The sequence below is a fragment of the Cucumis melo genome, chromosome 11 (assembly GCF_025177605.1).
Source record: "Cucumis melo cultivar AY chromosome 11, USDA_Cmelo_AY_1.0, whole genome shotgun sequence".
In the NCBI taxonomy this organism is placed as follows: Eukaryota; Viridiplantae; Streptophyta; class Magnoliopsida; order Cucurbitales; family Cucurbitaceae; genus Cucumis; species Cucumis melo.
The window spans coordinates 11182984-11238948 of NC_066867.1; the positions used below are offsets into that span (position 1 = coordinate 11182984).

Sequence of the window (55965 nt, forward strand, 5' to 3'; positions counted from 1 at the left end):
TTAATTACAATCTAAAATGTATGAACGGAATGAGTGGTATAAAAATCTAATCAAACTTCTTGTAGTGTAGGCAGATCTCTGGCAAGCGCCAGAACAATGATCTCTAACAATAAGAAAAATAAAACAATGAAGGGTGAGTTATAAAGCCCTGTGAGTGACAACGGTTGAATAAACAATTTTGGACCAATCACAAATTGCCACATCATTTACCAAATTAATGGTGAAAAAATAAAAATAATTGAATTTGAGACTAATTAAAAGTTGACATGTGTCCCAAATTGAAATTAAAGACATAAATTGGCTAATTCTGATGAGTCACATGCATGAATTATAACCATTGAATAGTGTTAATTATTTTTGTCCAATTAAATATTATTTATTTGGGCTAAAGTGCAATTGAGCTAAAAAATAAGTTTAATTTAGTCTAAAATGCTAAATATGACCCAATTTCATGTGGTTGAGCTCATGGATCTGGTCCATGGACCAATTAGGCCCAAGTCCATAAAGTCAACAAGAGAGCTCTATCAATAGATGAGTTCGAGAGATAAAAAAATTTTAGACACTAAAAGGTCTAGAGAGAACTTTCCCAAGAGCCAGAACACACCCTAACTCTTGAAGTGGACCACTCTTGAAGATTGAAGTTCCTTTGAAGATACAAGCTTTCTTTCAAGACTCCAACTTCAAGAACATCACGTGCTCGGCTTTCTCAAATCAAGCGTAGGTATCCAATTGAGAGAGAATCAGAGAATCAAGTACTAGAGATCGAACCGCATTACATCATAATCAACATCAACACAAGTTCAACTTGATAAATTAAATTTGTTTCAAAATCTCATTATAACTATATATCAAGAGATGGAATAATCTAGGCACCTGTAGAGGCCTTCATCTCTTATCTAATCTATGTGATGGAAACTCTAGGCATCTACTGGATACCCTCATCACACGACCTCTGTGTAAAGGACAAATATCCCTCGTAAGGTTGTTCTCAAATCAAAACATCTCCATATAAACTAAATCATATTCAGAAATCTCATGCTAAAACTTTAACTCATTTAAGTTTGCATGCTTATGTAAAACTCTTGCATTAAGCAAGTCTTAAATCTAGTTCTACTCAAATAATATATTTGCTTAAATATTTTCAAAACTTAGCATTCAAACACTTTCAAAACTTAGCGTTCAAATACATTCTCATAAATCTCATGCTTAAAGAAACATTTCTCGATCTAAATGATTTAGAAATTTAGCTCAATCATGTTTTCTTGTAAACTCACATCTAAACTTGAATCTCATGCTTTGTCATAAATCTAGTATATTCAAATACTTAAACTCAAAGCATGCTTAGAAATACAAATTCATAAATCAAGTTTATAAATTCTTTTTAAATTTATTTTTGTTACTCACAACTTTCGACTAGATTCTTGGTCTATAAATTTGCCCTATCTCTTCATGCCCTAAAACAACAAGAAAACTCAAGTTACTTTAGTTTCATTTAAAAGAAACTCCTTTAACTTTTTACTCTTTTCCCTTTTCTGATAAAGGGAGCTCTTTCTTACGAAACTTGATCTCTTTGAACTCCTACATTGTCTTAGATTACTCAAGATCAATTCTACAAGCTTGCCTCAAATGAGCTCCTGTACAGATATAGAGTTCAAGATCAAAAGGCCTAACTTAGAAATTATTGCTCTTAAGTTCCTTAAACAAAGAAGAATAAGCTTGAACTTACTTAGATCTAAACTTTAGGCTTTTAACTCTTCCTCCTTTGCTCAATTGTACCAAACACAACAACTTCTCGAATAACCCTTGACTGAACGCCCAAACTGAAGCTCTCTAAGCTCTCTTGCTTGATTGGATAGCTCTCTTGCTTGGTTCCAACACTTGCAAGCAAATCTCAACTTCTCTTAAAATTTTCTCTCTACTTTGCTCTTGAAGTGATAATGATGAGAACTGAGAGAAATGAGGGTCTTCTATACTTCAAACACTTTATTCATCCGAAAAACGCTAACCCGCGCGTGATAGAAATTTTTGAAAATTTGTCCACCAACCACCTCCAAAATATTAACGTTTTCATAAGAATGATCTATATCAATATGCATGAATTATAATGTCAGCTATATCAAAAACCATCTTCCAAATGAAAAAATTGTGCGAGCACAAACTACCACTTGTAGCAACTAAAAAAATTAATCAACTCAACTTACACCTCATCCAACTCAATTTATGAGTACAAGAGTCAATCTATGCCATTTGAATTGTCGAAATAGTTTGATAACATATCGAACTTGAGATGATAATACTTCTTTTGGTCACAATATACCTCATATACCTCATGACATAGTATCCACACTGGTGTTTCCCAACTTGTAAAGTACATTATAATAAAATTAAATAAATAATAAAATTGAAGTAATTCTAATTGTTAGATGTCAACAAAATACAATGAATAAGTAATAATGTTTATACTTGCTTTTAATGTTCTCCACAATATTGACTTCTAATTTTTTTTAATATTATTTTGAGATTGAATGATAGCTATTGCTCTATTTGTCAAGAAATAACCACAAATTGTAAAATAAAGTGCAATCTTTAAAGTAAAAACACTAAATGACATATCTTATATATGCTTACGAGGTTCTCTTCATTGATTTAAGGTAGTACACCATACCATATTATGTAGTGCTCAAACAACCCTAATTAATAAAATATAATAAGTAATTTATTGATAATGTAAGTTATAAGATAAGGTAACTCTCCCAGGATTGAAATGAGCAAGAACTATTTGGTTTGCTTCTGAGACTATTAATCTACATTGCACAGGCTTCAAGTTCTAGGTTATTGAGAGATATGTTCGAAAGAAGTAAGAAACAGATCTTCAAAAGTGTATTACAAAATTTTCTTTGAACTAAGAACGGATGAGTGCAAGTAACTACAAAATATTTTAAACTCATAAATATACTACATAAATTCAGATGAGTAAAAGTACAAAGAAATAATAAACTTACGTCATATAAGCCACCAATGTCAATGTCTTGAATTTTTTTATGTTACAAACTTACGTCATATAAGCCACCAATGTCAATTATGTTGTCTAAGGGATCACAACTCTCTAGATTGATACTGAAAAATCCTACAGGAAGTTGGAAAGAAATACTAAATTCCTTGGCCATCACCTTCTGAGTGTACCTAAGAATGAACTTCAAAACTACTGGCAAAACCAATGGTGACTTACTAACAACTTCATTTTCTTTAGTCATAATCATTGAGGATTTATCCTAATGCAACAACATCATAACCACAAAAATATAATACATATCCAATATAAAGCATAAATACTAGACATTTGAGTTTACTTATAGATCATTTACGTTATTGATCATGTCCATCTTCTCTTTTTGTTTTTATGGGATTTAAACCTATTCAACTTACTCTTCTTTTGGCATTTTCCTATGGATTCAACCTCCTTCACCCTACTCTTCTTTTTTGGTTTCTCTTCGGAATTGACCTTCTTCACCTTCATCTTCCTTTTCAATTTCTCTTGAGATTGAACCTTCTTTACTTAATATTCTTTTTCAATCTCTTATGGGATTCAATCTCGTTTAATAAATTTTGTTTGGAACAACTTTTTTATTCCAATAAATCACTTTTGAATGAATTTACTTTCTTCCTTCATTTATATCCTTAACATTTTTCCATTTTCATTGTCCACCTTCAGAACATTGAATTCCATCGGCATATTCTTTTTTACACAAACAACAATCATTAGGCCATGCATTGATCTTTTAATATTCCATTCCTAATACACCTATGTTTTCTTTGCTTCATACAATAAATTTGAGAGTCATTTTTGTGAGGCCCTGATCGCATACAACCAAGACAATAAAAGCCCAATGTCAAGCAATATGCAGGAGATCTTGACACAAAGAAAGGAAGATCGAGTGGAGAGGAGTATAGGATATCCAGTGGGGAAGTATGAAAAAGGGAGGAAGGTGATGCGAGAATATATGCTTAAGTCTAAGTTCCATCGCGAGAAGGCAAGTGACGCCATGGGAATAAGTTAGCGAAGAAGCATGTGTTGAACGCCAAAAGTTAGGTGTTAACATAATATTGCAGAAAAGATCAAGTGCCTATGCCTAAGAAAGGAGGCGAAGAAGTGTCTTGTCCAGATGACTTGGCTACTCGCTGAGAGAAAATAAATGTTTGCTGCTTCCCGAGAAGATAGGAGGGTCAGGCAATTTAAGAGTTTGACTTCCCAAATAGATAAGGTGTGCATCCCGAGGGAAAAGTCCAATCACGGCTGACGGATAGCCTACATGTCGAGTTTAGGTTGGCAAAATGACGAGTCGATAAGAAGACAAGTTTAAAGTATTAAAACGACCCTTAGATGCGAAAGGTCACTATAAAAGGGGCCAAAGGCCAAAGAGAAAAGGAGAGTTTTTAGAAGTATTAGACTTCTTGATGAAAGTGACAAGGAAGATTTGAAGTACTGAGTGGCAAATGAGAAAATCGCTAAGCGAGAAAAGGAATCTAATAGCAGAAAAGGAAAGGATTGAGGCTATAGTATATGAGCGAGTGATAAATAAGATTCCATTGTGATTTCTAAAAATTTTCCTTTTATGTTTAAATCTTTCTTTGCTTATATATATATGAGTTACGAATAAATGTTTGTGGATGATTGTTCCCAATCCAAGTGAGTATCTCTATGACTATTGTTGTTTTTTAGTAGTTATCAAGAGAGGAATATTTGTGAATCCCTAACAAGGGAGGAAATAATTACAAATACTTTCCATAAATAGTTAGTATTTGTGAATCTTTCGTTAGTGGAAGAAATGTTTGCAAATATTTTTCATAAACAAGTAGGGGATGTGTTGTAAATGTGATACATGAGGAGTATGATCTGTTTATGAAAATATTCTAATGTTAATATTCCTTATTGTGTGATTCTAGTGACTGTAAATGCTATGTAAGGCAAGTAAGTAAGTAAGTGTACAAACCTTTCTGTGTACAATTAGTAGTTGTTTTCAAAGGAAAATACGATCTACCACTGGATGCTGGTGGAAATCCAAGATAACTCGCGTGACGTTGGTTGAGTATGAATACTAGGTTCAGGCGATGAGAGAATCCTAGTTCTACGTAAGTCACAAATGAAACGTTGGTTGAATGAAAAAGGATGAAGGTGTCGAGGCACTAGTGAAAATCCCAGGTAACTCGCACGACGATGACTGAATGTGAATCCCAGGTCCATGTGAGGGGAGAATCCCAAGCCCAAACAATGACTTGGAACGCATGATGACTTGAATGTGTAAAAACTAATTGTGCTTATAATGATGATTGTAGTGGCTGATCGAACACGTGATTGTTTAAATATATGGAAATCTATTGTACTTAGGATGACGGTGGTTGTTGTTTCAAACGTGTGGAATTCCTTTATACTTATAGAAATTGATGGTTGTGGTGTGATGCAGAAAAATTATTGATCTGCAATCTGATTTTGTTGATATATGTTCTTTGAATATTATTGATTTCCCCATAAAGGTATTTCTTAATCCATCACTCACTAAGTCCATTTGACTTGTGTTTTAAAGTTTCCTTCCCAAAGTTGTCAAGCATTGAAGCCAAGCGAAGGATGGACCTTAGGCGTTGTATCCTACTTAACAATAGAAGACAAAATTATTCGATAGCCTTACATGGCGCGTTGGCTATGGAAATTTTTATTACGCCTAAGGAGATGGCTGGTAAGCAAATGGCTCCTTAGTGTGGATGGTCCAACTAGAAGGAAGAAAAGAGAGATACCTACGTTAGTGTGGCCTAACATAGTGATCTAGAGAGCAAAGGAGTTGAAGAACCGAGCTAGGGGAGGTAAGACTTCACACCTCTAAGTACCTCGTCTCAAGAAGCAACATTAGGCGATGGACGAGGAAATGGGTATCTTTGGGCAGTAGTTGAAGAAGCAAAAGGAGGAAAAGGACAATGATTAAAACCGAGGTTGAGTATCAGTGCGAAGAGTTCAACAAAGCCTTTCCCACCATGGCCCAAAGGGTTCCACCTTGATGGTAAAGAAGGAAGCAAGGTGTATTACTACACGATGAGGCGTGTAAACCAGACGCAAGGTTGGGAAAGTTGAGATAGGCAAAGGGAAGCGGGAGATTATGTTTTAAGTTTTGTTGTAAGGAAAGTTATAAGTTGTAATTAAACATTCTAAAAAGTGTTAAGTTAATAAAGGAAAAAGTTTGTATTTATTCCACTGTATTATCCTACCATCGTGTAATGGTGTAAAAGTGAAAGTGAACAAATCGTCGAAATGAAGTTAGTAAAATTTAAATCGATGTTTTTCCACTAATGCGTTAAGAAAGCATGGCATTTAAAGCCTTGAATTGAGGACGATAATAGAAGTTGTTCCGCTTACTGGACATTCGACGTTTACTATGTGGTGTGGTAAGCATGGAAGGTCCAAGTGACACCCCTCCACAAAGTTATAATAAGTGACTTTTGGAGTGGAGTGTAACACATTTGGTAATTGGCAAAACTTTCTTAAAGGTTTTGAGTAGTTTTGAAAAGTTGTATCACTTCATTCGTATCAAACTTTTAGATTGTATAATTTGCTAATGTAGATAACTTGGTGTATTTAGGGTTTAAGAATTACTCAAACTCGTATGATTGCGTTCATATCTAACTCAAAAGCACGAATTATATTAAGCACATTATTCAAACTTAAAAGAGTGAGTTTTCCCCTAAACAAATGGAGAGTTTAAGAATTACTTTAGAGGTCACATTCGAGATTTCGAGATGACAGGTCAAGAAGAGATTGATGAATTTCATCAAAGGAGGCGCTTCATGAAAGTGTCTTATATGGTTCTTACCTTTACTTTATGTTTATCGAATCAAATTTGTATACAAGAATACATACTTGAAAGCCACAAATGGCTGCACTCTTTAGTTTTAGAGTGTCGATGGATTTACTCATGTAATTAGGTTATTTTTAATTCATGATGACATTGTGCTTAATTATAATTGATTGGTCTTTAATATATCTTAGGTTGAATGTTTGATTGATAGACTAAATGTTTGACTTGACTTATGTCTTTGAATAACTACTAATCTTTCATGCAAATAGTTAGATTGATTATAAAGGTAGTTGATGACAATTCTTAATATCTTAAAGCTTAATTTGATTTCAATATATTGGTATCATTTAAGCTTGCATGAAAATAGGTTGCTTTTGAAGGAAATTAATTTTCATCTTAGTTTCTAGACCTAAATATATTGTTAAAATTAATCCCACGAATTGATTAAATTAAAACTAATGAAGTTTGTAATGAAGCCAGCCTCCTAGAACTCCTTTTACCTTGAATTTGATCGTTGTTTAGTTTACTTTAATTCTACAATTGTTTAACGTTTGATGTTATTTCCCTATATAAATCAACTTAATTCTAAAATAGCTAAACAAAACTCGTTAATTGATCCATAAAGACAATACTCAGCTCTTAGAAGCTGTTTTACGATACTCGACTCGTTAATTGATCAACATGGATATTCTAATTGATTACAAATTCAACTGTTTTATATTGGATTGTCAAGCTAAAGGAAATCAAACTTGGATACCATCACTGGATACAAGATGGATATGACTACTACATCTTACTATGACCTCTTGAGGAACCATCTTCAACTATGAAAACCGAATTCTTTAGGCAAACAAGGTAAAAGGCTTTAAAGCACAATTGGCTTCACTTACTAACACTATTTAAATTAGCTGCAAGAAATTAATCACAATCAAGTTCATCATCCATTGCTTCCAAGTAGCTATGGCATCCATGATTCGACAAGAATGTAACGTGTTAAACATAGAAACAACTAGTTATGTGAATAGAGAACATATCAAGACCATCAACAAATTCTCACTAATTACCATCTTAATCTAAGAAATCGTGAAAATTTTTTCTATGCTAACATCAATAATACTTTTCAGGCATCGTTTGATTTAATATGACAGGCTCAAATATAGAAAACAAACCTTCCCTGAAGGGTTTGATGGTGGATCTTATTATGGTAATTAAAGAAAAAATTATCAATTTGGAGAATTCAGTCTACACTATAATCTCCAAGATATGAAGTCATTATAAATCAATTCAAAGTTTAAAGATGCAAATGAGGCAACTTGCCAATTCCTTTCGCAATGTACAAAAAACTAAGTTTCCAAGTTATCCCTAAGAAGAATCCTAGAGAGGAGTGCAATGTCATAACTCTTAGAAGTGACAAACGTTTGAGCAAACATTTCGAGGATGACGAGAATGAGAAAAATCAAGAGGAAGGTGAATCCACCATTACCAATGAGCGTAATGAACAACTTGGATCTTAAGAAAAGGTGGACAAGCAATAATTAAATATAGAAAGTACTTCTAACGCTTCATCTTTTGTTCCTAATTTTGGGTTTTTATGTTCTAAAACTCATGGATAGTAAATGTAAATAATTGGTTGTTATCAATAAAGTGTGATCGATGTTGTTTCAATCAGAGTTATTGTTTATCTTATATTAGTTTTGCATTAATAACCTAAATCCAATAAACTCACATCAATCCTATGTTGTCTTATGAGTCTTGAACAATATGTGGAGACATACGAGGATAAATGTTTAAGATACAATCTAAAAGGTTTATAGTATGAAGAGAAGGTTTGGTATCTTATTCTAGTGACACAATCAATATGACCCACTTTATATTTGATACAAACACATTAATCCAACGTATTCATGTAGATGACATGCGAGTGGAGGTATCCTATGTAATGAGTTTTCATGAAATCAAACTACAAAATAGTAATCGATAGATGTATCTTCGTTAACTAGGTGTGTTTCTATTTCAATAGGATGATCTAAGCAATTTAGTCTTAATCTTGAGTATATTATGAATTGTTGTTCACGAGGGATTTTCATTTGATTTGCATAGGTGAGCTTGCCCAGTTCATCTATTCGGCATGAATTGCTGTTCAAGAAGTCTTTAGTGATTATACGTTGTTGGAAATATATTCTGACTAGTGGTAAGTTTTTCAGTATATACTTTTGAGAACTAATGGGTGATGATACAATATACTGAACATAAGAGATCAAACAACTACTCAAGGATGCATGAAGCTAGGATTGCATGTGAATATTGATTAAGGGGGAGTGATCCTACTAATGTTATGATAATTGCTATTGCACAATATATTTTTTATTGTTGAGTCAGTCTATGGTCAGCACTATGAGCTATGTGTAGAGTGTTGTACCCTAAGTTATAACATTGTAATGATCACTTAACTGCACGAACAATATAATATCTTATCATGGATTTAAGATCCCCCACATGTAGATGTTGTGTCATCGAACTCGGTTACTAAAGCTTTATTGTGTTTGATTCCTCCTTTACTTGTTTCTCTGGTTGTTTCTTAGTTATTAACTCACAGTACAACATATGGTACAACTATAACTAAGTGGGTACTTTCTCATAATTAGTTAAATATTCTTTCATCCCACGCCTGCTATATGAGTTCACAATTTATTGCATCTTATCACTATTGTTGAAATTTATGTCCTAAAACTCGTAGTTTGTAATCATATTCTATTCAATAAAGTCGTTATTGAGAAATTGAATACTATAATCTTAAATCCAATAAACTAAGTTCCCAAGGCTATTTTGAGTAAACTTAAACTTTATGTAGAGACATAAATAGGGATTAAATTCGAGTAAATAACTTAAATAGTCTAAAGTATATAAATAAAGGTTGGGCGCCTTATTCAGAGATACTATGGATGCGGCCCGCTTTGTAGTTAATACAAACAATGTAATCCTGAATCGTTTATGTAGAGACATAAAAGTGGGGGCATCCTATGTAAAAGGTTTACATAAGACATAACCATGAAATAGTCACTTTTACGTTATAACGTCGTTTACTGTTTAAAATTAACTATCTCAATTATTGATGACCTAGGTAACTTAATCTTAATCCTGAGCTAACTGTAAACTCCTGTCACATGAGATTATCCTTAGATCTATAAAGGTGAGGGCAACTCATTAGCGTTGGCCCAATAAGCCTCCCATTTCTGAAGTAAGATTCGATGGATAGTTGGGAACATAAGGTGCAAGACGGAATTCACTTTTACCCGCTTTAAGGGTTAGTAGATAGGTTGTTCCCTTAAAGACTGAATCCAAGTCTTGAATAAAGGGGCCCCACCCTTTCATTGGCCCAAGAGGGATTCAGTTTATAGGTTGGACCTTAAACTAATTGTTCAATAGTGGATCAGTGAGACTTGTCGCCTCGGGGGTAAAACGGTATTTTTGACCCAGCTGAGGTTACAAAAAACTTGTGAAAGATTAACTTACTAATTATTGTTATATCAGATGGACAGAAATATATTTATAGTGAGGGGAGTGCAACTACGAGACTTTTGTGGAATAACTCGTTAGTTAACGAATGTTGATTAGCTCGACCTAAAAGGGTTTAGCCAGTTCATCTCAGATCATTGGAGCCCAAGATCTATAGCTCATACGAAATTAATTTAGAACAAAATGTTGGAATAATTCAAATTATTCGAATTAGGTAAAGAAGAGAATCTGACAAGTATATATGATTTAGTCATCGGTTATAGCTTTAATTATGTAAGAGCTTTATGCTTAAATGTGATTTATATATTTAAAATATGAATAGATATTCATATTTGGAAGCTCAGAATTAATGGAAGTAGTTAAAGTTGTAAAAAGTCTAAATGTTGCCTTATGACAAAAGTCAAACTTTGACTGACTTTATATTTAAATATGATTTGAATTTTAGAAAAATGAATACAGATTCATACTCGGGAGATTAGAATTAGTCAAGACGGATAAAATGGTAAAAAAGTCAAAATGTTGACTTTTGACTTTAAAAAGTCAAAGTTTGACTTTGACTAAAATGGTCAAATGACCATTTTGCCTCTTGACCAAAGTTAGTTGGAAAATCCAACATTTGTTGGATAATTTTACTAACTCTTAGTGGGCTATGTGAAAGCTCATGGTGATGACACCAAGCCCACGAAGAGAAATTGGAATGGTGAAAAATTAGGTGTTGAAATTTTATGAAGAAATTACATGCAATTTTGCATGTAATTTGCTTATAAATAGTTTATTTTTCAAATTAAAAAATGACATTTTTTGTTTTTTTTTTTTAATTTGAGAAATTGTTTTTAGATCTCAACCCTTCAAATTCCATCTCTTTTCTCTTTTTTCCTTCATTGAACGGGTCCCACAACCCAGTTCCAAATCTGAAGATTAGCGGGTCAACTCTAGTAGAGGTCTGGAATCGTGTTCGTGAGGAGGTTTTAAAGTATTGGGAAGCTACAAAGGCAAGTTTTTCATTCATCCCTAATTTAATATAATTATGGTTCTTTTAATGCTTGTTAATTATCAATATTAGCTTAGTTGTAATTAGAGTAAATATTCGACCCTATTTCTCCTACGATTGTATGCTTTCTATGAACCATGTCACTCTTGCATCGCCAATTGCACCTTAATGTATATAGTCAGGAAAAAGATACTGCAAATACTTATATTGTATAGAGTATACTGCATAGCGTTAGTTGCGCAATAAATTTATTTAGAACACCAATTCCCTGAGTTCAACTCCAGACTTACTACGAAAGCTCCTTTCGCTTACACTTGGGGGATAGAGAGGAAGACTTATACTACATGCATACATTATCAATCAGCAATGTGTAGATAGGACATCAATCTTTTATTGCATTATCATGTCTTAGCCGGCTATTAAGTCGCTTAATTAGAGCCTAGCATGACATATCTTTGAAGCATTCTTAATATTAAAAATGCACAGAAAGCATCGTCCTCTTTGCACTCTATTGTTTGCAATCATCTGCCACTAAACTTCATTATCCTTCGTGCTGAGTGCGCGTCTCTCACGTCGCAAGGCTCCATCCACCACATAACTTCGTTCTCCATCATGTGCAGCCACCGTTCAAAGGTCCAAGTTAAGTCCCTTGCTGTTAGAGCTAATATCCCCATCCTTGCAAGCCATGTGCCTCTCTAGTTTCGCAAGCTAATCTCCCTAACCCGAGCCATGCAATCTCTTCTCACAAAGCCATGCGCATTTTTCGTTCAGTCAAGCCAAGTCGCACCCAAATCATCTTCTTCCAGCTAGGCTCCTTTTCTAACTAAGCCAAGACCCTCATGCCCCTCTTTTAAGCCATTTGAGCCATTTTTTTTTGTTTTGTTTTTTTTTTTTTGTGAGTATTTGAATTAGTTTTAGATATGCCTATCAAATATTAATTTTTGGTCCAAGTAAATTAACTTTTGGATTAAGTTGAATTATTCTCTTAAAATTAGATTGTTTTTCTTAAAAAGTCATTGGCAAAATTGAGTAAGGATTAATCTGTGGAATTTTTTCCATTAAAAGTTGATTTAGTTTCAACCTCAGCTTTGGGTAAATTTGGAAGCCTAAGTAAATAATTGGATGATTATGGTTGGCAAAATTATTCATTTAATTTTTTATGTTTAGGATTGGTTTATTTGGGTTTTGACTGTTAACAAAGGATTTTAGCTAATCTCAAGGTAAGAGATTCCACTAATTGTCCTCGAATGAATATAAATCTAATTAAGAGCTAACACGTACTTACTATTACTGTTATGTAGTGAGGCAGTTAAGATGCATAATGTGATATTATAGTTGATGACTGACATATTTATGATGCATGATGTATTAATCAAATGATTAACAACTTATTAATTGATATTTCATGCCATGCTTATGATGTTTATATTGTTGCTAAAGCTATGTACATTAGGATTATACCTACATGTACGGTGTCCCTTGGAATCACTACTTTTTACTGATTTATGATTGTGTGCATTCAACGAGGCCATGAGTCTGTCTTTCCATGTTTTCTAGTGGTCCAAAGGAATCAATTACAGTCCGATATCATGTGTGTTGCTTCAAGATTACTAACTAATGAAAGATTTCCAACAGGATCACTAGATTGCATCTGTTCTATTATTTACACAATAGTTTTGGGTGCCTCTTAATAGGATCCTAATAGGAAGTTAATAGACACTTAGCGAGACTAGTAATGGGTCCCTTACTAAGTAAATGTCTATACTCACTCTTTTCTATGTTTAATATTTCAAGCAAAAGTAGAGGTAGAGCAAAGCTGGCAAACGACAAGAAGGGTGCATGACTTGCAATAGAAAAATTACATTTTCTTTCACTTTTCCTATTTACAGTATTTTGACTTTAATTATTCTATTGAAATTTATTGCAACTCATTAATTATTTTAGGTTATTTTCTTTAAAATTTAGATAGGGTTCGAACTAGGATTATGTTTATATAACATTTTTTTTATTTTGCCAAATAATGATTTATGAACGAGTGCTTGAATTTATTTATTAAAGATTTAGTTTTCCTCTTTTTCTTTCAAATAAAAAATTGTTATTTATTTTAAAGTAATGACCTCAGCTTAGTATAAGAGTAGGATCGTTACACTATGTCAAGATGATCGTTTATCATCATAAACACAATCGTTTAATTTATATTATTTCACTACACAGTTGTCTATCCTTGTATTGTGTTCATTGTTGTCACTTTTTTCATTTTATTCTTTTATTTAGTGATAGATGTATATCTATGTTTATCTATTTCTTTCTATTACTGTGTTGAATACTTGTATTTTCTTTTTACAGAATACAATGTCTATTCGTATAATTGTTTTTTTTTTTATGGAGGTCAATGGAATGGATGCAATGTCCATGAGAAATACTCAATTGTTGGAATTAATTTTGGTAAATGTCTGAATCAACTTTAATTTTTTGGTTGGCTTAATATACGAAGAGATTAAATTGGATGAGTTGGTAGCTTTATATGTTTTACTAATTGGTTTTGTTAATAGCAACATTCAAACTGTGGTGCCAATAAAAAAAGACAATAATATTGGTAGCTATTTAGCTTTTGCTAAAGATGCAACTAGTAGACATCCATTACTTGCTCGTGTAAGTGTTAATTCTTTGGAAAGATCTTCTTTTAGTAATATCCAAGACAATGTTGAGATGTCATTGAATATAGGTTCTTCTTCTTCTATTTCAAATGATGAAGTTATAAGAGAGATTTCTTATCATGGTAATTTGAAGGAAAAAATTTATTTGAAAGTAAAGAAGTTCGTTCAAAGTGTTTTTTTGTATAATACCAGCGAAGAACAACTTTCAGTGTAGAACTGTAATATTAAATTTGAGGTCTCTTGAATTTAGATGTTTGCAAGAATGGTGCAAATCTTATGTTAGAGCATCTCATTATAAGAATATCGAGTTTTGGATGCTATGAAAATACATTTTTTACCGTGACTGTTCACTCAATACTACCCAAAGTTTTCACAGGCATGCTTCTTCAACAGTAATTAACAGTTTGCTTGATAGATGATTTTAGGTTCATGCAGGCTATTCCATTCCAAAAGAATCCATAAAGCTCGTACAAATCTTGAACTTAATATAAATTATCAAAAAAATTGAAGGACAAAAGAACATATAGGAAAGATATTCAAATTAAGGTGACATAGTTGAATCGTACACGTTGATTCTATGTTTTGATAAATTGGTTGAAACTAACCCAAGTATGATAAGCTTTCTATACTAATTTACATTCATTTCCAGATAGGTAGGGATAGACAAATGTCACAATCTATCTTAGATAGACCAATATTAACATTTATCACAATCTATCTATTCTCTTTTGTAGGTGCTAATAAAAGTGTTTTGTATTTTTTATAGATACATGCACTACTTTAGTGTAACGCCCCGAATTTTCAAGGTAAACTTTTATCGTTTTGTGTAAATTTTTCGAAAATTTAAAATTTTGGAGTAATTTCTCAGTTTCCTTCGAAGAGGGTAGAAAAAGAGATTTAGGGTTATGAATTTCTTTAAATTAATATTTTGTAAATTAATATAATAATAATATAATATTAATTATATTATTATTATTACTATTTATTATAATTATTATAATTTAACATTAATATTATTATTATTATTTAATAATAATATTATTATTATTATTATTATTATTTAAAATTATTATTATTTTATATATATATATATATAATAATATTTTTAAAAAAAAAAAAACCCTAACCGCGATCGCGACTGCACCCCCCTCCCCCTAGCACTTCGTCTTCTTCTTCCTCATCCTCACGTCGCCGCCGCCTCGCACCCATTCCTCATCCGTCACGCACACCTCTGCCTCCATCCGCGTCTCCTCGTCTTCTTTCCGTCGAGTCGCGTCTCACATCGAAGCTTCACCTACAATCGACGCCGTCGGCTGATTCTTGTCGTTGAGCCCTCGCGACAACCGAGCTTCTTACCGCTCCTCCCTTCGACACCGGATCTGTCTCTAACTCCAATCGCCGTCCTCGGCGCTTCTTTCTCCTCATCTCGTGTTCCCGACGCAGACAGAACACCGAGGGGAGCTGCTCTCTTCCGCCATCGTTGTCGGGTGGAGAAAGGATTTGAACCCGAGCCGCGAATTGAAGCCGACCCGAGAACCCGCTTCCAGTCTAGCCGCGATTCAAGCTGCAAATCCGAGTTGAGCCGAAGACTGAGCCGAGCCGCGAGCCGAGTCAAGCCGAAGACCGAGCCGAGCCGCGAGCAGAGTCAAGTCGCGAGCCGAGAGTCGAGTCAAGCCGCGAGCCGAGCCGCGAGCCGAGCCGAGGGTGAGCCAAGCCGAGCTGAGCCACCTAAATTAGAGAAATTCCTTTGGTTAAAGTCTTATGGCGGAATCACCGGGTGGAAGAAGCTACATGGGAGCGAGAAGATGACATGAGGTCCCGTTATCCCGAACTATTCGAGGAATAAAACTTTCGAGGACGAAAGTTCCCTAAGGAGGGAAGAATGTAACGCCCCGAATTTTCGAGGTAAACTTTTATCGTTTTGTGTAAATTTTTCGAAAATTTAAAATTTTGGAGTAATTTCTCAGTTTCCTTCGAAGAGAGTAGAAAAAGAGATTTAGGGTTATGAATTTCTTTAAATTAATATTTTATAAATTAATATAATAATAATATAATATTAATTATATTATTATTATTACTATTTATTATAATTATTATAATTTAACATTAATATTATTATTATTATTATTATTTACTATTATTATTATTATTATTTACTATTATTATTATTATTATTATTATTATTATTATTATTATTTAATATTATTATTATTTGATATATATATATATATATAATAATATTTTTTTAAAAAAAACCCTAACCGCGCGCGACGACTGCACCCCCCCTCCCCCGAGCGCTTCGTCTTCTTCTTCCTCATCCTCACGTCGCCGTCGCCTCGCACCCATTCCTCTTCCGTCACGCATGCCTCTGCCTCCGTCCGCGTCTCCTCGTCTTCTTTACGTCGAGTCGCGTCTCACATCGAAGCTTCACCTACAATCGACGCCGTCAGCTGATTCTTGTCGTTGAGCCCTCGCGACAACCGAGCTTCTTACCGCTCCTCCCTTCGACACCGGATCTGTCTCTAACTCCAATCGCCGCCCCCGGTGCTTCTTTCTCCTCATCTCGTATTCCCGATGCAGACAGAACACCGAGGGGAGCTGCTCTCTTCCGCCGTCGTTGTCGGGTGGAGAAAGGATTTGAACCCGAGCCGTGAATTGAAGCCGACCCGAGAACCCGCTTCCAGTCCGACCCGCGATTCAAGCCGCAAATTCGAGTTGAGCCGAGCCGCGAGCCGAATCAAGCCGCGAGTCGAGCCGCGAGCCGAGTCAAGCCGATTTGAGCCGTGAGCCGCAAGCCGCGAGCCGAGGGTGAGCCGAGCCGAGCCACCTAAGCCATATTTTTCTCCCTCCACTTAGGGTCACGGTGAGTCTTCGGTAAGGATCATTTTAGTAATTTACCCAATGTTGTCATGACCGTTTCGAGTTTGAATATTGGAGTAAGACTGGGTCCTATCTTTCGTTCCTTAAAGGTAATAGGGGTTTGACGCTGAAGTTCTTGGGTCGCACGGCAAGTTCATTTGGGAATAGCTCCCTTTACTTGGGTAAGCCGACGTTGTTGTTTCGAATGATTTAAAAATGTGACTTTTACTGGTGTCATCGTTTAAACCCTTGTGTTTTCTTTAGGTGGATTTGTTGAGCGTGGACTCGATCGAGGGGCATAACCAAGTATCAGGTAAGGGTTTTCCTACTACTGGACCTCGGATCGAGACTGGAAACGTAGTAATCCACAGGGGATTTCACGTTAGTAACTGTACTGAATAAATTGATGTATGTTTGACTTTTAAGTATCGTTGCTATGCTCTTGTCTGATGTAAAGGTAACGTGACCGCTAGTTGTAGCTTGTGTACCACCGGGTGTAAGGAGTTGTTTACGGATAGACACCGATGCCCGGATGTTTGGTATATTGTAGTTATGTTAATGGGCTACGTTGTGGACTGGAATTGTATGTCGATGGACTTTAAAGTCTTACGGTTAGGTATGTGGTAGTCTATTGTCTGGATATTGATCATGGAGTTTTGTCGTGGAAGGACTGTGAGTCCGATTCAGATTGACTAGTTGACTGGGTCTAGGGATATCACAATGGTGTGTGAATTGGAAACGCATATAGCAACAAAGGATGTAGTTGTTTAAACCTATACTATCTGACTGGCGAAGCCTATGGCGAAATTGTAATATGAATGTTGTTGGAGTATGACTGTTGTAGACGGTTTAGTATGGACTGAGGGGTAACGGTTAGCTTCATCTATGGGGTAGTGTACCTTACAGATAGGTGTATCCTTCGGGATCACTAGACTGATACGTGCATCCTTCGGGATCACTAGACTGATATGTGCATCCTTCGGGATCACTAGACTAATATGTGCATCCCTCGGGATCACTAGACTGATAGATGTATCCTTCGAGATCACTAGACTGATACGTGCATCCTTCGAGATCACGGGACTGATGTGTGCGTTCTACGGAACCACTAGACTGTTTACGTAGGGTACCTCTGAATAGGAAGTTAACTGTTGTTCCTTGACGGGCCTAGTAGTGGGTCCCTTACTGGGTATATTTTATACTCACCCTTTCTCTTCTTTAACTTTTCAGGTAAGGGTACAGCGAGGGGCAGACCGACGAGAGGCAGGAAGGATGCGTGAAGGCCATATGGACGCGTCTGGTTTTCTTTATGCTTCCGCTGGTATATTTTGTTAGGATATTTGGTTTTGTGATTTGAGTTTGATGACTTAAGTATTGTATTTGAAACTCTCGTGACTGTGATTTAAAATAAGGCTCGTAACTGCTTTTGTAATATTTCCAACGTTTTTTTGTGAATCGTAACCGCTCCGTTATGATTTTTTTTATGTTTTGTGGTCGAGTCTTAGTACTAAGTAGTGACCTCAGCTTAGTCTGGAAAGTTGGGTCGTTACATTTAGAGATGTACGATAGTGGTCATTTCAAGTTTTGCTTTATGACTTTTTGTGCATCAATTGAGGTGTGGAGATATTGTAGACCTTACCATTTCTATTGACGGTAGGTCTTTTAAGTGTAAGTTTGGTGGTATTCTATTAACAGCCTCATCACAAGATGGTAACAATCAAATCTTCCCTCTTTCATTTGCTATTGTAGGTTATGAAAATGATGCATCATGGACATAGTTTTTTAAAAAGATAGAAGGTAGTTTTTCAAAGTGAGATAATTTAGTTAATGTTTCTGATAGTCCTCTTAGCATCCCTAAATGAGTTTTAAGAGTGTTTCCTAATGTTGAGTATGGTGTGTGCACGAAACATCTCTTAAGTAACTTGACATTCCATTTTAAGGATGCACTACTTGATAAATATTTCTTTAGTTATGCTTATGCCTACACCATTGATGAATTTGAGTACCACATGACATGTATGGAGTCAGTTTGTCCAAATATCAGAGATTATCTTAGTAATATTGGTTTTGAGAAGTGGTCTCGGACATATTCACGAAGATCAAGGTACATAAGGATGACATAAAATTGTGCAACAAGTGTAAACTCAATATTTAAAGATCTTAGAAAACTACATGTGGCTACCATGCTTGGTTCAATTAGAGATGGATTGTAGAAGTGGTTTTATGAATTACGTAAAGTTGCTTTTGCATTAAGAACTCATTTAACTTCTTGGGCTGAGAGAATGTTGCGTTTATAACACGAAGAGTCATGATGTTTATTGGTAAGAATATTCTTTTGATGTTTGTATCTCGGATAGGAACAAATAGATTGATAGATTGCTATTTGTGTCTATCTAATATAGACTGTGATAGAAATTTATATGTGGCTATCTTAGATAGACATAGATAGATTGTTATTTGTATCTATCTGATATAGACAGATTCAAATCTATTTGTGCCTCTCTCGATAGACACATATAGATTTCTATCTATGTCTACTCGAGATAGATCGATATAGAAATTTATGTATATTGCCTATTTATGCATATTTTCTCTTTTTTTAAAAAAAAATCTTTACTTGTCTTATCTATTAGGTTGATCCAATTAGCATCATTGAATACAAAGTAATGGATGGACATCAACAGTTCATTGTGAAGTTAAACATAAGATCTTGTAGCTATCGAGTATGGGATGTTGAGAATACTCCATATGTACTTGCTTTTGCAATTCTACGAATGCTTAGTTTAGATACATATGTATCTGAGTTTTATTAGAGAGAAATGATATCGCAACATACTGTGGTTGTGTTCAACTTGTTGGATCTCATTTGAATTGGAGAGCTAAAAAATGATGTAATGAAAACATTACCTCCAATCTTTAAATGTCAAGCTGGAAGACCTAGAAAACAAAAAATTCAATAATCTGTAAGCGAATTTAATTGTTCATCAAGATGTTCCAAATGTAATTGTAAAGGACACAATAGTACGCAGGACTTGCAATCAAAGTTTGAACAACTAATGGAAATATGTGGTTCTTTTTTCTTGCATTGTGATACATATATGTACAAATGTATGACATTAGAGTTGATGAATGACTACAAGATCATTTAAATTGAATAACAAGATCCTTTAGATTTAATTAGGAGATCATTTACATGTAATTACAAGATCCTGTAGAGTTAACTACACGATCGTATAAATTGCACTACAAGATCATTCAAGTTTGATAACACGATCATTTAGATTCAAGACCATGATCGTTTAGATTTAATTAGAAGATTTTTTTGTTTTAATTACAAGATCGCTTTGAATTAAATACGTGATAGTATATGATATATTACAAAATCATTTAGCTTTGTTAACACGATCGTTTACGGTATTTTTGCATGATCATTTAAATTTAGTAACATGATCGTTTAGATTTAGTTGTAGGATTGTTTAGTTTGTGATATTTATATGATCGTTTAGCATATACTTTGGAGAATTAAAACTTACGTTAAGAGTATTTAAACGATCATTTAAATTTGATAGACGATCACTAAAATAATATATGTGATCATTAGGTAATGTATGAGATCGTTTTGACTTATATACATGATCGTTTAATTTACATTTACATGATTGTTTTTTAAAATTATTCAAATAAATACAAACACTCAGTCAAAATGCAAGTACAGTTAAATAGAAAAAAATGTACAAGCATATCATAAATTAAACAAGCACATATTTTTATCAAAAGAATTTATTTTCCTAAAGCTCTGTTACACATATTGTTGTCTAAATAGTTTCTACATGGATTACTAAAAAACACAATATAATCATTCTTGATAAAAAGATAAATTTATTCCTTTAATTGGTTTTAAATAAGTTTAATTTATTTTTATTATATCCTCTCTAATCGTTTGTAGTATGCATAGTTGAAACACCATGAAGTTGAGGATGTGGGCAGATTTAGCTAAACTTGGAGGAAGTTGAGAAAAAAAACAACAAACAATGTCAAATAGTTGTTATCTCTAATGTTAAGATCACCTATTATTAAAGGAATTAATAATTATTTATCAAAGCGTCGTTGCTTTTATTTTTTAAAATAATAGATGAATGTAACAACTGATTAGTCTATGTTTAATTTTATATTTCATATTAATTAATATAATTTAATTTCCAAATATGATACAAAAATATACTAGTACTAGAAGAAATCTAGTCTTTAATGTCGGGTGAAAAAAATGAAAAATGGGCTTTAATGTCGTTTTTCAAAAGGCGGATGTTTAATGTCGGTTTTAAACCGACATTAAAGATAGAGCTTTAATGTCGGTTTAAAACCGACATTAAACACCCTGCTTTTTTAGAACTGACATTAAAGCCCATTTTTATTTTATTTTTATTTTTATTTTTTAATTTTGTAAAAATTCAACTTTCTCTCTCTTACTTTACTCTTTTCTCAAACCCTCCCCTACACTATTTTTCATCTTTCTCAAATTTCTTTCACCCTTCTCAATCTCGATCACTTTCTTTCCTCTCTTCTTCGACAGCTGCTCAATCTTATCACTTTCCGATCGGCTCTACCACTTACTAGAACTACTTGACCACCGCAACCACCGGCACAGCCCATGTCGAACTTCCGTCTTCACTATCGCTTCTTTTCAGTTACTCTTTATCTTCTTCTCCTTTCATTTTCTCCCTCTTTCAGCCATTCGCAGTACGTTGATGATGAATCCGATCAAGATTCTCTGGTCTCTCACTTTCAACGTTACCTCAGAATCTAAACCGCACATCCAGATCCCGATTACGCCTCCGCCGTCGCCTTCCTCAGATCTCAAGCACAAGAAATCGGTCTCCATACGTAGGTACTCGAGTTCGGTCCAGGTAAGCCTCTTCTTCTTGTGACTTGGTATGGATCATTTTTCCATTCGGAATCTTAGAAACCGGGATTTCATCCCTGTCCGATGGAGATTGGGGGGTTCCCATGGAGCTGCGAAGTTCGTTCAGTCGAAGGAGTTCAAGGAGTTGAATGTAGGGTTTATGATGGATGAAGGACAAGCTTAATCGGGAGATGAGTTTAGGGTTTTTTACGCCGACAGATCGCCATGGTCGTTGATAATCAAGGCTAAAGGAACCCCTGGCCATGGATCTAGAATGTACGATAACAGCGCAATAGAGAATTTGATGAAGAGCGTGGAGATTATCAGTAGATTCAGAGAGAGCCAATTTGAAATAGTTAAAGTCGGTGAAGCTGCTAATTCAGAAGTCATCTCTGTGAATCCTGTTTTTATTAATGCCGGAATTCCTCATAGAGAATGTGGTTAGAAATCAACTATAGGTTTTACTGCAACATCTGAGTTTATAGCATTCAAGTGCAAGGATACTAAATTACTCAGTAAAATAAGTCTATTTTTTTTTATAAAAACTATTTAATGTGTTTGAATTTCAAACAACTATTGTGCTTCTTTAAAGAACTATCATTATTTTATGTTGTTCCATTGTTAGATAGTGGAGTTAACTAGAACTAACTTTTCATTCTTTTGTCAGACAAGGCATATCTGCTGTGGACTTCGACAACAAGGTGAATTATTAGATCGCTACCTTCAGATTTTGTCTTACATCCTTAATATTCTTACTGTCTATTCTTTGGTTTTTCCCAAAACGCTTCTACGGAAATCAATTCCAGGGAATATACTTGGTTTCAGCAACAAAAACAGGTTGTCTAACAGTACACGACTTTGAGAGTCTTTATTTGCAGACTAATGAAACAGGTGACTATTGTACTTCATGTTCTGTTCTTCAGTTAGTTTGTCTACGTTTCTTTTCTTTTTGTTCTATGCTTCATAGGAAAAACAGTATGCATGTTTTTACACAGTACATATATATCTCTGAACAGAGAACATTTGAGTATTTTGATTGCTAAAGTACCTTCCTTCTACTAGTAGGCTTGAGTGAAGATGAGAACAAACAATTACTGCACCTTTCCCTAAATGAACAGCTCGACTTTGTACGGTGGAATCCTGCCAACCAAGATGAGGTTCTTGCTCAATTCATTTCCTTGTAATTATGTGAATACAATTTTTACTCAATACATGGCTATGGTAGTTCAATGAATATTCTAAATATTGGTTGTTATTCTAATGCCAAGATCAATTTCCTAGTTGTTTCCTTGCTTGATGTAATTACAAAAGGATTTGTGTGAAGCAATCTAGTTTGATGTTGTGAACTATTAAAGATCACAAAAGAATTATATATTCTGAATTCTAAAATATAAAACTTACCTATAAAGTTTCGAGCATCTTGTATGGTTTCTTTTTTTTTTTTTTTTTTTTTTTTGCAACTTAGGGCCTGCTGCAGTATGGACAATGACTTACTTGTAATGTGTTGGAGTCATATGCTAATGTAAACATTCCTATAATGTGAGGTATCTTTTATTTAACTGTGTTGTAATGCAACTTCATTGTTTCTACTTTGAACCCCATGAATGTGCATATTGTTTATGCTAAAGCTGATGTTGAATCATGTATTTATTACTGGATTCTTCCTATATTTTCTGTTTACTAACTTATGTTCTACTTAGGTGGTCTGTACATCCATGAAAAGTAAGGAACTATCATTATTTTATGTTGTTCCATTGTTAGCCGAGCACATCTATGGAGGAACTCTGTTAGCCATGTGTTCCAATGTTTTTATATGTTTCTATGATTGGGCAGAGGGCAGACTGATCCGTCGTATTGATGTAAATGTGAAGGTTGGTACATTTTGCATTTGTTAGCTGGTTTTCCATTTCTTTTACAATATGGTTCTAATTCCTTTTATGATTAATTGACTATTTCCAGAACCTTTATTGGGCTGATAGTGGTGATTTGGTGGCAATAGCCAATGATACATCATTTTATATCCTGAAGTACAATGTAAGAATACTTGTTATGCCGTTAAGAAGTCGATGAAGTTCAATTGTTTTCCTTACACAATATGGATCTGAATCTTGCTTCTCACTGCATCATTGTTTTGATGTATTTCTATATGTACGGATTGATGCATTGCCTTAAAAGTCGTTTCTCAGCTAACATAAGTGAATATTGCAGCGTGATGCAGTCTCTTCCTATTTAGATAGTGGAAGGCCTGTTGATGAACAAGGGGTTGAAGATGCATTTGAGCTCCTGCATGAAGTGAATGAACGGGCAAGGACTGGCCTTTGGGTTGGGGATTGCTTCATTTACAACAATTCTTCCTGGAGACTGAACTAATGTGTTGGTGGCGAGGTACTGTGAATGATCAGCATTTGGTTGTTTACTTTTGTCAACTTACAGATATATTTAATGGCCAAAATCTAACTTGATAAATAACATCATAATTTCAGGTAACCACAATGTTCCATTTGGATCGACCCATGTATTTGCTTGGATATCTTGCCAGCCAAAGTCGGGTCTATTTGATAGACAAAGAGTTCAAGTATGGAAACTGTAGTCCTTTTCGTAGAGTCATGGAATCTTGATTCGATATGAGCTGTGTTCAGAAGTTTGATGGTATTTATTGTGATGCAATGTCGTTGGATACACATTGAAGTGTTAAGACCCTTGTAATGCGTGGGGACTATGAAAGAGCCAACGAAATCTTACCTTTAATTCCCAAGGAGCATCGTAACAGGTAATAGTCCAAAGAGTTTAAAGTTTTTCATTGAAGTGTTGAGAATATTTTGCTGTTCAATAATATTTGCTTTCTAGCCTAGCTTGTACATGATAAGCTAGGATTGTTTGGATATGAAGGTACTGCCCCATTATTTGTTTCCATGGTAAAAGTTTCTGTTGCACTTTCTGTTGAATCTAGAGCTGCACAAGACAGGTAAAAGTTTGTTTTCTTCTGTTTAGGGTTGCATTTGTTTTTCACATCATTATGTGCACCTGCCAACGGAAGTGCACAAATACATGTGCAAAACAAAACAGCAAATTTATAATTCATTCGAAGTTTTGGATTACAAGGTTTTTCTGTTTTGGTGCCCCTATATAATTTGCTGATACCTGACTTCTACTATAAATATAATAAATGGTCTCTTTTTTCTTTGGATGTGTTTTTCAAGGGAGTTTATCTTACCATGTTTCTCAATTTGTTTTTTAGGAAGACTTGAATGAACAAGTTACAATATTATCTTGGTAAGACTGTTATGTGGTTGCACTTGGTTTAGAAATTTTTTTTGGTGGTGTTGTTTCAAATACTGTTTAACAATTTAGAAAAGCGGGAAGTTTAATTATGTGAAGAAAAAATTGTTTTGGTAGTGACTTTATGTTTGGTTCTTTTGTTTGGCAATGAAAAGACTATTATGGTGGTGACTATTTCTCAAAATTTGACTTGGTTTTTGAAAAACATGAATAGAAAGTTAATAACAATTTGTTCATGGGAAGTTAACAAAATCTTGCCTTCGTTTGGAACTATCATATCATCCTCATTTTGATATTTTGATATTTCTACTAGCAACTTGGTCATAACATTGTTACTTATCAATTCAACCATCTTGATGTCTTTTACAGGGAGTTATCACTAAACAAATGACTGCAATAGAAGAAATGGTTGCAAGTGAGTAAAATTAGCCAGACCCTCATCTTTGTGACAAGATCTTGAAGTTAGTCATTTGTGAAGCGTTCTAGTTTGCTATTAGTTGCAGTTTTAGTTATTGCTCTCTCAATATATTCTTTTTCTTTCTTTTTTTTTCAAAGGATGATCAGTGTAATAATTAAGCTTCATAATTTCTGTGTTTGGATCCAAGTTGTATATAAATGTACACGTTATTAAGATTTCATTTTGTATATGTACAAGTAAAAGATTTCATTTTTAACTATTTGGTGTCATACAAAATGGACAATAATGCAAGGATTTAATAAAAATAAATTTGAAAAAACGACATTAAAGACATCGTTAATGTCGGTTTCAAAACGACATTAAAGACAACTTTAATGTCGGTTAAAAAAGTTAAAGACATCTTTAATGTCGGTGGAAAAACGACATTAAAGATGTATCATAAGCGACATTAAAGACATATTTAATGTCGGTTATCCACCGACATTAAAGGCCTTCAATAACACCTTCAAAGATGTCGGTTTATAACCGACATTGAAGGCCTTTAATGTCGGTTTATAACCGACATTAAAGATGTCTTTAATGTCGGTTATAAACCGACATTAAAGCCCAACCGACATTAAAGCCCTTTAATAACGCTCGCAAAGATGTCGGTCGCCAAGTGACATTAAAGGCCTTTAATGTCGGTTTTAAACCAACATTAAAGGCCAGATTTCTTGTAGCTACGATTTGTCCTTTAATAATAATATTTAAAATTATTTACCCGATGGATCTATGTTTAATTTAAATTTTATTTTAAATATTATAAAAATACGAAACTTAAAAAATAAAGAGGTTTTTTTCAAAAATTGAAAAATTCCACCAACTATTTACACTCCATAAAAGACAAAATTTATTGAAAATTTTTCATATATTCAAGGTTTGATCTTCCGTTTTTCTTTCTCCTTTCCATTGCAATTTTTCTATCGTCTTTCTTCTCCTCTTCTTTTTTTCCACTGCGATTTCTTTCCATCGTCTTTCTTCTTTTCCTTACGTGGTTTAGATTTGGGTAACCAAATTTTTTTTCTTTCTATTGTCTTTCTTCTTTTTCATTTTTTTTTTCTTTTGTTGCGATTTCTTTCCATCGTCATTCTTCTTTTCCTCCTCTTTTTTACGTTGTTTAGATTATGGTAACCAAATCTAAAGATGGTGTATAAAGAATCTTGAAAAAAATCGTTTAGATTGAAGTAGCAAAATCTAAACGATCGTGTACCAAAACAATTAAAAAAAAATCGTTTAGCCAAATCTAAACTAATGTGTATCAAATAATCTTGGAAAAATAAACGATCGTGTACTAAACAGATCTTGGAAAAATTCTTTTAGCCAAATCTAAACGATTATGTACCAAATTTTGAAAAAAAATTGTTTAGATTTGGAGCAAATCTAAACGATCGTGTAACCAAATTAAACGCTAAAATTGTAAAAATAAATCGTTTAGATTTGTCTATCCAAATCTAAACGACCAATCCAAATCTAAACGACCAAATTTAAACGATCGTCTACCAAACAATAGCCAAATCTAAACGATAACGTACCAAACATATTATGTGCGTTGTTGACGGCGTGGTTGACAGGACATTTTTGGTATTTTTCATTGTGGGTTTGTGGGCTGTTTTCGTTTTAATTTGAAATTGTTCTATAGGGTGTAAATGTTTTACCGATTTGTTATATTTTTTAAAAGACCCCAAATTTATTATACATGGTTTTTCTACGAAGTATAAATATTGGAGTTTTTAAAAAAATATATAACAAAGCGACAAAATATTTACACTATATAGAACAATTCGAAAACGAAAAAAGCTCCAAACTAACAATGGAAAATATAAAAAATGTCATAGTCAACACGCAATTAATTGGTCACTCACGCGTGTAATATATTTGGTACACGATCTTGTACCCAAGATCATCGTTTAGATTTAACTACCCAAATCTAAATGTTTTTTTTTTCAGATTCCTGGTAGATTTTGCTACACGATTATTTAGATTTGACTATACGATTGTTTAGATTTGGCTAACTCAAATCTAAATGATTCTTTTTTTTAAAAGATTTTCAGTACACAATCATTTACTCAAATATAAACAATTTTTTAAACAGATTCTTTGATACACAATCGTTTAGATTTACATAGCCTAATTTAAATGTTTTTTCTCTAGATTCTTTGATACACGATCTTTATGTTTGGCTACACGATCGTCTATATTTGAGTACCCAAATCTAAAAAAAAAATTAAGATTCTTTTGTACACGATCGTTTAAATTTGGCTACCCAAATCTATATAATTATCCCAACAATTGTTTTTTCAATATCTTTTGTATTCTTAGATTCGGTACACCAAATCTAAACCAATATCCAACGATTTTTGTTCAGATCATGTAACAATTAATATTTGGTGATTGATGATCGAATTGAAAACAATATAAAATGAAGAAAAATTGCAAAAGAAGAGAATAAAGACAATGAAAGACAAAGAAAAATTGAAAAGAAGGGCAAACCTGAAATATTTAAAAAGCATGGCCGATTTCTTGGGTTTTTGATTTTGTTACACGAGCCATGAATATTTTGATGTTTTGTTATATTTATTAAAATTGGCCGTAAATATTTTGTCAAAATGTGTTATTTTTTTATAATTTCTCAAAATTTAAATTATATGTAAATCTTAATAAATAATATTATTAACAAATAGAATCTAGACAATCACCTTCGCTCAACCCCTATTCCTCTCACACCTGCTTTAAATCCAAACTTAAATTTAGAAATTTTCTATATTCAAATCAATATTTAACGTGAAAGCCAAAATAAATAGTTAAAGATTTTTTTAAACTACATTCAATGTGAATATATAGTTTTTAAATAAAATTATTTAGTGATTTAAATGTAAATTACAACGTATAACTCCATACCAAGTTTCTCTTCTTAGCCCCTTTATATAGTATATAGATACATAGACATAGAGATATAAATGAACCAAAGTATGTATATTATCGAGGTCTTTTCAAAAATAGAACAAACTGATCAAATACTAAAGCAATTTTGAAAAATGAAAAAACCTAGAAGCCTACAATGTAAAAATACCAAAAATGTCGAGTTAATATGAGATTATTTGGCTACACGGGTGCAAGTAATATTCTTTTAAACAATCGTGTACTATAGTCCAAACAATAGTTTGAATCATGATACACAATCGTATAATTCATTTTAAACGATGAAAAAAGAGGACTTATATTATTTTATTAAGAAAAATGATGAAGAAACTAAAAGCATATGGGGGCTTACCTTTTTGTTTGAAGAGATGAATTTGACCCTAATGTATATCTCTAATCTCCCATCTCACATAAATTAATAAATTATCGGATGAAAATGATGTTTTGATGAAAAGATGTGTGAGAGGTTTTATAGGGTTGGTTTAAATAAGTAACCAAAGGGAAGGGAAAACCGAACCATAAAGATTATATTCTTCCACTTTGCCTCTTTTAGATATGGTATTATATATATTACAAGTAGACAATCAATTTACAATTAGGGACATAATTTAAGAGCAAAGAATAATGGAGATGATGATCTTGAAGATATCTTTGTTAATTAACAATAATGTTGGAATAGAGGTAACCTCTTTTGTTGGCTAACCATTAAGTCTTTTCTTTTCTTTTCTTTTTGACGATAACCATTAAGATCTTAATTATACTTCTATTATAGAGAAAGGGAAAAGAGTTAGCAGCCATAGCTCAGTTTTAACACATACCTGCCTCAACAATGGAGTACACCCCTCATTCCATTAATTCTAAATTGGAGTTTCAAACAACCCCTAAATAAATAAGAGTATTTACTGGATCCATCTATCCTACACCAATTAAAAGAAATGAAAAGTTTGTCACTTGCGTAGGTTGAAAAAACAAAAAGTGGTATTCGAAAATGTAATACCAAAAAAACCACAAATTTTACTATATTTGCTATCTATGAAGAGACTCTTGGATCAAATTGAAACTTCAACTGTATTAATCATTAACTTTATGCACAACTTCTTACCAAAAATACAAGAAAAAAAAAATTATTATTGATAATTAATGCTACCCATTATTATTCCAGACGTAGCTTTTAAATATTGAGTTCAGTGACAAAAATTCAATCCATCCATATCCATATCCATCAAAAAACTGAAAAAATGAATTGTCCTAAAAAATTATCAATGGCCAAATCTCTCCCACTTTACGAAAAACTAATTATCAAAAGACCAACCCAAAGAGCATTAGACATAGCCATCTTCATCCTCTTGATTTCTCTTGTTGCTTATCGTGTATTGTTGATGTACAACCATGGCTTCTCCCATCTCCAAACAATTGCGTTTCTTTGCGAATTTTGGTTCTCTTTCGTTTGGTTTCTTGCCATCGTCACCAGATGGAACCCTGTCGACTTCAAAACTTACCCTCAACGCCTGCTTAAACGGTAAGTACATGTTTCTTTTCGTTTATTAATTCTGCTTCAAATGACTTACCATATTATATATGTATATACATTTTTTGAAATCTTGAGTCGTAACAATTTTATTTTTGAAAAAGTAAGCTTGTTAACACTTTTCAACCTTCAAATATGCTTTGTTATTTTTTTTTTTTAATTTGACAAAAAAAAAATCAACTTATAAAAAAAGAAAAAGATTACAATGGAAAATTGCAAAAAAAAAAAAAAAAAAAAAGAACATAATTTTGGAAAACCAAAAATATTATTTTCATAGTTTTTGTTATTTTAAATATAACAATTGGAAATTCCCAACCTTCAAACTTGTAAGAAATAAATAAAATAGTATATGGGGGCATTTTAGAAAATATGAAAATAACGAAACTATTTAAAAAACGTAGTAAATTTCTGACAAAAAAAAAAAGAAAAAATTCTTTGTGGTATTTAGAAGAATTACCAAAGTTTGTTTTTCAGTATATTGTATTATTCAAGTTAAGGAGGAAAGAGTATAAGAATCTGTGGGTGTGTGGTAGGGAGGTGGAATATCCGGCGGTGGATATATTTGTGACGACCGCGGATCCGATGTTGGAACCACCAATAATAACTGTGAACACAGTGTTGTCTTTGATGGCGTTGGATTATCCGTCAAATAAACTTAGTTGTTATGTCTCTGACGACGGCTGCTCCCCTCTAACCTTTTATGCACTGAATGAAGCATTGAATTTTGCAAAGATTTGGATTCCATTTTGCAAAAAATATGATGTCCAAGTCCGAGCTCCTTTTATGTACTTCTCAACACCACCTCATCATCTTCATTCCTCTACTCAGTTCCAATATGATTGGAAAACCCTAAAGGTAATAATTGACCACCACATAACTCTTTTGTTTCTTTACCTTGCTAAACATGGTACAAAGTTTTATTTTCGATCCATCATAGATTTCCACAACTACTATGTGATAAACACAAACAATAGTCTACCGTCCTTTTACAAAATTCGTAAATATTTTTAACAAAACAAATTTTATTTATGATATATATATATATATATATATATATATATATATATATATATATATATTTAAACTGACAGTAAAAAAAGCATTTAAGGATAAATAAATATGCATGTATGTAACTTCTTTGAATGGAAAAACAAATAAGGTGGAGTATGAGAAGCTTGAAAGGAAAATAAAGGAAGCAGAAGAAAACAGAATTGGTTGGCATGAAGAAAGTGGAATTGATTTGGCTGCTTTCTCCAACATCAGCACCAAACACCATCCCTCCATAATTAAGGTAATTCTATCCTATTACTTCTCTGTCCCTTTTGCCTTTTAGGGGGAAAAACAATGTATATACAGAAACAGAAATAAAAGGTAACTGCATTTTTAGAATTCTGTTTAATTACCATTTTTAACATTCATTTTTTTAATATTGTAGTTTTCATTTCTTTTTTATAAAAGTATATATTTTTTGTCAAAAGAATGTTGTAATTATTAAAAAGTTCAGTTATTAATAAAAAATAAAAAAAAAAAAAAAGTTTTTGTTCGAAAAGATAATAACGTGTGAAAGAAGTAAAATTAAATTGTTGCATGCTTAACATTTGACCTTGTGAGAAAATTAAATTGGTAGGGATTTGAAAGCTATAATATTTGTCATATAAATTCTTTACAATATTGAAAATAAATTCTTTTTTAACACCCAATCTTTTTATTTTGAAAAATAAAAAAAGAAAATTCATTTATACTTTAGATTATGACAAATATAACCAAAGTTATAGTTTGCATCAATCTAATCTCCTTAAATTTTGTGAGGGAATGAATTTTGTTTATTCATGAATGATTATCTTTTAAAATCATTCATGCATCAATTCTTTTATTTATTATATCCATTTTGCATGTTGTTGCATAAATGGATGACTAAAGTCTTGCATGAATGAATCTTTATAAATATAATCATAACATGATGTACACTTCCATTATTTTAGTGGGTAGACGCAATAGGATGGCATGTATATGATAACCTTATTATTGATTGTATTTACAGATATTGTGGGAGAACAAAGAAGTATCAGATGAATTGCCTCATTTAATATATGTATCAAGGGAAAAGAGTTTCAAACATCACCACCATTATAAAGCTGGTGCCATGAATGTTTTGGTAAATTCTCCTCACACTAGAATTTATCTTACTATTTGATAAAAACTTTTATAAATAGTTTTTACCGTAGAAATTAAACTATCTATGAAAATTAATTTTATCAAATCATATAAAACCGACTCTTAATATTTTATCGAGATTAAATTCTAATTTGGATTAACTCAGATGCTTAATTATTCTTACATATATGTGTGTATATATATATTAAAAGTTTATATAATATGATGTTTGAATGATTTAAATGTTGTAGACAAGAGTGTCTGGGGTATTGACAAATGCTCCATACATATTAAATGTGGATTGTGACATGTTTGTCAATAATCCCCAAGTTGTGTTACATGCAATGTGTGTATTTCTCAACTCGAAAGATGATTTGGAAGATATTGGATATGTTCAAACTCCCCAATGCTTTTATGATGGCCTTAAGGATGACCCCTTTGGAAATCAACTAGTGGTTGTATTTGAGGTAATTCCTTTTTCAATGATCTTTTATTATATGTGCATTTAAATTTTCCTATCCTTTGTAATTCCATAATTAAAACAACATACATACAACTAAAAAGATAAATATTTGGTTGTATGCTAGGTTCTCAGGACCGTTTGACCAAGTTTAGAGTAGATAAACAATAATTAGAATGAGCTACGTAATTGACTGCAAAAACTAGTTGTGTATATAACTGAATATATACTATGCATGATTCCCGAATGTACTACACAGAAACATTTTTCTGTTCCAACATTTTTTTTTTCTAACACATGAATTTTCATCAGCCTAAACCTATTTTCTATTGACAAAAATTAAGAGATATTGATTATACAAAAATTCTTGATTTGGAGTACCATTGTAAGAATATGATCCAAATGTTGCTATTTAACAAGATCAAATAAAGATTAAATCAACTCTTTTTGGAACATCTAATTAAAAACTCTAAGAAAGTTCCAATTAGGAGCTCTACTCAGATTTTTTTCTCACAAATATTGATAAAACAATTCAATTGGAGAAAAATAACAAACAAATTTTCACCACAAGGCAACACTAGAATTGAAATTCCAACTTGGCATTACTATTTCTTTTTATATTTAGTACTATTCAATTTTTGAGGTCAACAATTAATTGGTTAGGTGGTTAGGAGTGAACTCATCCAACTTTGAAAATTTGGTACATGTACATTATATCCAATTGTTTTATGTTGATAGGTTTGGATTGGTCAAACTCATATAATCGTATTGAATTATTGAACTTTATAACAAATTCACATTAATGTTCAATTATTATAGTCTAAAAGTATATACATTTAACTAATTTAAGGTAGGTTTGAATAATTAACATTATAAAACTAATGTTCAAAATATATGTTTTTGTTTTGTAGTACTCCGCACGTGGGATCATGGGACTTCAAGGACCTTTCTATAGTGGAACTGGATGTTTCCATAGACGAAAAGTCTTATATGCCCAATTTCCTCACCACACTATATATTTTCTGGATGGTAAATTTTATCTACTTTTAATTCAAACCCTAATTATGTCACTACTTATAAAGCTAATAATTAATATTGTACAGCAATATTTTTATAGGATTAATACAAATATAGAAAAATTTATTAATAATAGATTCTATCGTTGATAGACTCGTATTAACAATAAATTTTAAGAGTCTAGATCTTACGATGTTTTGAAACTTGGATACCTATATTTGTCATTGTCATTAATTTTAAATTATTTCTTTCATCTAATTACTACCAATGCTATTCTAATAAATTCAATATCATGAACAAAAGTATTGTTTGTAATCCTCTTGTAGGAAAGGCCTCTGAACAAGAATTAATAAAAACATTTGGATATTCCAAAACTTTTGCAAAGTCAGCAACTTATGCTTTTAAAGATCAAAACACAAACACAAGTGGCTATCCTCCAAAAGGCCTTCTCAACAACAATCTTGAAGCTGCTAACCAAGTGGCTGGATGTGGCTATGAGATCAGCACTTCTTGGGGTTCCGAGGTTTTCTTTTCCTTCACATAATGACTATATGTCTTGGGTTCTGAAATTAATTATATGCTTCTTTACTTACAAATTCTTTCTTTTAACAAACATTTTAATTTTGTAAACATAAATAAGTTAAAGGAATTCGGGTGGATTTAACCAAAATATGTTTTGAAAATTAGGTCTACAGTTCTTATTCATTACTTTTGCAAAAATGATAAAATATAAGTCTAATCCATGAAATTTAAAAAATTGTATTGGTATACATGACAAACATTTGATAAGGTACTCATATATACTTGATATAGTGTGCTAATATGCATTTAATATCCTTGATATATTCCATACACTAGAAAGTGTCATGCATATTTGAAAATGAAAATATACTGTGTGACAATCTTTAAATTAAATATCTTGTTTGCTACGCACTGCAATTATATTCTTCAAAATAAAGTAACTCCAATATGGTATGTGTTTTGATTGAATCTCAGATAGGGTGGATGTATGGATCTACAAGCGAAGATGTTTTAACAGGCTTAGTGATTCAAACGAGAGGGTGGAGATCCATTTTCCTTGCATTAAACCCTCCAGCATTCTTAGGGTGTGCACCTTCACAACTTGTTGCTTCACTAACTCAACAAAAACGATGGGCCTCTGGCTTCCTCCAAGTTTTATTAAACAGACGACACTGCCCTATTTTTGGTACACTGTTTGGGAAGCTACAATGGAAGCAATGTGCAGCCTACTTATGGATCCTCACTTGGGGCCTTCGTTCCATTCCTGAGCTTTCTTATACTTTACTTCCACCCTATTGCCTCATCACCAACTCCTCTATCTTTCCAACTGTAAGTACCATTCATATTACTACCTTTTTAATTATTTTTAAAACTTTCTTGGTTGGAGTAGGAAGTGAGTTACAAAATAAATAAATTAACGTATGAGTGAAAATATCTTCCTTTTTTAGATAGACTCTATAGATGGACTGGGATGAAGAAACTGATCAGGAGTCCAACTTTTTATTTACAGTGAAGAAGGAAAAGGAGTAATTGTGGGCTGAGGAAGAAACTCCGATGTTAACAAAATTTATAAGAAACTTCTTTAATAAAATTTACAAGATTTGAATAATACTAGATTTTCTAGATTGTTTTAGAAAAACATTATATTTATATGAAAAACAAATTTTCATAGCTGACTGTAGTTGTTTTACATAATAGTTACTTAAAATGAAAAATAGAGTCAAACTGCAAACAAAAGAAGGAGGAGGAGATCTGAAAAAAGAAAATCTGGACAAAACAGATCTTCAACACTACAACTATATGAAAGAAAAGAAAAAAATAAAAAATAAAATCTTTTCTCACTCATAGATTAGTCTCTTATCTTTCTTTATTTGAGTTAAAACATATCTAGATCAAAAATTTCATGATAGGCATGAAATGTGAGAAAGAGTTCTTTAAGGCTTCTTTTTATAGTTACTTTTCCTTCCTCTAACAAATGAAATATAATGTAGACCCTAAAAACGTCTTTGAGTGTCTCTTACTTATGTTTTTGTTTATTTAAAAAGAACCTTTTCATCTATCAAAATTCAGAATAGTCACATCATCAATCTTTTCAGGTCTCTTTAATTAATTAGTCCAATCATTACAACACTCAATCTTTCCTTAAGTCATTGATTGGTCTCAAAGACTAATATTAAGCAATCATTTAGAATCTCAACGATAAAAAGTGTCAAACTTTGGAACATATAAATTAAATAAGAATTAAACCAAAACATAAGGGCAAAAGAGTGTTAATTTTTCCCTTTATAACAAGTTTAATTCTTAGAAACTAAAGTTGTATAAGTTTAATTGTTTCTAAAATTTATGTTCGTTTTCTCAATGTTATAAAGGCTACAACCTTTATAATATATTTACAAAGAAGACGAGAGATGTGTTTGGTGAGGAAGCAATGTGGAATTGGAATAATAAACCAAAGGACTGCAAGGTTTTATTATTTGATGAGGATAATGATGAATCTAGTGACCTTGCTTCTCCATCTAGATCACTAATCATGCTACAATATAGTGCACCTTCGTCATATCTAAGTTCAAGTGAAAGGCCTTGTGGCATGAGAATTTTACAAGTCATATATGATGAAATTGAAGAGTTAAGTAAAATCTTTAATGTCTTACTCTTTTTTTTTTTTTATCTATTTGTGACGCCTTGAGTTTAGGAGGGAAACACGAATGAACAAATATCAAATTTGAATGAAAGGGATCCTATAAAGACATGAAAGTAAGGTTAAGAAACACTTAAAAAGAACAAAAAGTTACTACCTATACCAACAAGGTGCTACTTCCCTTAAGCGTGTTTAGCTCGAAACAATTCTATGTTAGGTGACCTCTTGGAAATTCTCCTAGGATGCATGTGAGTGAGAAAAAAACATGTTTAAAGGATTCGTGTTGGTTTGCGAGGACAACTTTCATTCTAATAAACCTTTTAAGACAAGTAAGGATAATGTTGCTAGTTCACAGGGAAAGCAGAGGAATGTCAGGGATTTGAATTCTGAATCTTGGGTCTAGGCGTTACATATTTTGGTGACAATGAACCTTCAAAATTTTGAAGAAGTTTGGCAAAATGAAAAGTGAAAGACAACTATGGATGAAAAGATGAAGGTCATATAAAAGAAAAATACATGAAAACTTTCTACTCTTCCAAGTGGAAAGAAAGCAATAATAAGTATCAAATGGGTTTCACGACAAAAAGAAATAATGAAAATGGAGAAGTGTAGAAACGTAAGGCAAGATTAGTTGTAAAAGATTATTCTCAAAGAAATGCATTGATCAGGATTTAGTATTTTCTCCTGTTGCTAGCTTGGAGACCATAAAATTGTCAGTTGCATGCGATTGCTAATTAAAGTAAATGGAAAGTCTTTGGATAGATGTCAAATAAGGATTCTTGAATGGATATTATTGGAAAGAACAAGCTCTTGGTTACTTCTGAAAGGTAAATAAGACAAAGTCATGAAATTAAAGAATGCATTGTAGGAATTGAATTAAGTCTCTAGGATGTGGAATAGCAGAATCAATAAGTTAAATATTCTTTGGCAATGGATATTTGAGATGTGTCTTGATGAACATTCACATAATTATATTAAGACTAATGATTTGTCTATATGTGAATGATTTAATTTTTAAAGGAAATAGAGCAAATATGTTTGAAGATTTTAAGAAGACAATGACCTAAGACTTTGAAATGACAGATAGTTATATTATCTTAGCATTGAGGTAAAGTAGTTGAAGGAACTTTTTATCTTGGCATAGTGGTGAAGCAGTTCAAGGTGTTTTTATTCGTTTTAAAAATGATGTTCAAGAAAAAATTTACAGAGCTTTAAGATGATCATTTCTAAACATTTGAGGAACTCCAAAAAAATTGGGACAAAACTATCCAAATACTAAGAATGAGATGTTCTTTCATTCTTAATTGGGAGTTGGAGATATATTTTATTTGCACACAACCCAATATTCTTTTCGGTGCTGGATTGGTGAGTCAATTTATAGAACTCTTACCTACAACTATTAATTTGAAAGTGATAATAGGAATTCTTTGTTACCTCAAAGGTCGTTAGACTGTGGATTATTTTATTCTTTATTTAAAGAATTCAAGCGTGAAGACTATTGTGATAGAGACTGACCTAGAGACATTAATAACAAAAAAAAATACTAGTGGATATGTTTTCTTTGTTGATAATATAGTATTTACTTGAAGTTTTAAGACTGAGCCAATTATGACATTATCTCCTTGTGAGGCAGATTATATGTTATAACTTCATGTAGTTGTCATGTAATTTGGTTTGGGATTTTTCTCAAGTTTGTTGAAATTTTGCATGATGATGCAACTATAAGTCTCGTCGATAATAAGTCAACAATTACTCTAGCAAGAAGCTAGTGTTCCATGATCGTAGAAGCATACATTGATACAAGATTTTACTTTATCAGTAATTGCATTTCAAGCAAGGAGGTTGGAGTTGAATAACTAAAAATATGAAAATCACCTTGTGAATATTTTCGCCAAGTTATTCAAAATTCATGTATTTAACATGATGAGAAATTTGCTTGGTGTTTTTAGAAACCATCTTTAAGGGGGGAGATATAGAAAGTCATAAAGCATATTTTAATTCAAGATAACTTATACATGAACTATGACATTTGATATATATATTATATATATATGTAAAATATTTTAGAGTAAAGTATATTAAATGAAAGTCTAAGCAGCTGCATCTTAGATTAATTCAAGCTTAGATTTTTTATCCTACATTGTTCCTTATTAATTCTAAAGGCAATTGAGCCTCCTATTCCAGACTCATGGCCCCATATTCCTTTGTGATATCAGTTTATACCCTAACCTTTTTAGTATATTAAGGCTCCACTAGATTGTTAAATAACTGGTTAGTTTAACTTAATAATATTTATCCAAAAACTCAACGAAGGAAATGCAAAAGTCAAAGAGGTATGAACATAAGCATTATAAAACCATAGGGTATTCACACAACCAAACCCCTCAGAAAATTTAGCTGAACATTACAGATTAAGAATGAACTTCATTAATTCAACAATCATAGGTACAAGATATTCAATAGGTAAAGAAAAGAGAGAATTACAAGAAAATAAATCAAAAGAATGCTGCAAAAATACAACTCTAATGTGCCTTGAAACAATTAGTCCTTAAATTCTTAACCTTTTCCTAGGTTGATTTCTCTCACCAAACACTTCCATGGGATGAGATGACCTAGAATTGCTACGCCTTATGGGAACTTTTGTTCTTAAGGCTACTGACATGAAAATGTGAGAAGATGCTCAAGGAAAATGATGAAAGTACGTAGAAGAGTTATTTTACTCAAGAATGTACCAAATTACACAGTAAAAACATGCATTTTATAACATGAATTCATATAATATACATTGATATTAATCTATAGATGTTAAAAAGTAGAACAGTTAAACGATGTTTTGATTAGATAGGATAATAAACATGGGTCGAATTAACAAATAGAAGAATAACCCATGTTATTTTATTAAAAGTGTGAGGTCAGTTCATCTTTCCAATCTGAGATCCTACATAGATTATTTAATATAGTTTTAGGGAAATAAATCTCATGTAGTATTATTTTCTCTAAAAAACTTTCGAAGTCCAAAAAATGTTAAAGTATGGATATAACAAACTACCTTTTATTTGGAGATTTAACAATGAACCTAGCATATTTATTTATTTATTTTATTGCATATGCAGGTGAAAGAGAGAGCAATCTTCATCCCTATTTTCCTGTTCATCATTTACAACTTTCAACAATTGTTACAATACAAAGAAACAGGTCAATCAATAAGAGCTTGGTGGAATAACCAAAAAATGGGAAGGGTAAACACAATGTGTGCATGGTTGTTTGGAGTATGGGATGTGGTTCTAAAGTTTTTAGGTGAAAGAGAAACTGCGTTCGAAGTAACAAAGAAAGAGACGTGTTCTGAGATAAATTTAAGGCATTTCACCTTTGATGAGTCTCCTATGTTTGTGCTAGGGACGACCATTTTGTTGCTCCAACTTATTGCTTTATTCATAAGGCTAGAGAGACCAGGAAGTGCAGTGCTCGAGGTGGTTTGTAGCATATGGTTACTTTTATGCTTTTGGCCATTTTTAAAGGGAATCTTTATGTTTGGTAGAGGCAGATATGGACTTTCTTTTTCCACCATATACAAATCAGTCGCGATAGCACTACTGTTTGTGCTTTTATGTCAAACAACAACCATGAATTAACTTAGACAAATTCATGATTGTCTTTTTTTTTTTAATTATTATTAATAAGCTCTAATATAAGGTATGCTCTCAAGTTTGTCTTCAAGTCTATTAGTGCAGTGAATTAACCCATAAATGAATATTCTTTCAAGTTTGCAAACTTTTGGTTCTTTTCATTGTTTTATAATCTCTATGGTTAACTCATATAAATACTATCTTCAAAGTTGTCATTCAGAAAGGTTGTCTTGACATCCATAAATTCTAACGAAATGTTGCAGATATTTTCTCGAGTATACAATTTGGCCATCAGTTTAAGGATTGTAGCTTAAGGATATATTCAGGCTCGTCCCCAAGAAGGTAAATAACTTGGTCCAGAAGGTACCAAATGAATCTACCATCCCTGTCACTCATAATGCACGACGATGTTAGATCGATTGTGATCCTTCCTCCCAATGTCAAATGTGCAATTGGTTGACCCAAAAAGATTAGAATTTTTTCTAAAATAGAATTCAAGAGACTTGTTAATTAAATGTGGCCGTTGTGGACGATTTGCCCATAACCATAAGAGATGTAAGATTTTCTTATTGAATTAGGTTGATCCACTGATATTTTTTTTATTAAAATTACCTTTAGGTTTTTAATATCTTTTTATGTCCTATTTTATTTAAGACTTTTATTATGTTATATACCATTTATTATATTTCAATTATGGGTTTATGTTTTTTTATCCACTCTCTTCATATCACATCATTATTTACTATTGTCAACATAAATTTAGATTTTTCTATCTATTCATGTTTGTTTCATTCTGTGTTCTATATGCACCTATATTATTTCCTGTATACTACATTACAACGTCATTCGAAATTGACTGCAAACATATCAATTACCACATATACATCTTTTTTTTCATATATACCACAAATTAGATCACTTAATTAATCAATCTATTAAATTAGTGGCTCATCAATGTCCCCGAATTTTTAATTATGTCATTACTACCCCTCGAACACAAACACTATTCGCCTAAGTTTTTAATTTCATACAACTTCAATTTTTCATATATAGTAGATAATATATTTCAGACAATATGAATATGACCAAAATCTATATATATTAGATCTGTTTTCATATCATTTATATACCCCTAAAAATAAGTTTACAATTTTCTTGAATTTATGTTTGTTTTATTATGTGTTCTATATGCAGCTTATTATACCACATTAAAACGTCATTCGAAATTGACCTCAAACATCTTAATCACCACACATACCGATAGAAAGCAAACATGCACAGCGGAAGAAACGGATCTAATTACTCTAGATGCATCTAAACACTTTAGGGATTAACATGCTTAAGAAGCCCTAATTAAAACAAACTAGGGTTAAAGGAATACTTTGACAACTCCCGTTCTTCGATATCTCCTCATGAACACGAACCTAGAACCACCATTAGAGTTGTCCCGGTATTCTTCAGATTTAGAACTGGGTTGTGGGACCCGTTAAGTGAAGAAAAAATCAAGAGAGTGGGATGGAAATTGTAGGAGGGAACCAACTTTTTTGTTTAGAAGAGAGAGAGGTGGTACAATTTTGTTAAAATTTTAAATAACTTTTAAAATTATCAAAAGTCTCAGAAGAATTTTCAAAACATATTTTTATATAACCATTACATGTAAAATGTATGAAAAATCTTTACAGAAAAAAAAAAAACACCTCATTTTCCAATTAAGTTTAATGGGCTATGTATTTACATCATCTGTAAGCACTTGTCCCACTAAGTGTTAGTCGATTATCCAATAAAATGTTGGATTTTTCCACTAACTTTAGTCTAAGGGCAATATGGTCATTTGACCATTCAAGTCAAATTCAAACTTTGAGTTTTTCAAGTCAAAAGTCAACATTTTGACTTTTTACCATATTGTTTGTGTGGACTAATTTTAACCTCCCGATCATGAATCCGTATTCATTTTTTCAAAATTCAAATCACATTTGAATATAAAGGCGATCAAAGTTTAACTTTTCAAAGTCAAAAGTCAACATTTTGACTTTTCACAACTTTGACCATTTTCATCAATTCCGAGCTTTCAAATATGAATCTGTACTCATATTTAAATATTTAAATCACATTTAAACATAAATCTCTATAACCAACGGCTATATCAAATATATTTGTCAATTTCTCTTTCTTTACCTAATTCGAACAATTCAAATTATTCCAATATTATTCTAAGTTAATTGCATGTGAGCTACTAAAGGAATCTAATGGACCTATAGGTCATGTCCTCCAACGATCCGAGATTAACTGGCTAAATCCTTTTAGGTCGAGCTAATCAACATTCGTTAACTAAGGGGTCATCCCACTGAAATCCCATAGCTGCACTACCCTCACTATATATATATTTCTATTCATTTGATATAACCATGATCAGTAAGTTAATCCTTCATAGGTTTTTTTGTAACCTTGACTGGGTCAAAATACCGTTTTACCCTCAAGACTACATCTTGTTCCTTAAGTCCCATTGATCCACTATTGAATAATTGGTTTAAGGTCTAACCTATAAACCAAACCCCTCTAGGACCAATGAAAGGGTGAGATTCCTTGTTCAAGACTTGGATTCAGTCCTTAAGGGAACAATCTTTCTACTGACCCTAAAACGGGTAGGAGCGAATTTCGTTTTGCACCCTATGTCCCTAGCTATCCCCTGATCTTTCCCTAGAATGGAAGGTTTATTGGACCAACTTCGTTGAGCTGCACTCACCTATGCAGATCTAAGGATAATTACATGTGAACAAAAGTTCATAGTTATTTTAGGATTAAGATTAAGTTACCTAAGCCATCATAAGCAAAATAGTCAATTTTATATAGCCAACAATGTTATAACATAAAAGTGACTAGTTCATGGTTCTAGTGTCATGTAAACTCTTTACATAGGCTACCCTCACTTCCATGTCTCTACATGAACGATTCGGGATCACATCATTTGTACTAACTACAAAGCAGGCTGCATCCATAGCATTCCCAAAATAAGGTGTCCAACCTTATTCATACAATATAGACCATTTGACCTATAAACTCGAACTTGATCCACATTTATGTCTTTACATAAAGTTCAAGTCTACACTAGATAGTCTTGGGACATTAGTTTATTGGATTCAAGATTATAGTATTCTATTTTCACTAATAAGTCCTCAATAACCACTTTATTGACTATAATATAATTTTAAACAACAAACTACGAGTTTTAGGACATAAATTCCAACACATACAATGATTTATTTCTTATATATCCCAGATTAGCTAACTTAACAAATTCACCTATTAAATTTGTTAATCCAAAGACACTAATATTGGTTCCAACAATAGTAACCTTTCGGCCTTAACTCGAGCGAGATATGTAATCGAAAGGAAATATAAAAGGCAAAAATGATACTAACCTCTTGACTAGAAGATTTCTAGGGCTTAGTAAGAAAGTATTTATGGAGATTACAAGGAATAGTAGAAAAACAGAAGTTTATAGTGGTTTGGCTAATAGTGCCTATGTCCACCTTAAAGTAGTTGTGGAGCTTTTATTCATCATCTTCAAGGATCAAACAAGTATAGAGAATTTCGAATATGAGTTTTCTTACTCTCTCTCGAACTCTTTTATCTCTATTTCTCTCATTGATCTCTCATACTGAGTTCAAAAATGGAATATTATTATATTACAGAGTTATTTAATGGCGGTAAACATAACAAACTCTTATTAATTAATTAGTTTTTCTGTTGAATTTAGTTGTAGGACTACAAAGCTCAACATTTGCATTCAAGGATACCGAGTCGTCCCTAGAAGTAACCGCTCCTTCATCGAGTAGACTGAGAACAAAGCACCAGATGCTCCAAGATTGAACCAGGATTGGGTCGTAGGATACAACTTGCTTAGCTTGCTGAAGAGTCAGGGCCGGGCACGAGAATTGTATCAGGATCTCTCGAGCTTCACCGTGTTCTTCTTTAAGCAATAGAGTTTCAGTCCAAGATCTCCCGAGTTTCACCAAGATATTCTGTAAGTAATAAAATTTACTCTTCTTTTTATCAAAATTTGGCTCATCAATGTCCCTAAATCTTCAATTCTATCATATATACTATCCTACACATATAAACACTATTCGTCCAACTTTATAATTTCATACAATTTCAATTTTTTCATATATAGCGGATAATGTATTTCAGTTAATAAATTATTAACCAAAATCTATACGTATCAAATATTTTGTCATATCATTCCTATATCCATACAACTAAGCAATGTTCAAAACCAATGTTCAACATAAAAAATTGACTACCATAAGAAAAATATCCTCCCTAACCTTTCTTCAACTGATAACGTTCACAAAACTAAAAACTCTTACAAATTGTATTAAAAAAAATAGAAACATTGTGAAAATAGTTTGAAACTTGATCTTTCGAATTGTTCACTTCCTTCTTGGGCTCGACAGATCTAAATTTTGTGGTGAACGGAGACTTCATTATCTTCGACGACAGTATTCCTCTCCTCATGCTCCTCCCCAATACTTGTTGATAAGCAAAGATATCTTTTCCTCAAGGCTATAAATTCAAATATATATGAACATAGTATATATTAGATAATACCTCACATATAAATATATTATTTCTTGTACGTAAATTAATTGTAGCAGTTTTCACCTATCCACTTGATTAAGCATGTAGTTTGCCCATTTTCTTCTTCTACATCAAACATTTCAAACAACAATTAATAACGTGTTAACTTTGTTACTTTAGTAATTAATATTTCACTACCTTAAAAAGGGGCTAAGGAGAAGAATCTTTTTTTTTTTTTTTGACTTCTTTACCCCCTTTTTCAATCTTAAATTTCCAACATTATCGAATTTTTAAATTCTACTAACTTTAATTCATGTTTTAACTTTTTTTTTTGAAAAAAAAAAAGAAAGACCTCCAACTTACATGGTCTTTTTAATTATCAAATTTTTAGAATTGATTTTTTTGTTTATGATTAATTAATCAGTATAAAAAAATAAAATTATATCATTAACCATTTATAATTTTTTCAAATTCTCACCATCATGCATAATTTATTATTTAAGAGATCAGATCAAGAAGTTAAGTTAGAATATGAAAAGTTTTTTCTTTATTTCTATAATTTACTTTTCAAAATTTATAGATATATTAATAATGATGACATTCAAAATTTATAATTTTGTAACTTTTATCTTCTACGACTATATAAAAAGCTCTCTTCAATTTTTTTATAAACATTTGAATTTTCTCTTCTACTTAGGTTTGTTTTCTTGTTCTTTTTACTCATTATGTTTTGTTAATTTATCTATTACTTAGTTATTATTGTGTTACAATTGCAATAGGTTAATACTTTGGAGTTTAAAAAAAGACTTGAAGATAACATGTAAGAGTACAAAATTGAAACAATGTGTTGGAGTTTTTGTCTAAAAGATTTTATGGAATATCTTTGACTAAATATCTTTGATTAATGAATTAATTAAAAGATAAGATATATCTTTGATTAATGAGTTAATTAAAAGATGAGATATTCAAGAGATAAAAGATTTCCCACTATTTTAGGAATCTTGTTGAGAAAAGAAGATTTATATATAATATATATATGTGTATAAATAGGATGTTACGGGGTTGTTACACGTGTGATGAAAAATTGAAAAACACAAGTTGAAGAAGATTGTTAACGTCAGTTGCCGTCTGCAGAAGCTACTGGATTCTAAAGGTATTATGATCTTATGTCTATGAGATCGCCATGTTGATCGTAGTCACATTAATTGATGACACTAGAACAAATATAGGCTTTAATGTCGCTTGGGAAAAATGAAAAAAGACCATTGGTGTCGGTTTTGAAAAAGCGGATCTTTAATGTCGGTTCTCCACCGACATTAAAGACAAAGCTTTAATGTCGGTTTTAAAACGACATTAAAGGTCCGCCATTTTGAGAACCGACATTAAAGGTCCATTTAAATTTTAATTTTTAATATTTTTATTTTGTGAAAAAATAGACACTTTAATGTCGGTTTTCCACCGACATTAAAGGTCCATTTAATTTTTTTTTTAATAATTTTTTTCGTGAATATCTCTCTCTTACTTTACCTTTTCGACCTCTTCGATTCCAAATCTCGACCCTCGTCTTCTCCGAACTTCCTTCATTTCTTCTCCATTTCTTCTCCGATCGACGCCCCAATTTTAATCGACGCCGCCATTTCTATCGCCTCCACCATTTCTATCGCCGCCACCATTCCGATCGATTGTTGTTCTGTTCGCCCACCCTTGGAATCAAATTCGGCCGCATTTCTCTCCTTCTAAAGAAATTCGTCCGGTCGTCCCCGTTCACAGCAATCGTGTTCACAGCAACCGCGTTCACAGCAACCAGGTTTTTTGAAACTCATCCGCTCGTCCGCGTTCACATCAACCAGCAACTAGGTTCGCCCACCCTTGGAATCAAATTCGTCCGCGTTCACGGTAAAATTTCCATCTTCTTTCATTTGGGGTTTTTAGCATGTTTTTTGATTTCGATTTAGATTATGGATTCTTAGACAAGGGAAAGTTGTCAAGGCATATAGAATACGAGTAGTTTTCTGTTCATGCATATTTACTATTTTGGCATATGATGCGGTCACACATCAATTCTGCTGCAAAACCCAAAAAATTGGAACATAATTGTATTGATGCTTTGATTAAAATCAACCTCAAAATCACTTATTATTCTGCTGCAAAACCTAAAAAATTGCACATTATTATTGGATGCAGTCGGTGTTTGTGTCGAATTCTGATTATTGGATGCAGTCGGGGAAGTACCCTGATGTTAGTTGTTTGTGTCGAATTCTGATTAGTCAGTGATGCTTGAAACGCGTTCACAAAAATTCTGTTTGTGTATGATTGTGTGTGGGGTAAGTAGATTAGAAACTAGGAAGAGAGTCTAAATTTTGTCTTGTTGCATTGGAAGATTTGTGTTGCGGGCTTTATTGGCGTCGACGAATCTTGAAAAGCATAAATTACAATAATGCTGTAAATAAGGATGAAATGGCTGGAGTTGCGTTTAGTATAAGCTTCTTGTATTTGGTAGATGAGGTGTATTGACAGGTACAGGTTAGAGATGTTGTGCTATGTTGAAATGTTGGTCAAACTGGAAGTTTGTATTTGGTCAAACTGCTGTATTTGGTCAAACTGAAATGTGGCTGGTAATACAAGACAGTAGAATATGAAGGTGTTTATATGGGCTGCCACTTTTCTCACAAAGAATAAACTGTATATCACGTGCACTTTCTTCCACGTTGTTACTCTCTGCAAATCAACCCCATGCACACACGCAAATATTTTATCTTCTATGTGTTCTCTCCTTCATTCTATTGTGGTTGAATTTGATGCTAGCTAGGGAAGGTCGTGAATTTGGTTAATAACTTTTTGTTTGATTTTGCTAAGGTAGATAATGTAGCTAAGGTAGAGTATTTTCTTTCTTGATCTTTCCTCTTCATATTAAGATCAGTGAGGTTCTTTCTAGTTTTGATTAGTCAATTAAACTAGATAATCATTCTAGCATTTTCTTTCTTTATCGTTTCCATTCATATGAAGATCAGAGTAGTTGTATAGTTTGTATTGACCTGCCTGGAGTAGTTTATGTTCCTTCTGTTATAATTTCATAAAATTCATATTGTTTTGTGAGAATATTCTGGTCTTCTTCCTTTACTTTTACTATAAAATAGCACATTAAACACACATTTCAATGTTGAAATTTACAAAACTTGTAATCGAATTATTTAATATTTTTTTTTATTTAAATTGAATGAAAATTTTTAATCTCTAGATTTTTTAATTACTCTTAGGAATATATAATCTGACTTCAAGAGCATAGGGTTTAAGTTTAACACCTCTGAAGTAGAAAGATTAGGATGAAAGGGACATCACTATGATTTGTAAATTCATTATCTCTCCATATATTATCATCATCTTGTAATATCTATAATTTTAATTTTTGAAATGCTTATCTTCCCCCCTTTTCCTTTTTTATTTTTTGGGAAAAATAAAATGAAAAAGACATGTCAGTTAAAAAGTGAAGGGATGGTTAATGGCAGCTCCTGCTTGTCGATTTTGTTAGCAGTTTTCCTTACTTTGATGCATTCTTATTCTGACAAAAAACTTACTATATAGGCTTCAATGCTGCTCCATCAAGTAGTAAAAAGTAAGAATAATAATAGTAAAAAAGTATTATTGCCTCTTGAGATCGTATTCAATTTTAATTCGATATCTTAATGGTTTATTACACTATAAGTTGAATGTTTCAGTTTAATGGTAATTGGAATGTCAGAGAATTCAATTTCTCATATATGCAATTCTTCTACTAAAAATATCCTAATTAGTCCAACTTACTTGGTCCAAAAGCCATCAAAGCCCAAAGTCTATAATATGCCCAAAACAGTATTGAGGTGTTCTTCACTTTCAAGTTTTGGGTGTCGGAAACTTTCAAGGATTCAAAAGCTAACTTATAGAGATTCAATATTCTCACAAAAATATTAAATAATTCGATTACAAGTTTTGTAATTGTTGTTGATTTTATGACTATTTAGTTGTTTTTCATTTTCTTGCAAAATATGAGATGAGAATATTAAAGTTTTAACTTTTGAGCTTAATATTATAAACAATATGTGTGAGATGAGTTATGCTTATCATTTTACTAACAATTTTAGCTTAATATTATTGTAGTTTCTTTTCGGTTTATATAGAACTTGTTAGTTTTTGGAATGTGGGTTCAGTTTAAGTTTACTTAGTTTCGTTATTTTCTCGATTTTTTTTGTAGATTAAATTGCATCTTATATAATATGGATAAGTCGTGGATGCAAAAGAATAGAACGTCATCTGAGTATGCTTATGGGGTTGAGATGTTTATTAAAAATGGGTTGAAGCATTCAAAGACGTCGAATGTCATGGCATGTCCTTGTTTAAAGTGTGTGAATGCAAAAACTTTAGATGTGAATACAATTAGAGATCACTTGTTTTTTAACGGCATCGATCAGAGTTATCAAGAATGGATTTTTCATGGTGAATCACTACCAATAAATAGAAACAATGAAAGTGTCTTTAGTAGTGTAAAAGAAGAAATTGACGAGGATGACGTTGATGACACAATTGGAATGTTTGAGGCTGCACATAATTATTTTAATGACAAGTCAGAAAATTTTGAGGAAGTTGTAGATGATGCCAAGAAACCATTATATCCTAATTGTACGAATTTTACCAAAATATCTACGTTGATAAAGTTATATAATTTGAAAGCTAAATTTGGATGGAGTGATAAGAGTTTCACTGAGTTATTACAATTAATTTCTGACATCTTACCTACTCCCAACGAATGCCCTACTTCTACTTATGAAGCAAAAAAAATTTTGTGTACTCTTGGAATGAAGTACGAGAAGATTCATGCTTGTAGGAATGATTGTTGCTTGTTTAGGAAAGAACTGTCCGATGCAAATGTATGCCCCTCTTGTGGTATGTCAAGATGGAAGATTCCTAAAAATTCAAAGAAGGAGGTTAAGAATGTTCCAGTGAAAGTCATGTGGTATTTCTCTCCAATTCCAAGATTTGAAAGAATGTTTCGAAGCAAAGAAACATCAAAATTATTGACGTGGCATGACAGAAAAAGAGAAGTGAATGATCTATTACAACATCCATAACATAATTGTTATGCTTATGTATGTTGACTTTGCTTATTAATGTATTTCCATTTTTTGCAGATTCATAGATGGAGGATAGCAGTGAGGATGAAAGAGAAATGCTTCCAGAAGTAAGAAAGAAATCATTTGTTCCACGTGGGCCAACTACTATGTCTGAGTTGGCCTTAGTGAGAAATTCTGGACAAAAGTTGCCCATTCAATTTAATGAACACGGACAACCTGTTGGAGCCACGTCTAAGAAAATGCAAAGTTACATTGGTGTGTGCGTTCGACAACAGATTCCTATCACATACAACTCTTGGAAAGAAGTTCCGAATGAGCTAAAAGATAAAATATATGATTGTATATCGGTATGAGTTCTATTGTTATGTTTTTCATATAATGTAGTTTGCTTTACACTCTAAGTTTAACTAAGCTTTTCTTTTTTTTTTGTGTAGATGTCGTTTGATTTACAACCCAATGCTAAACATTCTATACTTATGTCTGCATCAAGAAAGTTTCGAACGTTCAAGACGACGTTAACTCAGAAGTATATACTTCCGTCTAAGGATCAACCATCACTCTTGCAGTTTCCTCCCAAAATCTATTCTCATATAAATCAAGAAGATTGGGAATCGTTTGTGGATGCTAGACTAAGTGAAGAATGGGAGGTAAATAAGTTTAAATTTTCAATGGAATTAGAATTGTTTTGATATCTACCTACAAACTAATACGTTGTACAGGATTATAGTCGTATTCAAAGGGAAAGAAGGTCGAAATGCGTATACAATCACCACATGTCACGTAAGGGATATGCTAATCTTGCCGATGAACTAGTGAGTATTTCTAATTAAATTGAAGAATTTATCTTAATATGTTGTTGTTAATTAAATATGTATCTTTTGTTGTAGAAAATAACGCATGATGTTTCCTATCGATCAACTCTTTGGAAAGAAGCACGGAAAGGAAAAAATAATGATTATTTTGATGATGCTACTCGAGATTGCGCCTCTCGGATTGTAAGTATACTTATGATTACAATATATAATCTTTTGTTAACGTAACTGATGATGAATTGTTTTATACTTGTATTGTTTTATAGGATGAATTAGTTGCAACAAATAAAAATGAGGACATCTTGACTGACGCATTGGGTTCCAAGGAGCACGGTGGACGTGTAAGAGGCGTGGGTGCTTTCGTCTCTCAATCACAATATTTCAAGACAGTAAAAGGGAAGGAGAAAATGTGTGAGGATGACTCGAGGTGCAAAAGTGACAAGAAGAGAAGTAATCACTCGAGGTCATCCATTGGAAGTATTAATATAGATCTTGATGCCGATGAGGACACACCTACCAACAAAGGAGTTGAGGTAATTGACTTTGTTGTCACTTTTAGTTTTTTAACTATATAGGATCAATTGTTCTTAACTATGCTTTTAATATTTGTAAAGGGAACACCATGCCAATTGTCTATAGGATCCATTAATAATATTGTTGCAGTAGCCACGATAGTTGAGGATAACATTGGATGTCCCAATGTTAAAGTTCTAGTAGACGTGGTTACGGGAGAAAATTTGACTATACCCAATCCAGTGAAGGGAAAGATAGAGACTTTAAATCAAGCATTGGGTAACATTATAGAATGGCCTCGTCGGCTTGTTTCTACGATCAATGACAAACAAGTGTGTATCTTTTTTTTACTATTTAAGTTTTGATTTTATTTGTATATGTATTTTGAATTTAGAACCTTGGTTGTGATAAGAGCATTCAACTAGGAAGGATGTCGTATACCCTTCAAATTATACTGACGTTAACGGCATTATTAAGCTTTTAAATAGACATGCCATGAAGAACATGGAGGATGTAGACATGATTCGCATCCCAATGAACGAGCACATATTTGGAAGTGACAAATTTGTTTATTTAGCTCGTGAAGATTTGTTGCATTACTGCGGCATGGTTGAAATCGGCTATATGTGTATACTAGCGTATATTACGTAAGTAGACAACTTATACTCATCTTTATCTCCAATACCACTTTTGTAGTTAGTTTGTTGATATTTTAACTATGGTTGCTTTTACTTAGATGTCTTTGGGATAAATGTGACTGTGCAAAGAATTTTTTTGTCATTGACCAATCAAAAATATCGTCACATATCAAAGATCGTGATCTTCGATCCAGAAATTTAGCCAACCAGCTAGAAGCAGTTAACTTGGAACAGAAAGTGCTAATTCCATATAATACCGGGTAAATAAAGAAGAGAAACACATTAATATATTTCCATTGAGCTTAAATGTGTACTCACATTGAAGATGTTGTTTATTGTAGTTTTCATTGGATGTTGCATGTTATCGATCTTCGTGAAAATTGCGTTTATGTTTTGGACTCTCTTCGGAGTAAAGTCAATGAAGACATTCATGGAATCATAAATGTGTAAGTGTATTTACTTTATTACTTCTTATTTAACTTTCTTGTCTTCTAATGTTTAAAAATATTTAGAGGGTTGAAGACATGGCAAGCGAAACACGATCTACAACGCTATCGATCAACTCCAAAATGGAGACCTGTAAAGGTAATTTGCATTTACAGGTTATTACTTTTTATGAAACATAAGATTAATTTGTATTCAATTGATATACATGCAGTGCCCTCGTCAATTGGATTCTGTAGGGTGCGGGTACTACGTGCAAAAGTACATACATGAGATAGTGCATAATTCTAGTACTTCTATTACTAACCTTGTAAGTTTCTACTTTAACTTTTTACATATTACAATTTGTGATCCAAACTCATACTTTCCATATCTTTCTCTTTGTGTGTAGTTCAATACCAAAAATGCATATAGCCAAGAGGAGATTGATGAGATTCGAACTGAATGGGCAGCTTTTGTTAGCAGATTTGTGTAAGTAGTTGCTTTTTGTAGTTAGGTTAGTAGTTGATTTTTGTAGTTAGGTTAGTAGTTGATTTTTGTAGTTAGGTTAGTAGTTGGTCGAGTTAAGTTTTTGTAGGGGACGGCAGTCCTATAGTTTTTTGAAGGGCATGTGGTCCCGTACTAATTGTTGTTTGTTAGATAGTTTGTACCTATACTTTAGTTAGTGAAGGAACCTTCTATTGTGTTTATAAATCACGATCTTATATATTATCTTTAATGGCGTTAGTGTGCTTGTATTTTAGTGTTGGATCTTATGCATTGTAGGTGTTTACTATTGGTTTGCCATGGATGGTAGGATGTGTTGTTTGATATGTGTGATTATGTATATATTGGAGGATTTGGAGTAGTTGGACTTATAGTGTTGAATATAGTTGTGTTTATAATATGTAAGTGTTGGATGATGTGTATTTGTTGTAGTTCTATATGGAAGTGTGGAAAAGTGTGCTTGTATTTTAGTGTTGGATCTTATGCGTTTTAGGTGTTTACTATTGGTTTGCCATGGATGGTAGGATGTGTTGTTTGATATGTGTGATTATATATAAGTGTATATATTGGAGGATTTGGAGTAGTTGGACTTATAGTATTGAATATAGTTGTGTTTATTGATATGTGACTATATGTAAGTGTTGGAAGTGTATGCTGGAATTTTAGGTATTATTGTGTGCATTGCAGGTGAATTAGGTATTATTGTGTGCATTGAGTAGTAGGCATTATAGCTAGTGTGCAAGCAATTTTTTTATTTTTTACAATATACGATGACGAACATTTCCGGACGTAGTTCGACTCAAATAATATCGGTTTTGCCGTCATAAAAACTATTATAAATACGACATGAAATGAATCTTTAAAAACGACATTAAATGTGTCTTTAATGTCGGTGGAAAAACGACATTAAATGTGTCTTTAATGTCGGTGGAAAAACGACATTAAAGATGTGCACTAAGCAACATTAATGTCAGTTTAAAAACGACATTAAAGACATCTTTAATGTCGGTTATAAACCGACATTAAAGACAGCTTTAATGTCGGTTATAAACCGACATTAAAGATAAACCGACATTAAAGACCTTCAATAACACCTTCAAAGATGTCGGTTTATAACCGACATCAAAGGTCTTTAATGTCGGTTTATAACCGACATCAAAGACCCCTTTAATGTCGGTTATAAACCGACATTAAAGCCCAACCGACATTAAAGGCCTTTAATAACGCTCACAAAGATGTCGGTCGCCAAGTGACATTAAAGGCCTTTAATGTCGGTTTTAAACCGACATTAAAGGCCAAATTTCTTGTAGTGTGAGTAACAGATGAAACAGTGATTTGTGTGATCATGGAGATCTTTAGAGGGATCTAAAGACGTTGTCAAAGATATTCACTCATGTAGTCAGGGGAAGCTTGAAGCTAGACATCGTGAAGATAAGTAATTCAGGGGGAACTTGGAGTCTGATGTCAAGACACGTGTTATTAAGTGAAATCATTAAACAGAGTACCATATGTTGTATTGATCTATATTGCCTAAAGTGAATATTAATAAAAATTACTCATCAGGGTTGTGCGCAGCTCCCCAGACGTAGGCAATATTGGCCGAACTGGGTTAACAAAGTTTCTTGTGTTATTCTCTTCTATTGTCACTCAAGCTATTACAACTGTTACTAGCTTTAGTATTAACTGAATGTTTAATTGATTATCTCACATTGTTTTTTCACAAGGATAGAAAGACTCCCACCATGTTATGTGATTTCTAAATGTGTTCATTTGTATCAGGTACCTGTTTAGATTGTTTTTCTAGCAAATTTCTCTCAATTCCAATTATGTTCCCTTCCTGTATAATCATAATATGTTGACACTTGCTTTACTGCTATAACTTATAGGCTTGTTTAATTTTTTCATCATTGCTATAAGCTTTTTCATCAATAATTATTATCCTTTTCTTTTTAAGTCTTTTTTTTTTAATAATTCTTTATTGTCAATCACACTTATATCTTGTCCAGTTATATTGAAACTAATTAAGTTTTCCCTTATGCTGACTATAGCTTTGGAAATCTTATATTAAAAGGCCAATGGTAATTGTTGGACCAAGCCTTGGTGTTGTTGTTGCTATTGATTTTGATGTCAATTATCCATAAGTTGTATATATCTGCCAGCTGGAATTTATGACTACAAATTTGAAGTTATATCCTCATGTAAAATCATTCCAGAGAGTCTTTCGTCGAATTGATTTATGCAAGTGTATATGCAAAAGGTATAGGAAACTTAATTAGCTCCCTTACCAAGATTGATTGCCTATGCTGGGGTGAGACTTTGCTTACTTCTGTGGACATTACATCAAGCGTGCCAATGCTAAGAACTTTTGATGAGAGATTGATTTTATGCAACTACAATTTACAAAACTAAAAAATTTACTTCATCCGTACATCCTTTCCCATCCATTTTACCATACCATTATGGCATCACCACAAGCTTTCATGATAATTGTTCTGTTAAAATCTTCTAGAAGAGAATCGTTCTTCTAATTTTTTATCTATAAATTTGATTTTCTGCAAAGAAATTGGCAGTTACTAGGGGAAAGATTTTTACACTTGTTTCTTTTTTGAAAAATCGTCATGAAGCCACTTTTTATATTTGCTGGTTTCTATGTAATTCCTAATTTTCTTTAACTTTTTGATCAGGTATTTTTATTAAAGAGCATTCCTTTGCATGTACATGTGAAGTTTTATACCTTCACTGGCATACCATTTAGTACTAACCTGGATTGAGCGAACGTAAGTTCTCCCCAACTTTAAGGAGCTAGCATGTTTATCATGTAGCTCTCGACTTGGTGTGTATTTTATGATATTGGAAGTTTTATTTGACATCAAGATAAAATGTCATGTGTTCATAACCAATTGACATCCTGTTTTGACTGTTCTCTTTCTGTCTTTACTTATATTTTATTAGATTGGCCACCTACATTGTTTATTACCTTGGTGGGAGGATGCAATTGTTAGTTTTATGTCAATGGGAATATAAAGTCAGCAGCCAGATTGAAAAGGTCAACAAACCTCTTTTGACGTGTGTTCTACAATGAGGTCTGAAAGGTGCTCTACATGATTGAAATCCAAATAAATATAACATCATCCAAATAAACCCCAAAAAAAAAAAAAAAAATCTGCTCTTGCTTGTTTTCTTAGCCTGATGATGGTGGACATAAACCCCTCCCTTAAACATTTTAGACTAGTGACCTGGGGCAAGTTAGGAAAAAAAGAAAAAGAAAAAATGTTACCTACTGCTTAGAAACATTAGTAAGGTTAAACAGAATCTTGTAGAATGAGTTCATGTAAGTTGGTCAAAAGTCTTGTGAAATTAAGACAAGCAATCCTAAGTTGATGGAATGTGCTGTGTATGTGAATGTGCTGCAGTTAAATGAACTAAATATAAACCTTTCTTATATTCTTATCTTGACGTAGAGAGTCATATATACTCTAACATTTCATTTTGTTTTCTTACTAGGTTTTGTTACGATCCATT

At 32.6% G+C, this 55965-nt stretch overlaps 2 protein-coding genes and 2 long non-coding RNA genes across 4 annotated transcripts; all 4 read left to right on the forward strand.

Moving 5' to 3' along the window:
• Positions 1-22419: 22419 nt before the first annotated feature.
• Positions 22420-24412, forward strand: LOC107991443 (coatomer subunit beta'-1-like). The gene is made up of 7 exons (XM_051079139.1): positions 22420-22466; positions 22572-22656; positions 22831-22922; positions 23466-23636; positions 23725-23799; positions 23974-24150; positions 24249-24412. Exons 4-6 carry the CDS (start codon positions 23481-23483, stop codon positions 24133-24135), a joined length of 393 nt encoding a protein of 130 aa, XP_050935096.1. The 5' UTR covers positions 22420-22466; positions 22572-22656; positions 22831-22922; positions 23466-23480; the 3' UTR covers positions 24136-24150; positions 24249-24412.
• A 277-nt stretch (positions 24413-24689) lies between these two features.
• LOC127143871 (uncharacterized) lies at positions 24690-25675 on the forward strand. The gene is made up of 2 exons (XR_007815435.1): positions 24690-24730; positions 25414-25675. It is a non-coding gene; the product is annotated as an uncharacterized LOC127143871 (long non-coding RNA).
• Positions 25676-29658: 3983 nt separating this feature from the next.
• On the forward strand, positions 29659-40009 carry LOC103495979 (cellulose synthase-like protein H1). Its single transcript, XM_008457684.3, has 9 exons — positions 29659-29939; positions 30482-30803; positions 31108-31239; positions 31990-32103; positions 32354-32569; positions 33474-33591; positions 33906-34102; positions 34576-34929; positions 39352-40009. The coding sequence occupies exons 1-9, from the start codon at positions 29659-29661 to the stop codon at positions 39868-39870; spliced, it is 2253 nt and encodes a 750-aa protein (XP_008455906.2). The 3' UTR covers positions 39871-40009.
• Positions 40010-51938: 11929 nt separating this feature from the next.
• Positions 51939-52525, forward strand: LOC127143985 (uncharacterized). Its single transcript, XR_007815473.1, has 3 exons — positions 51939-52098; positions 52172-52267; positions 52349-52525. It is a non-coding gene; the product is annotated as an uncharacterized LOC127143985 (long non-coding RNA).
• Positions 52526-55965: the final 3440 nt, after the last annotated feature.

Coding starts and splice junctions, on each gene's coding strand:
- LOC107991443 (XM_051079139.1), top strand. CDS start 23,481: ATGAAAAGTAAGGAACTATCATTATTTTATGTTGTTCCATTGTTAGCC. Junction 23,637..23,724: donor GTATTGATGTAAATGTGAAG/GTTGGTACATTT, acceptor GACTATTTCCAG/AACCTTTATTGGGCTGATAG. Junction 23,800..23,973: donor TTTATATCCTGAAGTACAAT/GTAAGAATACTT, acceptor TGAATATTGCAG/CGTGATGCAGTCTCTTCCTA.
- LOC103495979 (XM_008457684.3), top strand. CDS start 29,659: ATGAATTGTCCTAAAAAATTATCAATGGCCAAATCTCTCCCACTTTAC. Junction 29,940..30,481: donor CCTCAACGCCTGCTTAAACG/GTAAGTACATGT, acceptor GGTGTGTGGTAG/GGAGGTGGAATATCCGGCGG. Junction 32,570..33,473: donor AACTAGTGGTTGTATTTGAG/GTAATTCCTTTT, acceptor TTTGTTTTGTAG/TACTCCGCACGTGGGATCAT.